The sequence below is a fragment of the Oncorhynchus mykiss genome, chromosome 26, assembly GCF_013265735.2.
Source record: "Oncorhynchus mykiss isolate Arlee chromosome 26, USDA_OmykA_1.1, whole genome shotgun sequence".
Taxonomy (NCBI): domain Eukaryota; kingdom Metazoa; phylum Chordata; class Actinopteri; order Salmoniformes; family Salmonidae; genus Oncorhynchus; species Oncorhynchus mykiss.
The window spans coordinates 38,996,518-39,068,606 of NC_048590.1; the positions used below are offsets into that span (position 1 = coordinate 38,996,518).

Below are 72,089 nucleotides of genomic sequence, written 5' to 3' on the forward strand. Positions count from 1 at the left end.
ACAGCAGCTCCGTTAGGATGACAGCAAACCCTGGTTCCCCATTACCCCGGCCTGGTAGCTGCCTGCCTGGAGGGGGTACATGTTTTGGATTTTGCTGGGGGGCTGTGGGGCCTGCCAGCTGCCATTGCAGAGGGGAGAGAGAGAGATGGGGAGAGAGAGAGAGAGAGAGAACGAGAGAGAGAGAGGGATAGATAGAGAGAAATATATATATATAGAGAGAGAGGCATAGATAGAGAGAGAGAGAGAGAGAGAGAGAGAGAGAGAGGGGGGGGGATAGAGAGAGAGGGATAGAGAGAGAGAGAGAACGAGAGAGAGAGGGATAGATAGAGAGAAATATATATATAGAGAGAGAGGGATAGAGAGAGAGGCATAGATAGAGAGAGAGAGAGAGAGAGAGAGAGGGAGAGAGAGAGAGAGAGGGATAGAGAGAGAGAAAGAGGGAGAGAGAGAGAAAGAGGGAGAGAGAGAGAGGGATAGAGAGAGAGAAAGAGGGAGAGAGAGAGAAAGAGGGAGAGAGAGAGAGAGAGAGAGAGAGAGAGAGGGAGAAAGAGATGGAAAAGAGGGATGTGGGGATAATGAAACCTGCAGGCAGCCATGGCTCAGATTTCCTGTCTCTGATGTAAGGCCTGCCTGGATCGATAGCTCCACTGGGGCCAGGCCCAGCACACTTCAGGCTCCCTTCATGCCTGCTCTCTCCTCTCCTCTCCTCTCCTCTCCTCTCCTCTCCTCTCCTCTCCTCTCCTCTCCTCTCCTCTCCTCTCCTCTCCTCTCCTCTCCTCTCCTCTCCCCTCCCCTCCTCTCCTCTCCTCTCCCCTCCCCTCTCCTCTCCTCTCCTCTCAGTTTGACTTGTCTGAGGGCTTATTTTGGACATACTCATATAAAGCCCCCCTTTGCTTCTGAGCGTGTCATATATCTTGCATATATAGTCAGTTTAGGAATCATTATTTTACTCACAGGCCTTGTAGGATTAGAGGATTGCTGATGGACAGTAGCAGAATAGGAGATCACCAATCAAATGAAACATCTCAAACAACACCAATAACAGTAAGGGTTTGATACTTTAGCTTCCTCCTCTGTAGTGTAATATTCGCAGCATTGTGGGGTATGAGGAGCGTCTGCAGGGTTAAATAAAGATCAGCAGCACGTGGGCTGCTGTATGAAGACCTGCCTAACATATTGAGATGAATGGCGGTTTAATGGCATATGGGGAGTGCTGCTATCTCAAGCCAGATCAAAAGGAGGCCTGGGTGTTGGCCTTGGAGTGGTCCAGACGCCTTGCTGGGTGGATCAGAGAATTATCCTGCTGTTTAGACTACTTGTTAAAGACGAACAGAAACACAACAGCCACGGTGATTAAGGAACGATCTCTCTCTCATTTTCCTCATTAGGCTAAATTGCAGCCTTGATTCTTCTCAAGGCTGTTTGGCTATTGTTAGCCTAACCACCCACTCCAGCCATAAGTTGGGTGTTCAGCGTTGCTTGGCTCCAGTGTTGTTTGTCGAAGGGAGGATTTCATATTTCAGACTGACCTCCTCCACAAGGAATCAGATTTGACTCACAACCCAAAATAGCAGACTGATTAAAAAACAATAGATCTGTTGAATCTTCTTAGATTCACTGTCTTACATCCTCATTGATGTAGTGATCAGAGACGTTATACTTTCAATGCCTTTTCTTACAAAATAAAAAAGGGGAGTAAAACAGCATTTACCCTTCACTACACTGAATATCCTGTACTTTACGTCCTGCTAGTCTGTTCAACCAATCAACGGTGAGGAAATTCCTCAGATGAGGAGGCTGATAAAAACTCTACATTTCCATATAAATAATTTACTGACTGGTGACATCAGTGTTAGGGACTAAGAACCAGAACGGTTCGACACCATAGCCTTTGTCTTGTTTTAGGGGTACAGTTTGGTTCACCACAAGGTTAGTAGTGCAATCTGTCTAAATCAGACAGGCATTCATATTTTCAACACTGTATTGGTGTGTAAAATAATGTGTTACATTCAAGGCATAACAAAACATAGAAAGGGTTCAGTTGTTACAGGAAAATCCCACTAAGAAAGTCCTCCTGTGGATATGAAGCAGGAAGGAATATGTTGAGATTTATCCACTTCAGGCAGAAGTATGACATCAGCCAAGAGGAGGAGAGGTGAGCCCAACACACCCACATGACCCATTAGAATGTAGACTGTTCTGACTCCATCTCACATGCATGACTGGTTACTGATTCATTTTTCAACGTGGCAGGTACAGTACAGCCAGCCTGATAAAACACTGATGCTAACGGAAGCTAGCAGAGAGCCAAGCTGTGACCCTAGCCTCGGAAAGAGAGTTTTCTGGGACTGAATAATGCAAACACCAAAGAAAGAGAGAGGGAGGACACAAATAGCTCTAAGTGAGTAACAGCACAACCAGACTTCACAGCAGTGGTTGAAGTGCATTTCTACCAGCTCTTCTGGATCACACATACATCACATGTAACACTTCTTCTACTTCTTCTTGTTCTTGTTCTTGTTCTTCTACTTCTTCTTCTACTTCTTCTTGTTCTTCTACTTCTTCTTCTTCTTCTACTTCTAATTGTTCTTCTACTTCTTGTTCTTCTACTTCTTCTTCTACTTCTTCTTGTTCTTCTTATTCTACTTCTTCTTGTTCTTCTTCTTCTACTTCTTCTTGTTCTTCTACTTCTTCTTCTACTTCTTCTTCTACTTCTTCTTGTTCTTCTACTTCTTCTTGTTCTTCTACTTCTTCTTGTTCTTCTTATAATTCTTGTTCTTCTACTTCTTCTTGTTCTTCTACTTCTTCTTCTACTTCTTTTTGTTCTTGTGCTTCTTGTTTTTGTTCTTGTTCTTTGGTCCTAACACTGTCTGAGTCCAGCCCGGCCCCCACTCACTCCACTAGCTTCCACAGTGACTAAATGGTCATCGTGATCAATATCTATTTCCTGTGGTGTCGGGTTGCAGAATAATGTACATATTGAACCAATGTTTCAGACTCTAACCACACTTTTTACACTTGTATTTTTCTTTCCACTGTTTCCGTGCTTAAGGAGAGAAAATCCACACAAATCAAATTAAACAAATGATTTTCAGGCAGCGATTGATCCTCTAGTTTTAGTCCAATGGGGGCCTAGGATCCTGGCAATGTAGACTGGGTATTTGAGAAGGGAATGTGCTTGTAATCTGGTTAGCCTTTCTGTTTATCCTGCATGGATCAGCAGTGTTAATGTAATAGGTGAAACCTCTAAGTCACATTGTCTCATGGCAGATCAGTTACAGGAAATCTAGCTCTAAAATACTGCAACTTTACCTCACAGAAAACTAAAAGCCAGCATAGGAACTGCACTGGATATCACTCTTAGATAAAAGGGTTCTAAAAGGGTTCTCCAACAAGGACAAGGGTTCTACATGGAACCTTGTTCATCCAAAAAAAAGAGTTCTAAAACAGTCTTTTGTTGGTTGAAAATGTTCTACCTAGAACCACAAACGGTTTTCTACACAGGGCCAAGCCAAATAGCCCTTTATGGTCCTAGGCGGATACATTATACAATGATGATGAAGTTCACCATTACTACCTCCCTTGATGATGACTGAAGTTCACCATTACTACCTCCCCTGATGATGACTGAAGTTCACCATTACTACCTCCCTTGATGATGACTGAAGTTCACCATTACTACCTCCCTTGATGATGACTGAAGTTCACCATTACTACCTCCCCTGATGATGACTGAAGTTCACCATTACTACCTCCCCCGATGATGACTGAAGTTCACCATTACTACCTCCCCTTATGATGACTGAAGTTCACCATTACTACCTCCCCTGATGATGACTGAAGTTCACCATTACTACCCCCCCCTGATGATGACTGAAGTTCACCATCACTACCTCCCCTGATGAAGACTGAAGTTCACCATTACTACCCCCCCCCCCCCCCCGATTATGACTGAAGTTCACCATTACACCCTCCCTTGATGATGACTGAAGTTCACCATTACTACCCCCCCCCTGATGATGACTGAAGTTCACCATTACTACCTCCCCTGATGATGACTGAAGTTCACCATTACTACCTCCCCTGATGATGACTGAAGTTCACCATTACTAGCCCCCCCTGATGATGACTGAAGTTCACCATTACTACCTCCCCTGATGATGACTGAAGTTCACCATTACTACCTCCCCTGATGATGACTGAAGTTCACCATTACTACCTCCCCTGATGATGACTGAAGTTCACCATTACTACCCCCCCTGATGATGACTGAAGTTCACCATTACTACCCCCCACTGATGATGACTGAAGTTCACCATTACTACCCCCCACTGATGATGACTGAAGTTCACCATTACTACCCCCCACTGATGATGACTGAAGTTCACCATTACTACCCTCCCCTTATGATGACTGAAGTTCACCATTACTACCTCCCCTGATGATGACTGAAGTTCACCATTACTACCCCCCCCTGATGATGACTGAAGTTCACCATTACTACCTCCCCTGATGATGACTGAAGTTCACCATTACTACCTCCCCTGATGAAGACTGAAGTTCACCATTACTACCTCCCCTGATGATGACTGAAGTTCACCATTACTACCTCCCCTGATGATGACTGAAGTTCACCATTACTACCCCCCCTGATGATGACTGAAGTTCACCATTACTACCCCCCCCCCTGATGATGACTGAAGTTTACCATTACTACCTCCCCTGATGATGACTGAAGTTCACCATTACTACCTCCCCTGATGAAGACTGAAGTTCACCATTACTACCTCCCCTGATGAAGACTGAAGTTCACCATTACTACCTCCCCTGATGAAGACTGAAGTTCACCATTACTACCTCCCCTGATGAAGACTGAAGTTTACCATTACTACCCCCCACTGATGATGACTGAAGTTCACCATTACTACCTCCCCTGATGATGACTGAAGTTCACCATTACTACCTCCCCTGATGATGACTGAAGTTTACCATTACTACCTCCCCTGATGATGACTGAAGTTCACCATTACTACCTCCCCTGATGAAGACTGAAGTTCACCATTACTACCTCCCCTGATGAAGACTGAAGTTCACCATTACTACCTCCCCTGATGAAGACTGAAGTTCACCATTACTACCTCCCCTGATGAAGACTGAAGTTTACCATTACTACCCCCCACTGATGATGACTGAAGTTCACCATTACTACCCCCCACTGATGATGACTGAAGTTCACCATTACTACCCCCCACTGATGATGACTGAAGTTCACCATTACTACCTCCCCTGATGATGACTGAAGTTCACCATTACTACCCCCCACTGATGATGACTGAAGTTCACCATTACTACCTCCCCTGATGAAGACTGAAGTTTACCATTACTACCCCCCACTGATGATGACTGAAGTTCACCATTACTACCCCCCACTGATGATGACTGAAGTTCACCATTACTACCTCCCCTGATGATGACTGAAGTTCACCATTACTACCTCCCCTGATGATGACTGAAGTTCACCATTACTACCCCCCACTGATGATGACTGAAGTTCACCATTACTACCTCCCCTGATGATGACTGAAGTTCACCATTACTACCCCCCACTGATGATGACTGAAGTTCACCATTACTACCTCACCTGATGATGACTGAAGTTCACCATTACTACCTCCCCTGATGATGACTGAAGTTCACCATTACTACCCCCCACTGATGATGACTGAAGTTCACCATTACTACCTCACTTGATGATGACTGAAGTTCACCATTACTACCTCCCCTGATGATGACTGAAGTTCACCATTACTACCTCCCCTGATGAAGACTGAAGTTCACCATTACTACCTCCCCCAGTGGGGGAGTCAGTGTATTACTACCAACTAGCTCATGTAAAATACATTTCTCCATCCAGTAAACTGAGTTATTACCCTTATGGGAAACAAAGCCATGTGCCACATATGTAACATATGTATGCAAACAACTAGTAAACCAATCACTGTACAGTCTGAGCTAAAAGCACAAATTGTGGTCCTGTGTAAAAGCCCTGCACTTTTATGCCTTAATCGCTCCCAGTACTGGTCATTCTGTTAGAGCCACTAAACTGGTGGATTACCTTGAATTACAGCTCAGCCCATTGACCCTCTCTGTTTATGATGCCAGTTGTTTTTCAGTTTTAGGGTTCTTGACATTGGGACTGGTATACATTGGTCACAATGAGCCAGGGAAACCAACCTGTTCTGGGCATCTGTGTTCAAACTCTGTTCGTCTTAACTGGAATAAGCCCAAACAAGTTTGAAATCCCAGGACTGTAACAGTTTCTTGTGAAACACAACCAGCATTCCTAAGAAATGCTGTACTGCTGTTTTACCAAGAAGCAGAGACTCAGGCATTTACAGTATGATAGTATTTCAGTCAAATAGAGGTAGAGCTGTTAGAGAAAGGTGTCTCTCTCTCGTTCTCTCTCTCTCTACCTCTCTCTCTCCGCCACACTCCTCCCGGCCTCTCTGGTTCCACTACTGACAGGCTCAGTGAGCTGAGCACCGATCCCCCTCCTCCCTGTCTTCCTTCTCACCCTTCTAACCCCTCTCTCTCCCCTGTCTCTGCTGTTCCAGACCCAGTAAGGTTATTTCAGGACTAATTGGGAGATTGATGCTTCTCAGAAACCCTATCACCTCCACATGCCTTCCTTTCCCTTTCATCCACTTCCTCTCAGAAAGACTGACAAGTAGACACATTGACGTCTGGCTGACTGAAATTGCCCTTTGAGAGTTATTCAGTGTATGTAAAACCAAGGACATTACACAATATAACATATACAGGAATCAAATCCACTATCCTAGCATTGACCAACTGAGAAAGAGAAATAAACAGTCATAAGGGAGGTTTTTGAAGAAAATAAATCCTGTCTTGGTACTATTTAAAATAAGCTTGTTATCCTGTCTGCCCCCTCCTGCATCCCTTCCCACCACCTACCTGACACATTACCAGTCCTACAGAAAGTCTGAAAGACAGAGAATAGCCCTGAATGGGCCAGGAGAACAAGGCATCGCTCCCAGCTAATGGCACTATTTGAGGGGAATGTCTGGAAAGACCCAGAGCCCAGGGCTGTGCCTCTATCACGTCCCATCCAGGGCCACTCAAGAGGGGTATAGTCGTAACCCGAACCCTCCGTATCCCCTGTCCACCCCTCTGTCCACAGCCTAGAAGAGACAAACAGGACAAGCAGCTGGAGGAGTGTGTGTGTGTATGTGTGTGTATGAGTGTGTGTGTGAGTGAGTAACTGGTTCACATCTTTCTCCAACCCCGGCTGCCTCTGCGGGCTATAAAATACATTTATTTTGTTCAGGCAGATCCACGGACAGTCACAGAGAGAACAAAAGTCCCTCAGAGAAAGAAATTGGCTGGCCCAGGACCCCGGCGATCTCCACGGCTAGATGTCCAGCTGAAATGACCAATTAGTTTACCAATTGGCTGCAACAAATTCGATTGGTTTGTAATTAATTGTAGTTAGTGGCGCATAGAGCAGGACGGGTGGCGCCAACCCTTTGTCCTACTGACACACTATCCCACAGAGCCCTGCCCAGGGGAGGCAGCTAGCGGACATCAATACAGGCCCCTGCCTGCCTGCAGCTCCACACACAGCAGAACCACTTCCTCACACAGACTCTGCGCCTGTACTCATACTAACACACACACACACACACACACACACACACACACACACACACACACACACACACACACACACACACACACACACACACACACACACACACACACACACACACGGCAGCGCTCAGCTGAGTTTGGAGAGAGAGGGAGAAACCTTAACCAACTGAGAAGGTGCTGACGACAAAACAGGGAGAACAGGAACCGTGACTTTCTCCTCATGGCCCCTTCCCCCTCTGTGTGTGTGCGTGTGTGTGCATATGTGTGGAGAGTGCAGCGGCCCAGTGCGGAGGTCACATGGCTCTGTGATACCTCCCACGCTGAAGGTCAAGTCTGGGAGGGGGAGGAGGGAGGGGGGAGGAGGATGGAGGAGAGGGACAAATAAGAGGGAGGGGGAAGAGGGAGGAAAGAGGAGGGGGGACGAGAAGATGAGGAGGGGAAGGAGGTGGGAGGAGGAGGGACGTTAGGGGAGGAGGGGTGGAGGAGAGAGGAGGGAGAACCAGATTGATGAGGCTGATAAGAAATAGTCTGGGATTCAGTTTGTCTCCTTCACACTCACACAAACACCAAATGACTTAAATACCATACAAATGATCTTAGCCTCCTTCTATTGAAAGTGATATCAAAGAAAGTGCCTGGGCTACTGCAATGGACTGAGGCTATGATAATAATGCAGCAATAGAACACAGAAAAAGATCATAACAGTTTAAATGATGAAGTTTCCTTCCATTGTTGCTCCAGGGCCTAAACCTCTGGCAATCAAACAGCCATTGCACTCGATATAAAAGGGGACAGGTTGAGGTTAGAGGTACAGCTACAGTTACAGCAGAGTGCACCGCTCTCAGCCTGGTCCCCTGAGGAGTGTGTGTGTGTGTGTGTGTGTGTGTGTGTGTGTGTGTGTGTGTGTGTGTGTGTGTGTGTGTGTGTGTGTGTGTGTGTGTGTGTGTGTGTGTGTGTGTGTGTGTGTGTGTGTGTGTGTGTGTGTGTGTGTGTGTGTGTGTGTGTGTGTGTGTGTGTGTGTGTGTGTGTGTGTGTAACAGAGAGAGCTGCCCCAGCCCTGCTGCCCAGATGTGTGTCTGCGTGTGTGATTTATTTCACCAGAGAGGGGAGTGGTAATAAGGATTAAAGCTCCATGGTAAAGCTCCAAGTCAACTAGTGAAAGATGTCAGACAGCACCCAGCCGGATTAGACCTGGTTAACAGTGGAGAGGCCTGTAGCGCTCTACACTCATCAGGTAATGGATGAGCCTGGTTCTATAGGCAGGCTGTGACAGTAAGATAGAACAATGAAGCAGTACTGTATTGTGATGTGGAAGAGATCTTAAGCCAAGAGGCTATGCCTGCGTCCCAAATGGTACTCTATTCCCTATACATGTATAGTGCACTACTTTTGACCAGTACACCATGGGAAGTAGTGCGCTATATAGGAAATAGGATTTGGGACACACATATAGATGGATGATCTGTGATGTTGTGTTGCTCATTGAGAATACTGATGAGATGGGAGAACTTCATCATGGGTCCCGTATCTGTACTACACAGAAATGCATAATTATGGTTATGAATGTCGTTCTCTTCTTGGTTATGTATCCTAAATAAGTACACAAAGGTATAAATATCCAATATCCTCCTTAGCATATTTGGGTATTATTCTACACATTGGCTATATTTTTAATGTGCTCTGCCGCCAAACAAATTTGAACCAATCATAGACGTCTATGTTTCACAAATGTGGACATCAAAGTACGGGACAGTAAGGCTCAGTAGAGTACAGTAGAGGACAGAACAACACAGAACAGTATAGTTCACTAGAATACAGTAGAGTTCAGTAGAGTACAGTAAAGTAAAGTATAGTATAGTTCAGTACAGTACAGTAGAGTATAGTTCAGTACAGTACATTATAGTGTACTCAACTCTACTCTACAGTACTGAACCATAGTTTTCTTTACTCTACTCTACTGTGCTGTAGTGTACTGTGCTGTTCAAACTTGTGAACCAAACTGTGGTTTGTGACTACTAGGATTTCCCATTGTAGCCAATTCAATTGCAGAAATTCCGTTACGGATTTTTCTGAAATTCCGATACCAATTTGGTAACGGAATTCCAGTTTAACCACTTAAAGAAATAAGCTAAATTGATATCAGTAAAAACATTACAACTAATTGATAGGTCTACCTTTACTTGTTACTTCTCTTTACTTAAATCATCCTCGTGAGGGAAATAAATTAGAAAATATCTTAAAGATATGTGTTTTTGGTATCAGAATTTCAAGCACAAAGCGATGTTTCTTAAACATACAGAAGGCAGAAAAATGTCTCCAAAAGTAAATATACAGTAAGTTTTTCCATCCTAATTTTTAGATTGGAAAATTGATATACCTATGCCTTCATTTCTCAAAAATATAGACTCTTAGCTTTCATTTGACACACATCCCTTTACATGGAAATGACCTTATCATAACTGACAAGCTAACTAATCTAACTTGCCATTTTCTGAAACTCAAGAAATGAATTTAACTAACTACTCTTGTGGTTTCAATAACCATTGTACTTGCCTACCATAGAAAACCAAGCAAAGGCAATGACATGAAATCCTCTCAATTATACAAACTGTCAATCCAATCTCTTTCACGGTTAGACACAAATTATGCTAATGGTGTTATACCAGGACATGAGATGGGAGCCTCTGGTACTTATAATGTATGAGCTGGTATAAATGGCCACAGCAATGCTTGAATATAACTAATTAGGCTTTTCATCGCTTGGTTACAGAGGTTTGGCTGTTATTCAAATAAATTCATATATCAACTGTCTCATCCCAATCCTCACTTCTAGATAGATAGATAGATACTGCAGACAGACAGACAGACAGACAGACAGACAGATAGATAGATAGATAGATAGATAGATAGATAGATAGATAGATAGATAGATAGATAGATAGATAGATAGATAGATAGATAGATAGATAGATAGATAGATAGATAGATAGATAGATAGATAGATAGATAGATAGATAGATAGATAGATAGATAGATAGATAGATAGATCGATCATTGGAGATCATAGTGAATTCAATTCATCTTCACACTCATATAACCACTGGTGTCAATGGCCAGTATGTTTCTATAGCAATCAAACATTGTATAAATCAATATAGTTGATGATGTCCCAAAACTATTAGAATGATGTCAAAATATCGCCAAGTTGCCAAATATACTGAAAGGTGCATGTGAAACTGTGGGTGTACTCAGCCAGATAGTGTTTGTGTTGTGTGTTGAAGCCCATGCAGAATTGATGAAACCATGTAGGTATCGTCAGCAGCAGGCCTGAATCAGAGCGCTATGCCCGGCTGCACGCAGAACTCCCCGCTTCCCCTCAGGCTGATTCCACCATTTATCAGACTGCTGCATTAGCTCCAGGCACTCGGCTGGGATGCATGTGTGTGTGTGTGTGTGTGTGGAGACAGGAGATATAGATATATATAGAGAGACAAAGCAATAGGGCATCCTATTCCAGCAGCTGCTCCTCTTACACGGCCTGGCCTGCTCTCTTTGTATCTGTGTGTCTGCAGTCTAACCACAAGCCTCCTCCCTGCAGCGCTGAGCTGATGATCTGACCGCAGAGCAGTCAACAGAGCCACGCTGCCACGGCCATTATCCTGCACAACACACCACAGCACAGCGCCGCCAGGCCGGTCGATAATCATGCACACCACTGCATAGCACAAAACCACTGATACCTATCACTGCATAGCACAACACACACCACTGCGATGGGGATACCTACCTCCGTCTGACCTGCCTGAGCCTACTGCATAAACAAAGTGTGGAAGGATCTACACTGCCACTGCTATGTCAGGTCTGCTACTTCAAGGCTGCTATGCCAGGTCTGCTATGCCAGGTCTGGTATGCCAGGTCTGCTATGTCAGGGCTGCTACGCCAGGTCTGCCATGTCAGGTCTGCTATTTCAGGGCTGTTATGCCAGGTCTGCTATGTAATGTCTGTTATTTCAGGGCTGTTATGCCAGGTCTGCTATGTCAGGTCTGCAATGCCAGGTCTGCTATTTCAGGTCTGCTATGTCAGGTCTGCAATGCAAGATCTGCTACAGTATGCCAGGTCTGCTATGTCAGATCTGCTATGTCAGGCCTGCTATGTCAGGTCTGCAATGCCAGGTCTGCTACAGTATGCCAGGTCTGCTATTTCAGGTCTGCTATGTCAGGTTTGCTATGTTAGGTCTGCTATGCCAGGTCTGCTATGCAAGGTCTTCTATGTCATGTCTGCTATGTCAGGTCTGCTATGTTAGGTCTGCTATGCCAGGTCTGCTATGCAAGGTCTGCTATGTCAGGTCTGCTATGTTAGGTCTGCTATGCCAGGTATGCTGTGTCATGTCTGCTATGCTGATGTACATGCTTGTCTGAGTGACTAAAATGCATATCAAATATTTCCATACTAATTCTCATGAAGAGTTTATACATTGTAATGAAGAGCTTATAGCCACAATTGCATTGTTGAAGAATGTTCAATGGGCATTAGATATAGGTTAACACACTTTAATGCAGCACACATTTACAACAATGTTTTAGACTTCACTTCGTATATCTAAAAAATGCAAATGCAGAATGTGAATTCCTCATTAGTGTAACAGTTCCAGTGGAAACCCAGAGCCACACTACTACAGTGCTGCTGGTCTGTCAGCAGGCCTACCCAGCACTGAGAAATATAAACACCCACAGCAAAGCATGTGAGAGACTAGGGTCAAACCCGGCCAAGGTAGACAGAGTAGAAGCCTCTGCCCAGTGTTCATCACATATACAGTATGTGGCTGAGTCAAACACTGATGACACATAACATTGATATGAATAGCTGTGTTAAGTTTTATCAGGGTAATAAAACTGGTGATGTAGTGAGCTTAGTCCCAAATGGCACCCTATTCTCTATAAAGTGCACTATGTTTGACCTGGGCCCTGATCAAAAGTAGAGCACTTTATTTGGAATAGGGTGCAATGTGAAGAAAAAAATGTATACTCTGCACAGCTCTGAGGTATGATCTGCCTTACGATCAAAGACAGCCTGTCACATATAAATTACTGAGACTGGCTGGGGAACTCTGCTAAACTACTGAGGCTGGCTGGGGAACTCTGTTAAACTACTGAGACTGGCTGGGGAACTCTGTTAAACTACTGAGGCTGGCTGGGGAACTCTGTTAAACTACTGAGACTGGCTGGGGAACTCTGTTAAACTACTGAGGCTGGCTGGGGAACTCTGTTAAACTACTGAGGCTGGCTGGGGAACTCTGCTAAACTACTGAGGCTGGCTGGGGAACTCTGTTAAACTACTGAGGCTGGCTGGGGAACTCTGTTAAACTACTGAGGCTGGCTGGGGAACTCTGCTAAACTACTGAGGCTGGCTGGGGAACTCTGTTAAACTACTGAGACTGGCTGGGGAACTCTGTTTAACTACTGAGGCTGGCTGGGGAACTCTGTTAAACTACTGAGGCTGGCTGGGGAACTCTGTTAAACTACTGAGGCTGGCTGGGGAACTCTGTTAAACTTCTGAGGCTGGCTGGGGAACTCTGTTAAACTACTGAGGCTGGCTGCGGAACTCTGCTAAACTACTGAGGCTGGCTGGGGAACTCTGTTAAACTACTGAGGCTGGCTGGGGAACTCTGCTAAACTACTGAGGCTGGCTGGGGAACTCTGTTAAACTACTGAGGCTGGCTGGGGAACTCTGTTAAACCACTGAGGGTAGCTAGGGAACTCTGTTAAGGCTGGCTGGGGAACTCTGTTAAACTACTGAGGCTGGCTGCAGAACTCTGCTAAACTACTGAGGCTGGCTGGGGAACTCTGAGTCACAGAGACAGAGCAAGTCACGGGGGGAAGATCCTTCCTCCCTGTTCATATACGCATGCATGCAGCATGCAGACACGGACACACACACGTACGCACACACACAATGGCACATTTAGACAGTCTGTCCCTCACCTTTCAGCTACACACAGTGAGTGTTTACACTCTGTCATCAATTGCTGGTCTGTGCAGGATGACCAGGGCAATGGCCAGTGATAATTCTCTCACCAGGAGCCGTCACAGCGTTGTGATACTAACCAGAAAACAAAAGGAATGTCAGAGGAAACGTTAAGAAAAGGAACAGCCCCACAACCCCCCCCTCCAATAGCCCCACCTGCTGGTGGAAATATGTAATTGCGTCGTATTATTAAAAATGTATTCGACAGACATCCTTAGAAGTAGCACTATAGTAGAGAAGCCAGAAATGTTTCAGCGGACTGTATTTCATCTAAGATTTGATGCTGTCATTCTGGGGTATTGCCTCAGATAACAGCCACTGTAATTGTCTAAATAATGGATGTGATCACTGAAAGAGAAGAAAGAAGCAACAACATCTACATGTTAGTATGTCTGGTCAGCTCTCTGTGTGGGCTCTGAGGTGTGTAACATGTTAGTATGTCTGGTCAGCTCTCTGTGTGGGCTGTGAGGTGTGTAACATGTTAGTATGTCTGGTCAGCTCTCTGTGTGGGCTCTGAGGTGTGTAACATGTTAGTATGTCTGGTCAGCTCTCTGTGTGGGCTGTGAGGTGTGTAACATGTTAGTATGTCTGGTCAGCTCTCTGTGTGGGCTCTGAGGTGTGTAACATGTTAGTATGTCTGGTCAGCTCTCTGTGTGGGCTCTGAGGTGTGTAACATGTTAGTATGTCTGGTCAGCTCTCTGTGTGGGCTCTGAGGTGTGTAACATGTTAGTATGTCTGGTCAACTCTCTGTGTGGGCTCTGAGGTGTGTAACATGTTAGTATGTCTGGTCAGCTCTCTGTGTGGGCTGTGAGGTGTGTAACATGTTAGTATGTCTGGTCAGCTCTCTGTGTGGGCTGTGAGGTGTGTAACATGTTAGTATGTCTGGTCAGCTCTCTGTGTGGGCTGTGAGGTGTGTAACATGTTAGTATGTCTGGTCAGCTCTCTGTGTGGGCTGTGAGGTGTGTAACATGTTAGTATGTCTGGTCAGCTCTCTGTGTGGGCTGTGAGGTGTGTAACATGTTAGTATGTCTGGTCAGCTCTCTGTGTGGGCTGTGAGGTGTGTAACATGTTGGTATGTCTGGTCAGCTCTCTGTGTGGGCTGTGAGGTGTGTAACATGTTAGTATGTCTGGTCAGCTCTCTGTGTGGGCTATGAGGTGTGTAACCAAGCAGAATCCCTGTCCTCTGTCAAATGGATGAACCCACTTTGCAAATTAGCAGCCTTGCCCCTATCTCTCTGGACACGCACACAGCACACAACACACACACACACACACACACACACACACACACACACACACACACACACACACACACACACACACACACACACACACACACACACACACACACACACACACACACACACACACACACACACACACACACACACACAGCGGCCGGGATGGCATAAGGCCAGGCTTGAGAGCCTCACAAGGGGGAATAGAAACATGTAGAGGCCTAAGCGGAGAGGGAGGAGAAGAAAGAAAGTGGGATGTGTAGGAGGGCAAGGCAGTATGGAGAGCCCTGGGTGCTCATGTAGAGGACAGGGGTCCCCATGGAGGGACCAGCCGTGGGGCAAATTAGACCAAACCAGCATCCAGTCAGTCAGTGGGACCCAGGCAGGGGCCAGGTTCTACCCCTGGCATGCACCCTCTCATTGGGGTCACCTAGCAGCCTGCTACACCCCCTCTAGTTCACACTCTGAATAGACATGACAATATGGACCTGGAAATGAAAATAGTGGAAAATAACTTCACAAGCTGAAACGGGTGAAAACTCAATACGATCATTGGGAAAAACTCTATGGCAGTGGGGACAATGGACTGCGGTGAATGATCTGCCTCCCTGTGTAACCCTATCTGAGGAGGCAGAGGAGGGGGAATACACCAGTGGTTGGTTAATGGAAAGGTCATTTAGAGAGAATCCCCCAGGTAGGAGGCTTGTCCTGGCCCTGACACGGCTCGTTTGTCACAGTTCAATAACTGCCACTCCAGGGAGCCCCTGTGTGGAGGCTGTGTGTGTCTGTGGACCCATTGGCCTGGGTAGGACATGACTACACAGCTGATTTCTAGTGCTGCCTGGCCCTCCATTAGAGCCCTCACACGGGGTCCCACACGCAGACAGACATGCTCACACGGACCCTGGGCTGCAGGAATCAGTAGCCATAGCTAATAGGCTGGATAAATGTCAATTCCCCAATTCATGCAGACTGGAAGGATTAAAAACTTTTGAGGATGATGTACACTGTTAGAAAATAAAACGTTCCAAAAGTGGCCTTCGGCTGTCCCCATGGGAGAACCCTTCTTGGTTCCAGGTAGAACCCTTTTGGGTTCCATGTAGAACCATCGGTATAAAGGGCAAGCAAAAAAGGATCCTTCAAAGGGTTCTCCTATGGCAGGGGTGGGCAAATTTTTTGGCTCGAGGGCCACATCGGCATATTGAAATTCAACGGAGGGACGTATTTTTTGGGGGACGAATTGTTTGTTAAAATCAACTGGCCCAGCATCGCCCTGGTTAGGAGAGGGTTTGGCAGGTTTCCTTGTCCCATCGCACACTAGCGACAACTGTGGCGAACCAGGCGCACGCACGCTGACACGGTCGCCAGGTGTACGGCGTTTCTTCAGACACATTGGTGCAGCTGGCTTCTGGGTTAAGCGAGCAGTGTGTCAAGAAGCAGTGTGGCTTGGTTGGGTCGTGTATCGGAGGATGCACGGCTCTCGACCTTCGCCTCTCCCAAGTCCGTACAGGAGTTGCAGCGATGGGACAAGACTGTAACTACCAATTGGATACCATGAAATTGGGGAGAAAAAATGTTTACAAAAGAATATATACATATATTTTTCTTGTAAAAGTCTCAAGGGCCGGATACGGCCGCAGGCCATACTTTGCCCCCCCTTGTCCGATGGGGACAGCCGAATAACCCTTTAAGGTTCTAGATAGCACATTTTTTCTAATAGTGTAGAGAAGGGGCAAAGCTCCATTACTAAAACCCTTGGGATTATTTAGGGTCCGATGGCATCATTGGTAATAAATTAGTTGATGACAAACAATACAGAGTAGTTGAAAATGTTAACTTGCAAGCCCAATACCTCAGGCCTATCGTTTAGTCAGACAGAGTGCTATAATTCTAGTGCTGAACTGTGTATTGATGGGAATGCCCTCTGTAACCTGTCTCTCTCTCTGGGTAGATAACAGTAACTAGGTGATTCCCCTGCTAAGAGAGAGAGAGAACCTTCGGATTTTCACACATCTTATTGATCAGTGAGAGACTGAGACACCACACAGCCATCCTTTCTCACTCTGAAAATCAATAGGCCTTCATGTGTTTGTTCATCCATGTGTTACCATGTCCTCAGTCACACATGCCCAGGGCACAATTTGGACATAAAACTGAGATTTAGGTTTTGGGTCGATTTTCTGTCTAGTGGGATTTGGTGGACCTATACAGTATTTTATTGTCGGTTAATGCTTAGTGCAATGAGGAGAGCAGAAAAGGTCTGTGTCTCCCTCTTGTGGTCATATTGTGAAACATTAATTTATTGTAGCCCTAATCTGAATAAAGTATGTTTATTTGCACTCCCTTCGAAATTAGAAAAACAATACTCCATATTCCAGTGTATAAATGCAACAAAAAACAGTTAACTTAATGTGATACTTAGGCCTCTACCCATGGGCAAGTGGCGGCACTGAGAACAGTGCCAAGGAAAAATGTACCAAACGTATACATGCCTTACTATGTCCAGTCCATGGGAATGTCTCCTGACCCCTCCTGTCTCAGCCTCCAGTATTTATGCTGCAGTAGTTTATGTGTCGGGGGGCTAGGGTCAGTTTGTTATATCTGGAGTACTTCTCCTGTCCTATTCGGTGTCCTGTGTGAATCTAAGTGTGCGTTCTCTAATTCTCTCCTTCTCTCTTTCTCTCTCTCGGAGGACCTGAGCCCTAGGACCATGCCCCAGGACTACCTGACATGATGACTCCTTGCTGTCCCCAGTCCACCTGGCCGTGCTGCTGCTCCAGTTTCAACTGTTCTGCCTTATTATTATTCGACCATGCTGGTCATTTATGAACATTTGAACATCTTGACCATGTTCTGTTATAATCTCCACCCGGCACAGCCAGAAGAGGACTGGCCACCCCACATATGCTCTCTCTAATTCTCTCTTTCTTTCTCTCTCTCGGAGGACCTGAGCCCTAGGACCATGCCCCAGGAATACCTGACATGATGACTCCTTGCTGTCCCCAGTCCACCTGACCGTGCTGCTGCTCCAGTTTCAACTGTTCTGCCTTATTATTATTCGACCATGCTGGTCATTTATGAACATTTGAACATCTTGACCATGTTCTGTTATAATCTCCACCCGGCACAGCCAGAAGAGGACTGGCCACCCCACATATGCTCTCTCTAATTCTCTCTTTCTTTCTCTCTCTCGGAGGACCTGAGCCCTAGGACCATGCCCCAGGAATACCTGACATGATGACTCCTTGCTGTCCCCAGTCCACCTGACCGTGCTGCTGCTCCAGTTTCAACTGTTCTGCCTTATTATTATTCGACCATGCTGGTCATTTATGAACATTTGAACATCTTGACCATGTTCTGTTATAATCTCCACCCGGCACAGCCAGAAGAGGACTGGCCACCCCACATAGCCTGGTTCCTCTCTAGGTTTCTTCCTAGGTTTTGGCCTTTCTAGGGAGTTTTTCCTAGCCACCGTGCTTCTACACCTGCATTGCTTGCTGTTTGGGGTTTTAGGCTGGGTTTCTGTACAGCACTTTGAGATATCAGCTGATGTACGAAGGGCTATATAAATACATTTGATTTGATTTGATTTGATTTTGATTTGGATGTCCATTCTGAAGGATGACGCAGTCATCTTGTCATAGGTACGAGCGTAGGCTAAACCTATTCAGCAAGTTGTTGAAAAAAATACACATCAGATGACTAGAAAATAAATATCGACGCTCTCAATTCTTGGATCGAACCTCGACATCATTCTGCCTCTTGGTTTACCTCCCTTCCCGTTGATGGCATTTTACCTGCATGGCCCTTTTCAAGAACTTGAATATTTAACCACAACATGTAGGCCTAATATTTAGTTGTGCTTCTACGTTGTTTCAACTTTCAAGGTGATGGTTTATGTATCTCCCTGAGTACACCACTAGAGGTCGGTATTTGTTAGCTGTTAAAGTTCAGTTAGTCGTCTGATGTTCACAGGTGGATATGATGGCTTTTACAAACAGCAGTTAATTGGAAAGCACTTACTGTGTAGGCATGTCAAACATATTATTAAACATAAATAAAAAAATATATATTTATACAGATATTATTTATAATACATTTTAATGTATTTTCTACCCTTTATTTAACTAGGCAAGTCATTTAATTTAGAACAAATTATTATTTACAATGACGGCCTACCCCAGCCAAACCCGGACGACGCTGGGCCAATTGTGCGCCGCCCTATGGGAATCCGATCACGGTCAGATGTGATACACCCTGGATATAATCAAACCAATGGCTATTCTTCATGAACAAGGGCACAATCTGTGCCCAATATAGTCTGTGAATCCGTTTTAGGTCTGAAATTCTATATGATCTATTATTCAAATAATAATCAAAACTGTAGTTATCTACATATCTCAGCAAGAGGCTGTGTCTGTGGATAGTGACATCACAGGGTACTTCCTCATTCAAGCCCAATGCAAAGTTCAACGTGATATTGCAGTTATAACAGCTGAGGTATTCTGGAGTTGTCCTTCATATATATTTATGCATATATATATTTGATCTCAGTAAGGAATCTGTTAAATTGAAGTGGTTTATGTTTTTTGTAAACGTTGATAAAAAGGATATTAACATTCAACTTTGAGGAAGTGCATGTATAACACAGAATGACTCCCTTGCTGTATAAAGATGCCTTTTGGGTAAGTTCCCTCAGTCTACTACCATTGTCTCTTGATGTCCTGCGTTGGTGTGTGTAACTAGATATAACTAGGTAGTCTACTGATAACTCATTTAAAATCTCTCTATCCAGAAATATTAGTATTTTGTTCATTCTCAGCCATTTACAGACTTGAAAGTGTAGTGAGCCTTTTAAAGCAAACAGCATTAGGCTTCTAAAATGTGACAGTTGTCTGACAGAATATGATGTCCACAGTAACAACATGCCAATGAAATTTGGAACTGAACTGAGTGCTGTGGGAAAGCTGGGAAGGTCTGGGTTCAACTCTTACTGCTAACCCCTTAGATATGCACTGTAGGATAGGTACTGTAGGATAGGCACTGTAGGATAGGTACTGTAGGATATGCACTGTAGGATAGGCTCTGTAGGATAGGCACTGTAGGATAGGCACAGTAGGATAGGCACTGTAGGATAGGCACTGTAGGATAGGTACTGTAGGATAGGCACTGTAGGATATGCACTGTAGGATAGGCTCTGTAGGATAGGTACTGTAGGATAGGTACTGTAGGATAGGTACTGTAGGATAGGCACTGTAGGATAGGCTCTGTAGGATAGGTACTGTAGGATAGGTACTGTAGGATAGGCACTGTAGGATAGGCTCTGTAGGATAGGTACTGTAGGATAGGCACTGTAGGATAGGCACTGTAGGACATGCACTGTAGGATAGGCTCTGTAGGATAGGCACTGTAGGATAGGCACTGTAGGATATGCTCTGTAGGATAGGCTCTGTAGGATAGGCACAGTAGGATAGGCACTGTAGGATAGGCACTGTAGGATATGCACTGTAGGATAGGCTCTGTAGGATAGGTACTGTAGGATAGGCACTGTATGATAGGTACTGTAGGATAGGCACTGTAGGATATGCACTGTAGGATAGGCTCTGTAGGATAGGTACTGTAGGATAGGCACTGTATGATAGGTACTGTAGGATAGGCACTGTGCTTTCACCACAATTTCCACATCTGTTATATTCTGTTTAACTTGTGAGGTATCATAGTATTTTTGCACAGATGTTCCCTGAGGTGTTGTTTGCTTTGGCTCCCTTCCTGCTCACGGTGGTTACGAATTTAGCCCTCTCATTGTCCAGATAGATTTGCATCCAAGGCAACAGTTGATAATCTACCTGTCATCTTCAGACATGAAAGAGAACATATTAAATGGGTTTCTATTATGCTGTCTGCAACTAAAAGTTGTTCAAAGTGAATATTCTATGGTCCTCTGGACAGTCCTCTGACTATATTGTCTGTTTGTAAGTACTGTAACAAGTTATGACGCAATGCACATTTCAGTGAAACTTAATATCAATCTTAAATGCTTTGTGAATTTCACCAGGTTCATATACCATGTTGTAAAGACACCCCATTCTATGGGAACCAATCCCTAAACAAGTTCCAACTTCTGTGGAATCTAACTGTTCAGTATGTGCCACTAAATACAGAGACAAACCACTGGGCAGTTTGAGTCAAACGTTTATTTTGTAACTATTGTTGTGTAACTGGATTACAACACCTCTCTTTCTCTCTCTGTAGGGAGTTGATTTCACTAATCATCAGGGCTATGAGGTTCTGATTGAGAGACTATGTGATGGCAGGCGGATGTGCAAAGATGTGGAGGAACTGCTGAAGATGAGGTAGGGTTTCTCTGACGTCATTTAAACTTCATACAAAATGCACGCAGGGATGGTCAGCAGTGATTGCACACCGAATCGGAATGTTCATACAACTCAAAGATTGGTCTACACTCTACAAAAAACGTCATTTTAAGTCTGCCTGTTTGTCTGTCTACAGGGCCATGGCAGAAGAGAGGTATGGGAAGGATCTGGTGACAATAGCACGTAAAGCTGGGGGGCAGACAGAGATCAGGTAAATGGCTGGTTACGTACATATATAGAGATGATATGTTTGGACCATAATACCTACTATGCACAAGTTAGCCAAAATGCTGTCATAACAGATACAAATAACATTGGTGGGGACGTTGGCCCAAATCAAATGTAATGTTGTTGTTTTTTTATTTAAATAATTTGCCATTACCTGGCGTGGCGCACCTGCTACTTGCTTATATGCCACAGCCACTTCACAGGGAATATAATAGGTAGTCAATAGAATAATAGTAATATTTTTAGAACATAATAATGATAGAGTCAGGGTTCAGTAGTGGCACACAATGCCATTATGTCACACATTCTAGCCCTCGTGGAATAATTTCCAACAGAGAGAGAGAGAGAAAATGTGTGTGTGTGTATCCTCAATCCAGTTTCCTGTTCACACAGTTAATCTTTACACCATTGCTAATTAGCCAGTCATGTGACATGGTAAAGTTGGACGAAGAGAAGAGACCAGACAAGGAATCAGTGGTTAAGGATAAACATCATAATTTACTGAGAAACAGTAGCCGCAGGATCACAGTACACTTGAAACAACAAACACTAAGTCTTGAAAACTCACTCAGGAAACAAACGCACACAGTAAACAATTCAAGCTTCTGCAAAGGACAACAGAAAACACACCTCTTAACAGGGAAATCATTATCACCTTGGGTCAGGTTCTCGTGTCTGGGCTTGTCGGACCGTGGTCTCAATACTCCATATCACAGAGTCCACAATGCAGGAGCTGTGGATGATGGGCCCAGAGTCCCTCTCCTCGTTAGAGGTATCGTGTTGGCGGGACAGGGCACCTGCTTTCTGATTCTTGGATCCCGGGCGATAGGCTAGTGTCAAATCAAACCTGTTAAAAAAACAGAGCCCACCTAGCCTGGCGAGCGTTCAACCTCTTGGCTTCTTGAATGGAGACCAAATTCCTAAGGGCCCACTTAACTGCCAAAAGCTCACAGTTGCCTACATCGTAGTTGCGTTCCGCTGGCGAGAACCACTTGGAGAGAAAGGCGCATGGGTGCAGTTTCTTGTCCTCTTCATTCTGCTGTGAAAGGACCACCCCTGCTCCGGTGTCCGAGGCGTCCACCTCTACTACAAAGGGCAGAGTAGGATCAGGATGAACGAGGATGGGTCCAGAGGTGAAACATCCCTTAAGCTCTATGAATGCCCTGTCAACCTCAGGAGTGTAGCAAAAACGGGTCTGGGACATTAAAACAATTATATAACCTTTATTTAACTAGGCAAGTCAGTTAAGAACAAATTCTTATTTACACTGACGGCCTACCCCGGCCAAACCCAGGCGACACTGGGCAAATTGACATGCGGGTTAGGAACGAGAGTGGCGCTGCCACTGCACCAAAGTTGCGTATAAAACACCTGTAAAAATTGTTTCACCCGAGGAACCGCTGGACCTGCTTGAGTGAGGTGGGATCGGGACAGTGGGCGACCGCCTCAACCTTTTTGGGGTCCATTTGGATGCCTGTGGTAGAGATAATGTGACCCAGGAAGGAAGCTTTGGACACGTGGAATTCACACTTCTCCATCTTGACATATAGTTGGCTCTGCAGGAGGCATCTCAGGACTTGGTGGACATGCATTATGTGTTCTGGAAGGGTTTTGGAGAAGATCAGGATATTTTTGAGGTAAACAAAGAGAAACCGACTCGAGTGTCATTGATCAATGCTTGAAAGACTGCCGGTGAGTTTGATAATCCAAAGGGCATGATTAAATACTCATAGTGTCCACTAGGGGTGTTAAAGGCAGTTTACCACTCATCTCCCTGATTCTCACCAGATTTTAAGGGTTGCGGAGGTCCAGTTTGGTGAAGAATTGGGCCAACTCCAAGACATCAGGGGCAGAGGTTAACGATTCTTGATAGTAATCCAGTTCAGCCCTCTGTAATCGATGCAAGCACGCAGGCCTCCATCCTTCTTACCCACGAAGAAGCCTGCACCAGCTAGGGATGTAGAGGGGGTGATGAAACCTGCCTCCAGCGACTCCCGGATGTAATTGTCCATGACTGCTGCTTCAGGGGTTGAGAGATAGTACAGACGGCCCTGGGTAGGTGTGGAGCCGGGTAGGAGTCCTATGGCACAGTCGTATGAACGATGTGGAAGAAGGGTGGAAGCTTGCCTCTTACTGCAGGCCTACGAGGAGGTTGAAGTATTCAGGAGGGAGAGCGGAGAAGTCGTGGACTTCAATGGATGCTGGAGGACATGGTGAGGCTCTTGGTGGGGGTCTTAGACATTTAGACTGGCAGTCCTTACCCCAGTCTAGTAGGTGTTTCCCGTGGACCAGGAGAATAGTGGGTTATGTAGTGCAAGGGGTACCCTAGGATAAGGGGGTTTCTAGGGAGCAGAAAACTAAGAGTCTGAGTGTTTCACCCCAGCCTGCAGTAGAATGGGCTTGGTCTGATATTCCACCTGACCGGAGCAAATGGGCCATCCATTGAGGGCTTGAATCTGCAGAGGGATGGGACACTTCACGCAGGTGATTGGTAATTATCTGGTGAAGTCCTGATCAATAAAATTACCTGTGGCCCCGGAGTCCACGAAGGCTTGATTCTGGTGCTGACGGTTGTCCCAGTGGAGGGTTGCGAGTAATGACAGACGGTGACTGAGAGGTAGCTGAACAGCTCGTCGGGGTCTCCCCTTGTCCTGGCGTTTCCCGTCAGCTCTGGACATATAGCACGGAGATGGCCGAGACCTCCGCAGTAGAGGCAGCAGCCATCGAAGATGCGCCTGTCACGCACCTGTGGACTCTGACGTGTGGGTCCCAGCTGCATGGGCTTCTCAATTCTGGGCTTGGGGGGCTTAAGGTGCTCAGGAAACCGAGATACTGGGGTGGAGTCAAAAAGGCGCTATCTCAAACATTCGAGGCGGTTGTCGATCCTGATTGACAGTATTATCAGGGACTCAAGGTCCTCTCCCAGTTCCTGATAGGCCATTTCATCCTTGGAGTTAGACAAACCCTGATGGAAAGCAGTTTCCAGGACCTCCATATTCCACACACTCTTGGAGGCAAGGTTGTGGAACTCAATGGCGAAGTCAGCAACTGGTCTGGCCCCTTGGCAGATGTTGAACAGTCGGCTGACCGCTTCTCTTCCGCCGACTGGGTGGTCGAAGACTTGTAACTCAGCAATGAAGGCTAATATGGAGCTGCAGGTTGGTGGCTGCTGTTCCCACACTGCCATTGCCCGCGCCAGGGCCTTGCCCGAGAGTAGAGAGATGATGTAGGCGATCATGGCCAATCGGTGTGGAACGAGGAGGACTGTAGCTCGAACACCAGAGAACACTGAATGAGGTAGAAACCCCTTACATGCTTCCAGGTGGCCGTCATACCGCTCGGGGGCTGGGATCTTGGGTACCCGGTGCAGGTTCCCTGGAGGAACTATGGCGACGTCTGTAGCACTGGGCGATGAGACTTGGACATTGGCCCCTCTTGGGTTGAGGTTGGACTGTGTTTGGAGGGAGTCAGTAAGTGCCTGGAGGGTCTCTGATATTTGGGAGAGTTGTTCTTGCTGCCGCCTCAGCAGTGCTCCTTGGTGGGTTACAACATTCTTGATCTGAGTGATCTCTGCTGGGTCCATGTTTGGTGCAGAAGCTTGCTGTGATGTGGCAAGGTTGGACCCAGGTGCAGAGAAGAGACCAGACGAGGAATCAGTGGTTAAGGATAAACATACTTTACTTTACTGAGAAACGGTAGCCGCAGGACCACAGTACACATGAAAAAACAACCAACACTAATTCTCAAAAACTCACTCAGGAAACAAACGCACACGGTAAACAATTCAAGCTTCTGCAAAGGACAACAGAAAACACACCTCTTTTAACAGGGAAATCATAATGAATAAATTGGACACACCAGAGTGTCGTTAATGTCTCTAGGACGGTCTCTGCTGCCCTCTGGTGACAGGTGGAACCATGACAAGTCATTGATATCTAGATACAGTTGAATGCAGTGATTTGGCAATCTGTTTATGCGTACTGTGTTTAACTAGTATTTAGTATGCTACACTACCTGTTATTGATAAATGCATCATTCCTATTTTTTCAGCACTCTGAAAGCCTCCTTTGATCAACTTAAAACACGTAAGTTTATCCTGTCTACTGCATCTTTCACAACAAAGCCCAATGACAGTTTACTAAAATAACTGTTTTCTTTGACAGAAATTGAAAACATTGGGAATCTGCATATCCAGCTATCCGGAATGTTACGGGAAGAGATCAAGAAGATGGAAATATTCAGAGAGCGGCAGAAAGAACAGAGGAAGAAGGTTTGAAATGTGTTATCGAGTGCTTATTTCATTTTGAAAATCCATTTTGAAAACCTGTATTTATGAGGTGCCAGTAAATTTCAACCATGTTGTTTATCCTCGTTCAGTTTGAGGGAATTATGGAGAAAGTTCAGAAGATGAAGGTGTCCTTATATAAGAAGACCATCGAGGTAGGCATACTATTTACTCAGGGAATTACATGCTTACTTAGTAAGTCAGCTTAAGTACAGAGTTACATACATAGAGGGTTACAGAACAGTCTGAAAGTGGGACTTTATCCACATGCTTAGAAAAAAAGGTATCTAGAATTTAAGGGTGCTTCGGATGTCCCCATAGGAGACAGGTGGCAGGTAGTCTAGCATTTAAAGGCATTGGGCCAGTAACTGAAAGGTCAGTGGTTTGAATCTCAGAGCAGACTAGGTGAAAAATCTGCCTACGTGCCCTTGAGCAAAGCACTTAACCATGATTGCTCCTGTAAGTCACTGAATAAGAGCATCTGCTAAATGACTTAAATGTAAAATGAGAATCCTTTCAAGAACCCTACGGTTTCCTGGTAGAACCCTTTTGGTTTCCACGTAGAACCCTTTCCACAGAGTGTTCTACATTGAACCCAAAAGGATTCCACCTGAAAACCAAAAGGGTTCTAGCTGGAACCAAAAAGGGTTCTCCTATGGGGACAGCCAAAGAACCCTTTTCTAGAGTGCAGTGTAAGAGTTCATACCCAGAAAAGAGGAAGGCTGACATTACACCCAGTAGACCTAGCTACCTCTCAGAGATGGGTGAGCTACCCAAGAGAGAACATACATCACAGTGCAATTCTGCAAGAGGAAGAGGGTAGGAAACAAAGTATAGACATACACACCCACACACCAACCACAGACTTTGGCCCTATTATAGTGGGGAACTGGTAGGATAACACAGGCCTTGAAAATGAACATTTTGGTCTGCATCAATACAGATCTCACCTCTCATAGTCCCACGATTTATGCTCAATTATAAACTGGGTGATTTGAGCCCTGATGGCTGGTATATCAACCCGTATACCACGGGTATGACAAAAACATATATTTTTTGTTGTCTAATTACGTTGGTAACCAGTTTATAAAATATGAATAAGGCACCTCGGGGGTTTGTGGTATATGGTCAATATATCACAGTTAAGGGGCTGTATTCCAGGCACTCCGCGTTGCATAGAGGTTAAGAACAGTCCTTAGCTGTGGTATATTGTTCACATATCACATCTCCTCGGGCCTTATTGCTCAAATATACATAAACTTGGGCCTATTTTTGTGAGTATCATTACAGTATCATACTTACACCCTGTAGAACATCCTGTATACAGTGCCTTCGGAAAGTAGAACCCTTGACTTCTAAAATTGATTAAATTGTTTTCTTTCCCTCATCAATCTACACACAATACCCCATAATGACAAACAATTATACGTTTTTTACACATTTTTGCAAATGTATTAAAAATAAAAAAACTGAAATATTACATTCACATAAGTATTTAGACCATTTACTCATTACTTTGTTGAAGAACCTTTGGCAGCGATTACAGCCTTGAGTATTCTTGGGTATGACGCTTGGCACACCAGTATTTGGGGAGTTTCTCCCATTCTTCTCAGCAGATCCTCTCAAGCTCTGTCAGGTTGGATGGGGAGTTTGAGTTTGAGTTTATTTATTTTTACAGGGACAGTGCACATTAATCAACGTTATAGTAAAAGTGTCGGTTTTAACCAGCCGGCTAATTACTCTGTCAAGTTGGATGGGGAGCGTCCCTGCACAGCTATTTTATGGTGTCTCCAGAGATGTTCGACTGGGTTCATGTCCGGGCTCTGGCTGGGCCACTCAAGGACATTCAGAGACTTGTCCCAAAGCCACTCCTGCGTTGTCTTGGCTGTGTGCTTAAGGTCGTTGTCTTGTTGGAAGGTGAACCTTCCCCCCAGTCCGAGGTCCTGAGCACTCTGGAGCAGGTTTTCATCAAGGCCTTTCTCCCCCGATTGGCTGGGCGGCCAGCTCTATGAAGAGTCTTAGTGTCCAAACTTCTTCCATTTAAGAATGACGGAGGCCACCATGTTCTTGGGGACCTTCAATATTGCAGAAATATTTTTGTACCCTTCCCCAGATCTGTGCCTCGACACAATCCTGTCTCAGAACTTTACAGACAATTCCTTCAACCTCATGGCTTGGTTTTTGCTCTGACATGCACTGTCAACTGTAGGATCTTATTTGACAGGTGTGTGCCTTTACATCTCATATCCAAACAATTTAATTTACTACAGGTGGACTCCAATCAAGTTGAAGAAACATCTCAAAGATGATCAGTGGAAACAGGATGCACCTGTGCTCAATTTAGAGTTTCATAGCAAAGGGTCTGAATAATGTTTTTTTATTTTAATACATTTGCAAAAAAATCTACAAACATGACTTCACTTTGTAATTATGGGGTATTGCGTGTAGATTGATGAGGATTACATTTTTTATTTAATCAATTTTAGAATAAGGATGTAACGCAACAAAATGTTGAAAAAGTCAAGGGGTCTGAATACTTTCCGAAGGCACTGTATAACCCTATTCTCTATGCGAGCAATTACATACCGAATAGATTAGCTACATCGTTAGGCTACTCTGTGGTGAGACAAGTGACACGAGCCAATGGCAGAGTGACATAATTGGAGCTAAAGTGGTGAAGACTGATTGTCCTGTACAAGAAACAACCAATCTGAAGCCAGAAATACATATTGACCTAAATGTTTGCTTAAACTGCTAAGTGAGGACAGCACCATTCACCATTTTGACATTGCATACAGTTGCATACAGTTTTACAGAGATCCAACATTGCTACTGTTTTATTTGATTGTTACATAAAACATGACACCACAGACCACTGTGGCTGCTTCAATGATGATTCCCTGAAAGTCTCTTCTGTCCATCTCCAGTCTAAGAAGTCCTATGAGCAGAAATGTAAAGAAGCAGACGAGGCAGAGCAGCTTGCAGCCACAACAACAAAACAGTCTGAGAAGGTAACACCAACTCCCCAAACCCTGGAACTATACAAACACACAGCCCCCAAGCAGTCTGAGAACGTATTGTAATCCCCCTACCTGGAATTACACACACACAGCCACAACACCAAACCAGTCTGAGACGGTAACACCACCTCCCCAAACCCTGGAACTATACAAACACACAGCCACAACACCAAACCAGTCTGAGAAGGTAACACCACTGCCAACCCTGCAATTATACACATGTAATACGCCTCGTTATTCAGTGCATTCAGAAAGTATTCAGACCCCTTCACTTTTTCCACATTTAGTTACGTATTCTAAAATTGATTAAATTATATTTCTAATTAATCAGTCTCTACACAATAACCCATAATGACAAAGCGAAAACAGGTTTTCATAAAATGTTTGCAAATGTATTAAAAATAAAAATAGAAATACCTTATTTACATAAGTATTCAGACCCTTTGCTATGAAACTCGAAATTGAGCACAGGTGCATCCTGTTTCCATTGATCATCCATTGAGATGTTCCAACAACTAGATTGGAGTTCACCTGTGGTAAATTCAATTGATTGATTGGACATGATTTGGAAAGGCACACACCTGTCTATATAAGGTCCCACAGTTGACAGTGTATGTCAGAGCAAAAACCAATCCATGAGGTCGAAGGAATTTTCCGTAGAGCTCTGAGACAGGATTGTGTCGAGGCACAGATCTGGGGAAGGGTACAAAAACATTTCTGCAGCATTGACTATCCCCAAGAACACAGTGGCCTCCATCATTCTTAAATGAAAGAAGTTTGGAACCACCAAGACTCTTCCTAGAACTGGCAGCCCAGTCAAACTGAGCAATCGGGGGAGAAAGGCCTTGGTCAGGGAGGTGACCAAGAACCCGATGATCATGCTGACAGAGCTCCAGAGTTTCTCTGTGGAGATGGGAGAACCAGCTCTGTAGCACTCCACCAAGCAGGCCTTTATGGTAGAGTGGCCAGGCGGAAGCCACTCCGCAGTAAAAGGCACATGACAGCCCATTTGGAGTTTGCCAAAAAGCCACCTAAAGGACTCTCAGACCATGAGAAACAAGATTCAACAAGATTCTCTGGTCTGATGAAACCAAAATTGAACTCTTTGGCCTGAATGCCAAGCGTCACATCCTACAATGGAGCAGGGTGGTGGCAGCATCATGCTATGGGGATGTTTTTCAGCGGCAGGGACTGGAAGACTAGTCGGGATCGAGAGAAAGATGAACGGAGCAAAGTATAGAGAGATACTTGATGATAACCTGCTCCAGAGTGCTCAGGACCTCAGACTGGGGCAAAGGTTCACCTTCAAACAGGACAACCCTAAACCCACAGCCAAGATAATGCAGGAGTGGCTTCGGGACAAGTCTCTGAATGTCCTTTAGTAGCCCAGCCAGAGCCCAGATTTGAACCCAATCGAACATCTCTGGAGAGACCTGGAAATAGCTGTACAGCGACGCTCCCCATCCAACCTGACAGAGCTTGAAAGGATCTGCAGAGAAGAATGGGAGAATCTCCCCAAATACAGGTGTGCCAAGCTTATAGCGTTATACCCAAGAAGACTCTGAGTCTGTGATCACTACCAAAGGTGCTGCAACAAAGTCCTGAGTAAAGGATCTGAATAGTAATGTAAATGTAATATTTCCATTTCTGTTTAATAAATACATTTGCAAAAAAAGTGTAAAAATGGGGTATTGTGTGTAGATTGATGACAGACAAAAAAACGATTTGATACATTTTAGAATAAGACTGTAACGTAACAAAATGTGGAAAAAGTCTAAATACTTTCCCGAATGCACTGTAGTTATTGTTGTGCTACTGCAACTCAATTTCTCAGTATCAGAGAAGGCTATGAAACAGTTCCCTTTGTCACTGTTTTCCTACTACAAGTAAAACAGTGGTATAGTGGAGGAAAACACAAGTAAACACAGTCTACCCACTGTTTTCCTACTACAAGTAAAACAGTGGTATAGTGGAGGAAAACACAAGTAAACACAGTCTACCCACTGTTTTCCTACTACGAGTAAAACAGTGGTATAGTGGAGGAAAACACAAGTAAACACAGTCTACCCACTGTTATCCTACTACAAGTAAAACAGTGGTATAGTGGAGGAAAAACAAACTGTTTTATTTTGCCCAACAGTTCATCCACCTTTGCAGAAAAATGCATTGAAAGAATAGGAAGTGTTACTTTTTTCACCACGACCAGCGAGCAGTTTACACATCTCTTTTTTATCTTCTTTTTTTTGTAAACTAGACTGATTCTGTGAGTCTATGAATTGGTTATAATGCAAGGCATGGAATTGAGTTATCTATTTATTAGAAATGCTTGTTCTGTGTGCGTTCTGAAAATGGAGGTCTGTAGAGGAACAGAGAGGAGAGTAAAGAGAACACATTCTGATATTTTCTTCTAAAGGAGAATTGACTCTTTTATTTTGATGTTTAGCAGTCCCGTTTTGATTCAGAGCATGACCAGTTCCTCTACTGCTGTCTTTCTCAGGTTCAACACAAGGCCAAGCAATGCAGACAAGCCGTCACTGAAGCAGGTCTGAATCATACCATACAATATACTGTACTTTTCTTTATTGGTGATAATATCAATGGATGAATGAATCAATGAATCTGTAAATCCATTACGAATTTATTATCATTGATCTGATTATTTAAAAAACATGTATTTATTATGGTAATCCAAGTAAAGAAGAGTGCTTAGGATGCAATAAATGTAAAGTATTCCCTAACCTCTCTTGTGCTCCACCTGTACAGAGAAACAATACATGTTGAACGTAGAGCAGCTGGAGAGAGTTCGTCAGGACTGGGAGGGAACACACAAGGGCACGTGTGAGGTTAGAGCTTCACATTGCACCCACCCACAACTGTTACTAGCCCAACTACGACCTCACACCACAGCACACCACGCCCCCTTCCGCAGTATGTCTGAGTAGGCCTATATTTCTCAGTATAACACCCCCCTGTGGCTTATGTACATACATCCAGAATAGACTACACTGTTAGAACAAAAAGGTACTATCTAGAACCTAAAAGGGTTCTTCGGTTTTCCCCATAGGAGAACCCTTTGAAGATGCCTTTTTGGTTCTAGGTAGAACCCTTTTGGGTTCCATGTAGAACCCTTTACACAGAAGGTTCTACACTGACCCAAAAAAAGGTTATCCTATGAGGTCAGCTGAAGAACCCTTTTAGGTTCTAGATAGCACCTTTTTGTTCTAACAGTGTAGTCTATGCCTCTTAAAGCACAATATTGAACGTTGCCGATTGAGCAGGTAAGCCTGATGATTCAGCTATTACAGTAGCTTGTAAAGCTATTTAGAGCCTGGTTGCGCCTGGTTAGCCTCCTTAATGTATGCAGTCGCTTTTGAGCCAGATTGTATACTTAACAAAAATATAAACGTAACATGCAACAATGTCATTTATTTTACGGAGTTACAGTTCATATGAGGAAATCAGTCAATTGAAATAAATGTATTAGACACTAATCTATGGAGTTCACATGACTGCGAATACAGATATGCATCTGTTGGTCACAGATATCTTTTAAAAAAATGGGCCTCATTATCTTGTCACGGTATTTTTGTGCATTCAAATTGCAATTTCATTCGTTGTCTGTAGCTTATTCCTGCCCATACCATAACCCCACCGCCACCATGAGGCACTCTGTTCACAACGTTGACATCAGCAAACCACTCGCCCTCATGACAGCATACACGTTGTGAGGCCGGTTGGACGTACTGCGTCCAACCGTGTGACAAAACTACATGTTTTAGAGTGGCCTTTTATTGTCCCCAACACAAAGTGCACCTATGTAATGGGCATGCTGTTTAATCAGCTTCTTGATATGCCACACCTGTCAGGTGGATGGATTATCTTGGCAAAGGAGAAATGCTCAGTAACAGGGATGTTAGCACATTTTTGCTCAAAATTAGAGAGAAATACGTTTTTTTGTGTGTTTGGAACATTTCTGGGATCTCATGAAACATGGGACCAACTCTTTACGTTACATTTATATTGTTGTTCAGTGTGTATATATAGGGATAGATGATTAAGGGTTTGTACTGTATGTGTGTCTCTGCTGTTCCAGGTGTTTCAGCAGCAGGAGGTGGACCGCATCACTATCCTGAGGTGTGTCCTCTGGGACCACTGTAATCACTTCTCTGTGCAATGTGTCAAAGACGACGAGGTGAGCTCAACAATGACCACACTTCAGACGATAGGCAAATGGATTATGGATGGGTCCATGAACTACTGTCTACATTAAACTCTATTAGTACCAGTACTACACTACCTAACATGCAATGTATCTGGTGATCAACCAAAATGGATCCTATTTGTCAACCAGAACAATTTTAAATCAATGAAGCCTCTTTGAAGACTGAGCATGAATATGAGAAATGTTTTTTTTGCAGTTTTATGAGGAGGTGAGGAATATTCTGGAGACGTGTGACATCACAGCAGATAACAACTGTTTCATAGAGATGAAGACAACAGGTTCAAGTCCACCAGGTAAAAGCTCACTGAATACAGGACAGAGCGTGAAGGGCCAGGGTTGCTGTCAACATTGGCACCAATGGCGAACACTTCTTAGAGTAATTGTAACGGGTTTGTACTGTGTGTCTCTGCTTTTCAAGTGTAACTTTTCCTCTGAATAACATTTGCCATTTTAAATATTATACGCCTATGCTTAATTTGTGTGGACTTCCTTCCTCTTCTCTCTAGACCCCGTTGTGTTTGAGAACTACTATGAGAGGGAGCCAACGGGTGACAACAACGGCAGTGCTCGCTTCGGAGGGGGAGGGGTCAGGAAAAGGTCAGTTAGCAGAACTTGGGACTCGTAGGGGCAGTTTCCTGAAGACTATCGAGGAGTAGGCTAAATTGTGTCCAGGAAACCACCCCATAGTGTTTCTGTGAAACAAGCTCAATCACTTTGTAACACTGGAATAACAGTTGAATGCATAGGAATTCTAATATGGACATTGTATCACTACATTCTCATAGTTATACATTATCAACAAATTCATATATATTTGAGAATGGAACATGAAAAATATTTGTGCAGATTCTCCAATCTTCTGCCACGAAACTCTGGTTCAAAGATGAGTATCAGTGAGGGTTCAACTTCCGAGCCAGCGGCGCCAACTGTTGGTCAAACAGTGCCTGAGAGTTCAGATGGAGTGTATGCATCCATACCTGGCTTCCAGTCTGCAGCTGCAGCTGCCCTGCCTGCAGTGACAACTGATGAGGATGATAATGATGATACCTTCATGGTGTTTTATGACTACTCTGCACAGGTGAAACCTGCACACACAGTTACAGGTGTCAAGTTACAGGTGAAACCTGCACACACAGTTACAGGTGTCAAGTTACAGGTGAAACCTGCACACACAGTTACAGGTGTCAAGTTACAGGTGAAACCTGCACACACAGTTACAGGTGTCAAGTTACAGGTGAAACCTGCACACACAGTTACAGGTGTCAAGTTACAGGTGAAACCGGCACACACAGTTACAGGTGTCAAGTTACAGGTGAAACCTGCACACACAGTTACAGGTGTCAAGTTACAGGTGAAACCTGCACACACAGTTACAGGTGTCAAGTTACAGGTGAAACCTGCACACACAGTTACAGGTGTCAAGTTACAGGTGTCAAGTTACAGGTGAAACCTGCACACACAGTTACAGGTGTCAAGTTACAGGTGAAACCTGCACACACAGTTACAGGTGTCAAGTTACAGGTGAAACCTGCACACATAGTTACAGGTGTCATGTTACAGGTGAAACCTGCATACACAGTTACGTGTCATGTAACCGTGTATGCATGTAACTAGTTGAGATATTGATGGATCATGTTTACATAAACTATTCCACTGATCTGTATTATACTGTATGTATGTACTGTATATGAACCATACAGTAATTCAAAGCCTCATACTTCTATTACTAACAATGTGTTCCCTGTGCTCCCAGGACCCATATGAGCTGTCAGTGTCTAAAGGGGATGTGGTGTTGGTGATAGAACAGAGTGAAGACGGCTGGTGGACAGTGGAGAGAAACGGACAGGTTGGGCTGGTACCTGGCTCCTACCTGGCCAAAGTCTAGATATAGTCACACACACATCCATGCATGGACACACACATATGCACGCGCACACACTCATGCACACAGGTACACGGATTCACACACACATACTCATGCACACTCACCCATACATACTGTAGTCTTCAAAACCTTACTATGAGGACCCCTTTCTGCTTCTTACTCAGATGTTCTGATCCTTCGTTCAAGACTTCGGAGTAACAGATTCTCCAGCAGTAGAGATGACTCACTGAACTGACTTGGAACATGAGTCATGACAGTGTGTTCCCCATGAACTATTAGGCTATGCTGCACCAGAGATTGTCAGTCTTTTCACCCAACAGGCCTACTGCATACATACAGTGATGTGAAAAAGTATTCGCCACCTTTCAGATTTTCTCTACTTTTGCAAATTTTTTATTCTGAATTTTATCAGATCTTCAACCAAAACCAAATATTAGATAAAGGGAACCTGAGTGAACACAATTGTATACTTATTTCATAAACAAAGTTATGCAACACCCAATGCCCATGTGTAAAAAAGTAATTGCCCCCTTACACTCAATAACTAGTTGTGCCACATTTAGCTGCAATAACTCCAACCGTTGTTGATCAATCTCTCACGTTGCTGTGGGGGAATTTTGTCCCCGTCTTCCATGCAGAACTGCTTTAACTCAGAGGCGTGTGGGTTTTCAAGCATGAACTTCTCGTTTCAAGACCTGCCACAACATCTCAATTGGGATTGGGTCTGGACTTTGACTAGGCCATTCCAAAAAACATTTGTTGCTTTTTTAGCTCTTTTCATGTAGACTTACAGATGGATGGCCTGACATTCTCCTGTAGAATTCTGATACAGACCAGAACTCATGGTTCCTTCTATTTAGTCAACTCGTCCAGGTCCTGAGGCAGCAAACCATCACACTACCACCACACTTGACCGTGGGTATAAGGTCCTTACTGTAGAATGCAGTGTTTGGATTTCGCTAGACATAATGGAACCCATTTCATCCAAAAAGTAATACTTTTGACCCATCTGTCCATAGAACATCAAATCAAATTTTATTTGTCACATACACATGGTTAGCAGATGTTAATGCGAGTGTAGCGAAATGCTTGTGCTTCTAGTTCTGACAATGCAGTAATAGAGTCTTGATGATCATGCATGTTCTTTTTTGCAAACTTGAATCAACTTTTTGGATGATGTGGATCACATTCTTTTTGTTTTGGAATGGCCTAGTCAAAGTCCAGACCTAATCCCAATTTTGATGTTGTGGCAGGACTTGAAACAAGCAGTTCATGCTTGAAAACCCACAAATGTCACTGAGTTAAAGCAGTACTGCATGCAAGAGTGGGCCAACATTCCTCCACAGCAATGTGAGATTGATCAACTACAGGAAGCATTTGGTTGCAGTCATTGTAGCTACAGGTGGCACAAACAGTTATTGAGTGTTGGGGGGCAATTACTTTTTCACACAGGGAAATTGGGTGTTGTACAATTTTATTAATTGAATAAGTAAAATAAATATTAATTTGTCGTCATTTGTAATCTCCAGCCCTTTAATCTAATATTAGGTTTTGGTTGAAGATCTGAAAACTTTCAGTATCAAAAACATGAAAAACTACAAATCAGAAAGGGGGCAAATACTTTTTCACAGCACTGTAGAGAATCTCAGATACCATACAGAAAACGAGTCAAACTTTCAACTGTATCAATTGTAAATATGTGTGTACACCAACCTGAGAAGTAATCTACAAGAAAGTAGAAGAGTATCTGAATCAAGACCAACAGCTGTAGTGTATTTTATACAGTGCCTTGCGAAAGTATTTGGCCCCCTTGAACTTTGCGACCTTTTGCCACATTTCAGGCTTCAAACATAAAGATATAAAACTGTATTTTTTTGTGAAGAATCAACAACAAGTGGGACACAATCATGAAGTGGAACGACATTTATTGGATATTTCAAACTTTTTTAACAAATCAAAAACTGAAAAATTGGGCGTGCAAAATTATTCAGCCCCTTTACTTTCAGTGCAGCAAACTCTCTCCAGAAGTTCAGTGAGGATCTCTGAATGATCCAATGTTGACCTAAATGACTAATGATGATAAATACAATCCACCTGTGTGTAATCAGGTCTCCGTATAAATGCACCTGCACTGTGATAGTCTCATAGGTCCGTTAAAAGCGCAGAGAGCATCATGAAGAACAAGGAACACACCAGGCAGGTCCGAGATACTGTTGTGAAGAAGTTTAAAGCCGGATTTGGATACAAAAAGATTTCCCAAGCTTCAAACATCCCAAGGAGCACTGTGCAAGCGATAATATTGAAATGGAAGGAGTATCAGACCACTGCAAATCTACCAAGACCTGGCCATCCCTCTAAACTTTCAGCTCATACAAGGAGAAGACTGATCAGAGATACAGCCAAGAGGCCCATGATCACTCTGGATGAACTGCAGAGATCTACAGCTGAGGTGGGAGACTCTGTCCATAGGACAACAATCAGTCGTATATTGCACAAATCTGGCCTTTATGGAAGAGTGGCAAGAAGAAAGCCATTTCTTAAAGATATCCATAAAAAGTGTTGTTTAAAGTTTGCCACAAGCCACCTGGGAGACACACCAAACATGTGGAAGAAGGTGCTCTGGTCAGATGAAACCAAAATTGAACTTTTTGGCAACATCACCCTGATCACACCATCCCCACTATCAAACATGGTGGTGGCAACATCATGGTTTGGGCCTGCTTTTCTTCAGCAGGGACAGGGAAGATGTTTAAAATTGATGGGAAGATGGATGGAGCCAAATACAGGACCATTCTGGAAGAAAACCTGATGGAGTCTGCAAAAGACCTGAGACTGGGACGGAGATTTGTCTTCCAACAAGACAATGATCCAAAACATAAAGCAAAATCTACAATGGAATGGTTCAAAAATAAACATATCCAGGTGTTAGAATGGCCAAGTCAAAGTCCAGACCTGAATCCAATCGAGAATCTGTGGAAAGAACTGAAAACTGCTGTTCACAAATGCTTTCCATCCAACCTCACTGAGCTCGAGCTGTTTTGCAAGGAGGAATGGGAAAAAATTTCAGTCTCTCGATGTGCAAAACTGATAGAGACATACCCCAAGCGACTTACAGCTGTAATCGCAGCAAAAGGTGGCGCTACTAATGATTAACTTAAGGGGGCTGAATAATTTTGCACGCCCAATTTTTCAGTTTTTGATTTGTTAAAAAAGTTTGAAATATCCAATAAATGTTGTTCCACTTCATGATTGTGTCCCACTTGTTGTTGATTCTTCACAAAAAAATACAGTTTTATATCTTTATGTTTGAAGCCTGAAATGTGGCAAAAGGTCGCAAAGTTCAAGGGGGCCGAATACTTTCGCAAGGCACTGTATATTATTTAGTATTTGATAAAATATGTCATGTTTACTTTGAAGTTTCCTTAGTTTGGATACATTGAATAGTGGTGCTTCAGTTCATCAGTGAACAATAAAACATGTTTTAGTTTAAATTTAGGTTTATTTCAATCAAAGTTCTTTCCTCTCCTCAATTTATTTACATGATTTTGTTTCACATTTTCTGCAATGCTACAAGTCCAAATATCAACTTCCGTTTGAAAAATAATACACAATGCCACAAAAACACAACAAAAGTGACTCCCTCAGTCACAGCCCCAATTCTTTGGTGGTTTACATCAAATTCCCAGGCAGGGTTGAATCTCAATTGTATTCCTCATGTCCTCCCTCCTCAGCTTCTCAATGCACAGCTCTGAGGTTTCTCCACTTGGATCTTCTCCTCCAATGCATTTTGTAAAAGGAGGCAAGGAGAGAGGACAAGGAATCAAGAAAATACAATTGAGATTCATCCCTTCCCTTTCATACTTGGTATTAGAATGTGTGTGTCAGAAAACACCTACATATGTACCAAGCTGTAACACAAAGCTCTATCTACACATGGGTCTTAGGTAACACTGGTAAAGTACCTCTACACTACATATGAATGGAGACTGGAGATGGGTTGACTGACTCACAATTTAGTGGTAAACTACAGGGTCCCTTATAGATAAAGGTACTTCTAATATTCACATTAAATATTCCTTAAATACTTCCAGAGCTCTAGTCATAGTGCAAAATGACACGAGAAAGGAGTACATTCCACATATTGCACTGAGCAGTAGTTCTCTTCTATAAAGAGCCCCTAATCATCCCTTGTGCCCCAAAAGGGAAAAGAAAATAGACAAGGCTATATTTCATGAGCAAAACAAAAACAACATCAATTCGCCATTTAACAACTTTGGCCTTAGGCGTTCCAGTGTCTAAAAAAACACATTTAAAATAAAAATACATTTACAAAGCATGTTCAATGAATAACTATTTTCACAGATCCCCCCCCCAATCGCCAGTGTATACCCAATAGTTATCCTGTGCAAGGTGTGCTTGAGCTTACTACTACTGAAAACTACAAATTGTGGACATGTCAGGTGAGGCTTCGTTTCTTTATTCTTATTGGTGGAGCCCTTGGTGCGGGCGGGGCCTGTGTACTCCTCATGCGTAGGTTGCTCCGGTGACCAGTAGCTCATAGGCCGGGTCGTGCCCCCTCCTGCACAGCACCACACAGGCACACAGCATCCCCAGCATCTACGGGTACAACAGTATGCATAGTTAGCATAATCATCATCGCTGCACCCAGAATAAAGTTTCACGTGCACTGGCCAGCTTCTCCGTCTTGTGAAAGACTAGAATTTCCAAGAGTCCTGCTCCTAGAGCAACATTAGTGCAGGGTTTCTGTCCCAGCCTTGTGCCGTGCCATGCCATCACGTGATTCGATTAACTGAAGAGAACTTGGTGTGTGAAGTGAAGTTCTTCGAATGAAGGAAAACAAAAAGGAGAACCAGAAGAATCATACCTACAAAAAAATGTTTAAAAAAAGCACAGGTCGAGGCACTCTAGTCTTCATTAACCGGGTACATTGAGCATTAATACCTGCACAATGTGACACATGCCTTCATCAGGGCTGGGTTTTAAATGCTCTTCCTACCTGGAGAATAAAAGCTATCTATATTAAAACCCACTAGAGTGCTTCAACCTCGAGTTTTCTACCACTTTACTCCTTTTTGGTGGATATGTTTCTACCCCATCCCAGAGGCAACCGTGGCTGTTTGGGATACCTGAAGCGTTCTACATTGTTATGACTCATGAGACTGCATTTGAACATCCATTTCATAATTACTATACATCCAGTTACTCCACAAATACAGCAAGTTATCCTCATAAGGAGAAGGGAAGTGACTGGTCAGCAGGACCCATGTTGCGATGTCCCCGTAAGGTAGTGTTGAAACATTGAAAAAGCAATTTGACACAATCAGGTCAGCTTCTCAGCAGCAGCAGCAGCCGACTAGGCTAGAGACTCCCACTGCAGGAGGACATTACTGCAGCTCTAGTTAACATGCACCTGGTACACATGGTTCAGATGTTATTACAGAAGGACTCAAATATGGGCCTAGGAACAGTGGGTTAACTGCCCTGTTCAGGGGCAGAACGACAGATTTTTACCTTGTCGGCTCGGGGATTCAATCTTGCAACCTTTCGGTTACAAGTCCAACACTCTAACCACTAGGCTACCTGCTTATATTGGTTTACCTGTATTGCAGCGAAGGTCAGAGCAGCCCAAATGACATACATCATGATTTCTTTCAGCTTTTTCACAACAAGAGCTTCACAGCCCTAGAGGAAAAAAGACAAATATTAAAAACATGTGTCTGTATGTCAGTATTTTCTTTAGGAAAGACATGTGCGAGTCGAATGTCCAATCAAATCAAATAGATTCCCATTTGAATGCCGTCATGTGTTAGGTAATGGTGTTCAGAGAGTCCCCACTGACAATTCATTGACACCACATGCAAGTGACTACAATAAATATGCAAGGAGAAATGAGGGCCTACGAAGTGAACGTTGGCTCCTTGCACAATATCCTGTTTCAGTGTTAATGAAAAAAAAAATCTGTGCCTCCATCCTTGGTACGGTAGCTAGTTAGCTAACTTGATTTGCACGGTATCCAGCATTTTTAAGCTACTTGACTAGGCATTAGATTAGGAGGAAGGAGGAATCGAAATATTCCTCCTTGGTGGACTTGTATGACGTCTGTAAATTCTCTTTAAAATACAGTGAACACTTTTCAGACTCACTGGCACAGGAAACCTTGTGGGCCGGTACCAGTTGATACAATACTGTAAGTTCGCTAGTGTGAGCGCAATCTCAAGACAGACAGGCATAGCAGAGAGATGATGCGATTGAAAGACAATCTGAACCAATCACCATGCATAGCCAATGGGATTTGTAATAAATGCCATTTAGCTGACACTTTTATCCAACGTGACTTACAGTCATGCGTGCATACATTTTATGTTGGTGTGGTCCTGGGATTCAAACCCACTACCCTGGCGTTACAAGCGCCATGCTCTACCAACTGAGCTACAAAGGTCCATTTATAGACCATATTTATTTTCATTGGGCTATTTACCAGCTAAAGGAAACTCTTGGGTGTGCGTGTTCTCTCTTACCTCTGGGTAGAGGTCACCAGGCCGGCTCATGGTTCCAGTACAGTTGCTGATGTTGGGTTTACAGCAGCTGACTGGAACACTGTTGTTTCTGGACTCCTTGAACCAGTGAGTATTCCTCCAGTCAGAGTAGTTGTGAATGCCACAGCAGTGGAGCTATGACGGGGGAGAGGGTAGGAGAGAGATGGGGAGAGAGAGAGAGACTGCTGCAGGCACCTGCAAACTCACCTATAGTCATTTTTTTTTTTTAACATGTCAGGAGAAATAAATCCAGTGGTGTTGTTCTCACCTGTCTCTGCACATAGTCGATGGCTCGGCTGGGGGCATCTGTGTTGGTGCCATTGTATTCATCATACACCTTCTGAATGGAGTGGTTCACCTGATCTTCCACCTGAGTACAAGCAACAATGTCAATTTCATCTGTGCAAGAATTGTAACATTCATATTAAATTCTAACAAACTGCATTCCCATTCACCCTTTTCTATTGCTTTTGTGTGATAAGACACTAGACAGTAGGCCAATACTAACCCTAGCTCTGTAGATATAACCAATAACAACCACAACAACTTCTGTGACAAACACCAGCAGGAGAATGACAGCAAACTGCAAAGAGAAGAGATATGATCAATTCAATATCTAGTCCAAATATAAGAAATTACATTTACTTGCATTATACAAATTACATTTGTATCCATGTGCTTTTCAATACTTACAGCTGTTAGTCCGCAGGAGCTTTCCCGTATTGTGGCACAGCATCCAATCAGCCCAATGATAAACAGCAGAGTCCCGACTGCTATTATAATGGACGCTGGGATCAAGGTGTACACATCCTCAAAGAAGTGGTCATAGTCATCATATGTGATGAACACATAGGCTCCAATGTAACACAGAATTCCAGCTGCAGCCTAGAGAGGGAGACAGAGCAAGAGAAAGAGTGTGGGTCAGGCATGTAACAGCCAACATTTTTTTTGCTTATCAGAAAGAAAACCCAATATTTTGTGCAGACTGAGACATTGTTTTAACAAACACACATAAAGCTATGTTGGTATGTGGTCACTGGCTAGCTGCTGGTGTGTAGCAAGGGTATCCTCAGTTTCACTTTAAAAACTTTCACAAAATATACCCTTGCAATAACTTGTCTAAATTCATGGACTTATTAAGAGGACATATGCCATTTTTGTGATAAAGTGTGACTGAAGTTATTTTGGAGTGAGTCAAGTAATTAAAAAAATGTTTTTCATTAATATCACCCATGTATTTAGAATGATTATGTAATATGTTATTATTCAAGTAAAAACAAAACTACTTGAAATCTGTCCTTAAATGGAATATATTTTTTACTTGAAATCCAATATTTAATCAAATATCTACAATTAGTCAATATAAAAAAAAAACAACAACTATGTATTCTTACAACAATTGCAACCCCTGCCATTCTATTTTTATTAGAGGTACTTTTAACTGTTGTCACTGGCAATTCATGTATAGGGATTTCTATTTATTGTTTTTGTTTATTTTACTTTAATGCTATTTTATGTTTCTTCAGAGAAAAATACATGTGATGTCCTATGTTTTTTGCTATTATATTGCAATAGGAAATGCGTGTTTTTTTTTTTAAGGGAATCCTCAGTTATGTAAAGTTAAGCTAAGTGAACATTGCAGCACACTGTATTACCAAGCACTATCAGATTGCTAGCCGGACTCCTTGCTCGGGCCAAACTCTACGCCCGTTTGTTTCTTCTCAGTAATTAAAGTACACTGCTCAAAAAAATAAAGGGAACACTTAAACAACACAATGTAACTCCAAGTCAATCACACTTCTGTGAAATCAAACTGTCCACTTAGGAAGCAACACTGATTGACAATACATTTCACATGCTGTTGTGCAAATGGTATAGACAACAGTTGGAAATTATAGGCAATTAGCAAGACGGTCCTGCAGGTGATAACCACAGACCACTTCTCAGTTCCTATGCTTCCTGGCTGATGTTTTGGTCACTTTTGAATGCTGGCGGTGCTTTCACTCTAGTGGTAGCATGAGACGGAGTCTACAACCCACACAAGTGGCTCAGGTAGTGCAGCTCATCCAGGATGGCACATCAATGCGAGCTGTGGCAAGAAGGTTTGCTGTGTCTGTCAGCGTAGTGTCCAGGGCATGGAGGCGCTACCAGGAGACAGGCCAGTACATCAGGAGACGTGGAGGAGGCCGTAGGAGGGCAACAACCTAGCAGCAGGACCGCTACCTCTGCCTTTGTGCAAGGAGGAGCAGGAGGAGCACTGCCAGAGCCCTGCAAAATGACATCCAGCAGGCCACAAATGTGCATGTGTCTGCTCAAACGGTCAGAAACAGACTCCATGAGGGTGGTATGAGGGCCCGACGTCCACAGGTGGGGGTTGTGCTTACAGCCCAACACCGTGCAGGACGTTTGGCATTCGCCAGAGAACACCAAGATTGGCAAATTCGCCACTGGTGCCCTGTGCTCTTCACAGATGAAAGCAGGTTCACACTGAGCACATGTGACAGACGTGACAGTCTGGAGACGCCGTGGAGAACGTTCTGCTGCCTGCAACATCCTCCAGTATGACCGGTTTGGCGGTGGGTCAGTCATGGTGTGGGGTGGCATTTCTTTGGAGAGCCGCACAGCCCTCCATGTGCTCGCCAGAGGTAGCCTGACTGCCATTAGGTACCGAGATGAGATCCTCAGACCCCTTGTGAGACCATATGCTGGCGCGGTTGGCCCTGGGTTCCTCCTAATGCAAGACAATGCTAGACCTCATGTGGCTGGAGTGTGTCAGCAATTCCTGCAAGAGGAAGGCATTGATGCTATGGACTGGCCCGCCCGTTCCCCAGACCTGAATCCAATCGAGCACATCTAGGACATCATGTCTCGCTCCATCCACCAACACCACAGACTGTCCAGGAGTTGGCGGATGCTTTAGTCAGGAGCATGCCCAGGCGTTGTAGGGAGGTCATACAGGCACGTGGAGGCCACACACTACTGAGCCTCATTTGGACTTGTTTTAAGGACATTACATCAAAGTTGGATCAGCCTGTAGTGTGGTTTTCCACTTTCCTTTTGAGTGTGACTCCAAAACCAGACCTCCATGGGTTGATAAATTTGATTTCCATTGATCATTTTTGTGTGATTTTGTTGTCAGCACATTCAACTATGTAAAGAAAAAAGTATTTAATAAGAATATTTAATTCATTCAGATCTAGGATGTTATTTTAGTGTTCCCTTAATTGTTTTGACAGTGTATATATCGAACGACATAGCAGCGTAATAATTTAGTGTGAGTCGTCAGGCTACTATCAGATGAGATTGGGTGAGAGGTTAGGCCTAAACAATATGAAATACTAACTTGTGAAAACACTGATACTGCAAAGAAATGTCGGGGACATCGGCGCATGGCGGCTAGGCGTTAGCTAGCAAGCTAGCTAGGTTTCTCACAGTGATACCAAAGATGTTTTTCCATTGTTCTCTGTGGTGATACGTTTTCTGCTAAACTGACTCGCACAAACTACAATCGTGCATATAGTCTTACCCACTGTTATGCAGTATTTAATTCAATCTCGCTGGTTTTCATGCAACAAATTGCAGCATTAAATGTCAGACGGTTAGCTAGCTAAAAGCGAGAGGTAACAACAATGGCAAATGCCTGTCCGGCGTTAGCCAGCAGATCCGACACGCTTGCTCACAGCTGCATTAGTCTCTGACACCGCGAAGCCGGCGCGAGATATAACTCGTTAAATGTACTTTAATCCAGGGATGAGAAATGCGTTGTACTCCGAATTGTCCCATTTCCCAACTGTTACACTGAGAATATTGTATATTTAAAACTAGTAGTCGTTCAGACGTTTTCTTCCTCATGTTAGTTAGCATGTGGCAACAGCAGCCATTTATGGAAAGTGTCTTATACACAGGAATGCTGTCCTACCCACCAACGGGTCGGATCTGCTGGCTACCTGTCCTTGTTCTACCCGTGCTTGCAATAACAGCAAAAGCATACATTTCAGAAATAATGTATATTTTAATAAACAAACTAGACAAGTTGGTTGGAAAGCTCCACATATTCATTTTGTAGAGAATTAACGTGAGCTAGCTAATGTTAGCAGACGCCTCCCTTTGCTGCAACTAACGTTAGCAATTTCTGTTGCGTACTGTAATTAATCCCAACCTTGACTACCTAGCGTCAAATACATGTTTTGAAACAAGTTCGTGATATTTTACCCAGAATATTAGATTCAGAAACACCAGGACGGTCTTTGATGAAGTAATCCCACACTGGCCCATGGTTGCGCTGGAATCCAAATATGTTACTGTAATTTCGGATGGATCATGGATGTTGTTATGATAATAAAATGGCTGTCCTGTCCGTTCTTATTATACCTCAGTGCAGTGGTAGGTTCTGCCCCACTACCTTCTTCTACAAAATCGCCAAAAGAGCGGATATGTCACGTGTGCAGATGAGATCATCAAAACAACCCGACGGTAAACTTCTTCTTCTGTGGTGTTTATCGGCAGATGGCATCCACTGTTATGGGTCATTACTGCCACCTACTGTACTGAAGTGTGAGCTAGAGGGAGAGGAATCCTACATAAATCCTACCTGCCAGCCCTGTTTCTCCTATAAAAATATAAACAATTATACTGTATTTAATGTTTTTTTTAAATGATGCTGACAGAGATGGCTGCCTCGCTTCTAGTCCTTAGAAAATATTGCAATATTTAGTTTTTTATGTATTATTTCTTACATTGTTAGCTCAGAAAATCTTAAGTGTTATTACAAATAGCCGGGAAGAACTATAAGATATCAGAGCTGCATCAATTTACCAGCACTAGGACCAGGAATACAACTTTCCCGAAGCGGATCCTTTGTCCGAACTACCCAGGGAATTGTGGGGGGGTGTTTCATGATTAACGACTCATGGTGTAATTGTAACAACATACAGGAATTCAAGTCCTTTTGTTCACCTGACCTAGAATTCCTCATAATCAAATGCTGACTGTATTATCTCCCAAGAGAATTCTCCTCGTTATTGTCAAAGCAGTGTATATCTCCCCTCAAGCCGATACCACGACGGTCCTCAAGGAACTTCACTGGACTTTATGCAAACTGGAAACCATATATCCTGAGGCTGCATTTATTGTAGCTGGGGATTTTAACAAAGAAAATTTGAGAACAAGGCTTCCTAAATTCTATCAGCATATTGACTGTAGTACTCGAGCTGGCAAAACTCTGGATCACTGCTACTCTAACTTCCACAATGTATACAAGGCCCTCCCCCGCCCTCCTTTTGGCAAATCTGACCACGACTCCATTTTGCTGCTCCCTTTCCCTTCCTTTAGGCAAAAACTCAAACAGGATGTACCTGTGTTAAGAACTATTCAACGCTGGTCTGACCAATCAGAATCTACGCTTCAAGATTGTTTTGCTCATGGGACATGTTCCGGGTGGCCTCAGAATAATATCAACGTATACGCTGATTCGGTGAGTGAGTTCATAAGGAAGTGTATATAAGATGTTGTACCCACTGTGACTATTAAAACCTACCCTAACCAGAAACTGTGGATAGATGGTGGAATTCACGCAAAACTGAAAGCACGAACCACTACATTTAACCATGACTGGTATTAAAGCCGAAAACAAACAGTGTAGTTATTCCCTCCACAGGGTAATCGAGAAACGAAACACCTTTGCCCACTTTGAGGATAATACAGTGCCACTGACGCGGCCCGCTATCAAGGACTGTGGGCTCTGCTTCTCGGTGGCCAACGTGAGTAAGACATTTAAACGTGTTAACCCTCGCAAGGCTGCCGCCCCAGATGGCATGACTAGCCACGTCCTCAGAGCATGTGCAGACCAGCTGGCTGGTGTGTTTACGGACATATTCAATCTCTCCCTATCCCAGTCTGCTGTCCCCACATGCTTCAAGATGCCCACCATTGTTCCTGTACCCAAGTAGGCAAAGGTAACTGAACTAAATCACTATCGCCCCGTAGCACTCACTTCTGCCATTATGAAGTGCTTTGAGAGGCTAGTCAAGGATCATATCACCTCCACCTTACCTGTCACCCTAGACCCACTTCAATTTCCATACCGCCCCAATAGGTCCACTGATGATGGAATTACCATAACACTGCACACTGCCCTAACCCATTTGGACAAGAGGAATACCTATGTAAGAAAGCTGTTCATTGACTATAGCTCAGCATTCAACACCATAGTACCCTCCAAGCTCATCATTAAGCTAGAGGCCCTGGGTCTCAACCCTGCCCTGTGCAATTGGGTCCTGGACTTCCTGACGGGCCGCACCCAGGTGGTGAAGGTAGGAAACAACATCTCCACTTCACTGATCCTCAACACTGGGGCCCCACAAGGGTGTGTGCTCAGCCCCCTCCTTACTCCCTGCTCACCAATGACTGCGTTGCCATGCACGCCTCCAACTCAATCATCAAGTTTGCAGATGACACAACAGTACTAGGCTTGATTACCAACAATGACGAGACAGCCTACAGGGAGGAGGTGAGGACACTCAGAGTAGTGGAGAAGGTTGAACGTTTCAAGTTCCTTGGCGTGCACATCACGGACAAACTGAAGTGTACACCCACACAGACAGTGTGGTAAGGAAGGCGCAACAGTGCCTCTTCATCTACTGCCTACATACAGAGTTGAAATCGTTGGCCACTTTAATAAATGGATCACTAGTCACTTCAATAATGTTTACATATCTTGCATTACTTACATTACTCATATCTCATATGTATATACTGTATTTTATACCATCTATTGCATCTTGCCTATGCCGCTCTGTCATTGCTCATCCTTATATTTATACACTGTATGTACAGTTGAAGTTAGAAGTTTACATACACCTTAGCCGCATACATTTAAACTCAGTTTTTCACAATTCCTGATATTTAATCCTAGTAAAAATTCCCTGTCTTGGTTCAGTTAGGATCACCACTTTATTTAAGACTGTGAAATGTCAGAATAATAGTAGAGTGAATTATTTATTTCAGCTGTTATTTCTTTTATCACATTCCCAGTGGGTCAGAAGTTTACATACACTCAATTAGTATTTGGTAGCATTGCCTTTAAATTGTTTAACTTGGGTCAAACGTTTTGGGTAGCTTTCCACAAGCTTCCAACATTAAGTTGTGTGAATTTTGGACCATTCCTCCTGACAGAGCTGGTGTAACTGAGTCAGGATTCTAGGCCTCATTGCTTGCACACGCTTTTTCAGTACTGCCCACACATTTTCTATAGGATTGAGGTCAGGGCTTTGTGATGGCCACTCCAATACCTTGACTTTGTTGTCCTTAAGCCATTTTTCCACAACTTTGAAAGGATGCTTGGGGTCATTGTTCATTTGGAAGACCCATTTACGATCAAGTTTTAACTTCATGACTGATGTCTTGTGTTGTTGCTTCAATATATCCACATAATTTTCCATCCTCATGATGCCATCTATTTTGTGAAGTGCACCAGTCCCTCCTGCAGCAAAGCACCCCCACAACATGATGCTGCCACCCCGTGCTTCACGGTTGGGATGGTGTAATTCCGCTTGCAAACCTCCCCCTTTTCCTCCAAACATAACGATGGATGATCATTATGGCCAAACAGTTCTATTTTTGTTTCATCAGACCAGAGGACATTTCTCCATAAAGTACGATCATTGTCCCCATGTGCAGTTGCAAACCGTAGTCTGGCATTTTTAATGACGGTTTTGGAGCAGTGGCTTCTTCCTTGCTGAGCGGCTTTTCAGGTTATGTCAATATAGGACTCGTTTTACTGTGGATATAGATACTTTTGTACCTGTTTCCTCCAGCATCTTCACAAGGTACTTTGCTGTTGTTCTTCGATTGATTTGCACTTTTCGCACCAAAGTACATTAATCTCTTGGAGACAGAACGTGTCTCCTTTCTGAGCGGTATGACAGCTGCATGGTCCCATGGTGTTTATACTTGCGCACTATTGTTTGTACAGATGAACGTGGTACCTTCAGGCGTTTGGAAATTGCTCCCAAGGATGAACCAGACTTGTGGAGGTCTACAATTTTGTTGATTTTCCCATGATGTCAAGCAAAGAGGCACTGTGTTTGAAGGTAGGCCTTGAAATACATCCACAGGTACACCTCCAACTGACTCAAATTATGTCAATTAGCCTATCAGAAGCTTCTAAAGCCATGAAATCCTTTTCTGGAATTTTCCAAGCTGTTTAAAGGCACAGTCAACTTAGTGTATGTAAACTTCTGACCCACTGGAATTGTGATACAGTGAATTATAAGTGAAATAATCTGTAAACAATTTTTTGAAAAATTAGTTGTGTCATGCACAAAGAAGATGTCCTAACCAACTTGCCAAAACTATAGTTTGTTAACAAGAATTTTGTGGAGTGTTTAAAAAACGAGTTTTAATGACTCCAACCTAAGTGTATGTAAACTTCCGACTTCAACTGTATTTATTCTTAGTCTATTACAGATGGAATCAATACAACATACATGGTCCTCAGTGAGGAATACACAGCCCCCCATTCCATCCCTGTCAGACAGCGCATCACATTTAGCACCTTCTTACACTTTCCCACCACTCTCTCAATGTGTTCTGCCCAGGTCAGTCTAATGTCAAAGTATGCCCCAAGGAACCTAAAGACCCCCACACTCTCCAGTTCTCTCCCGTACAACCTCAGGCGTGCCTCATCTACCACTTTCCTCCTGGTAAAGAACATTGTCTGAGCTTTCTCTACAGAGAACCTGAATCCCCACATTAATGCCCACTGCTCTACCTCATCAATTTCTTCATGTACTTCCTGACTATGTATGGTACATATCTTCCCCTCTTCCATAAGGCCCCATCATCTGCAAATAAAGACCTCCCAATATCCAGCAGTACCTGCAGACAGTAAACTGTTGGAAACTGTAACATTATGAATTGATACAATGTATAACTTGTTTTGTTAAAATAGATTACAGATTAGTTTCAATTAACTCCAACAATAGCTTTTAATTATCAAAAATATATCAATCAAACACAAAATATGAGACACACATACACACAGACTGTACATAGTACACACATACAAGGCCTATACTAATAGCTACCATAAATGAGGGTTTAAAAACTGATAGGCAGTGAGTAAGCAGTAAAAGATTAGATCATACCAGAAGGTGGCAGTATAACCCCTCAGTTGTTAGCTTTGACTTGCATCAATTGATTTCATTCAAATTGTCCAGGCATATGCTATAATCTTTGTTTTACAAACATACATTTGAACCGGGAACAATTGTTGTTATATTGGAATCCGTCTACTCATCATACTGGTGTCGTAAACAGAAGTGTAATGATTCCTTCTCTCTCACCATCAGCATTGCAATGGCTTGACCTGTTCCTTCAGTATAATTTTATTGTGAGGGTAATTTAAACCATTCAGAAGACGGTTAACACACACTAACAAGTTTAGGTTGTTTGTGGTGCTGGGAGTTACTGCCCCAAAATACATTTAAACCACTTCATATCTCCCTGTAAATTTAGAAACATCTTCCAACCCAACGTTGCAAAATGATGATTTCCTCAAAACAACTCCAAAAGCAAATTAAATTGGCTTCATACATGATATCTTGAGTCATCTATATGAATGTGATATCTGTGTCACTATCAAATGATATAAGGACATGGTTTACTTTCTTCATAAAGAAGCTGTCCACCCAATCAACATTAGTGAGTTCATGAGAGCAAATGACTGCTTCCTCGGCTGTCTGTCTGCCTGTTGCCCTCCTCATCATTAACCTGGTTAATATCCTATCAGCCTCCAGCTAGACATGTCAGCAGATGTGTATGTGACTGTCAGAGGAGACAGATCACTGTGTATCTTCTACCACGCAAGGAAGGCAAAACTGGGATTTGTGTTTTGGAGTGAGTGGGAAGCAAGGAAAGGCCATTGAGATGATAAATTCAATCTCTCTTCCCCAAGAAGAGGAGCATATGTCAGTGGAGATCTAGTGTTGGGGGCCGGCGGGCTGGACTAGCACGTCATACTCTAACTGGGGATGCCACCTACTACTTATTTTACCTGTGGAACCGCTTGAAAAATGTCGGCAGTCAGACGTCTACAGTGGGTGGTCAAAACACAGCGTGCGCAGACAAACCCTAGATCCATATTCGGTGCGATGTGTGCGAGCTATTAGTCACGGAAAGACAATTACGTTTCAATTTAATCAACTGTACATTACGAAATACAATTAAGACTATGATATGATGTGCTACACTGTAGCCTATACATGGGTGGGTGTTACCTCATCTGACCATTCAAACTGTTGATTGTTTGTTTATTTATTTACTGTATCTACAAATTACATCATGATGACCCTTTGAGATTTAGCATATCATTCTGAAGAGACAGCCTAATTAAATGTAAAAGCATTTCCCCAGAGGTGTCATGCATGTACATAGGCTAGTTGAGGGGCCACTGATTATAGCCAAATTCAATATCGCAGAATGAATGCTGTGTAGGAGAATGTATTCCTCCTACTCCATACTGACATACTGACGGTGTATCTGGGAGCTATGCAAGGCTAATAATAATAACACTATGCAACACATGTTACCATGCATAATATGGTAATATTAATGTGTAACCTTCATGTATAAAATATATTATGTATACTTGTGTGTCATATATTTAAGCAATAAGGCCTGAGAAGGTGTGGTATATGGCCAATATACTACGGCTAAGGGCTGTTCTTATGCACGTCACAACGTGTCTGGATACAGCCCTTAGCCATGGTATATTGGCCACACCACAAACCCTGAGGTGCCTTATTGCTATTATAAACTGATTACCAAAGTAATTAGAGCAGTAAAAATAAATGTTTTGTCATACCCGCAGTATACAGTATATGGTCTGATATACCACAGGTGTCAGCCAATCAGCATTCAGGGCTCAAACCACCCAGTTTATAAACAGTAATTACAGCTGGGAAACTTTAATCAGAAAACATTTGAAGAGGAGCAATCATAAATCAACCACACGAGACAACAATGTGAGAAGAGGTGTTAGTGTATTAGAACTACACAGCTGTAAGTAATCAAGACCCAGAGTGACAAATACATTCATGCTGTGTGAACAGAACACAAGGACAATACCTAATACACTTAATTAAAAAACATCCTAATCTAATCAATCATCTAACCTCTAACCTGACCTCTAACCTATTATACGGAGACCTCTTTTGACTGGATTGTAGGAATGCTTTTCAGACAGTGGGTGCTAAGGATATGGCATTTATTTGTGACATAGGTCACCTAACATAATGTTCAAGTGAGTTCAAACATCAGACAGTACAGACCAGGGTAGGGGTCTATTCCATTTCAATTCCAGTCAATTCAGGAAATAAGCTGAAATTCCCATTTGAATGCTTTTCAATTAGAAAAATATAGAATTTAAATTTGGTTTACTTTCTGAATTGACTGGAATGTAAATGGAATTGACCCCAACCCTGGTTACAGAGCAGTGGAGACATAACTGATGAATACAGAGGCAAAACAATAGAACATCAGACTTCAGACATGAGGGAGGAGTCAGACAGGTGAGGACACAAAGACATCAGAGAGAACGCCATTGGGTTATTTAAAAGGAATCCTAAACAGGTGTGTTCTCAGCTGTGTTTTTGAGCGTGAACAGAACGTTTGAAGTGGGTCTGAACTGAAGTGGCAGATGTATGGTGGGAGTGAGCAGACCCTGGGTGCAGACCTTACTGAATGATCAAGCACCCATAGTGTGAGATGGGGAAATGTGGCTATTGGCCACCATTTGTTCCTAACATCTACATGTATTAGATGTTGTGTGCGGTAAATGTCCATAAAACTACTTAAACCCCACACTGTCAGTTTACAGGAACCTGGATAGAGCCCCCACTTGTCACAAACCGGCTCGAAGTCCATAACAAAAAGGAAGACAATGTGGAGATAAGGAATAGGAAACATATTTATTAACTGAAGTAACGTAAATACAATTAACAATTGTGTGTGTAGTCAGTAATCAGTAGTGTAAGTGAGTGGTTGTGTGCATAAATGTGATAATGAGGGGTTTTGAACGGTGCCAAAGCAAACAAACAAACAAAACAGCCACAACCAAACTCTATCAGTGTGTCTGCATGGAGAGAGTCTCCTCAATGAATGGGGAAGAGGTGTATTTATCCCGGGACACACCCGGGCCCAGGTGTGTCCCATGTTGCTAACGACCCTCCCAGCTCCACCCGCCAACATCCTAATAAGGAAAACAAGAGCAAAGAGAAAGAATACGGCAGACAGAGTGGGAGGGTCATCACACAGTGTTCTGCCATGGCCAGCAAAGAGCCCGGATCTTAATCCAATTGTGCACGTCTGGGACCTGTTGGATCGGAGGGTGAGGACTAGGGCCATTCTCCCCAGAAATGTCTGGGAACTTGCAGGTGCCTTGGTGGAAGAGTGGGGTAACATCTCACAGCAAGAACTGGCAAATCTGGTGCAGTCCAGAGATGCACTGCAGTACTTAATGCAGCTAGCTGGTGGCCACACCAGATACTGACTGTTACTTTTGATTTTGAACCCCCCTTTGTTCAGGGACACATTATTCCATTTCTGTTAGTCACATGTCTGTGGAACTTGTTTAGTTTATGTCTCAGTTGTTGAATCTTGTTATGTTCATACAAATATATACACATGTTAAGTTTGCTGAAAATAAACGCAGTTGACAGTGAGAGGATGTTTATTTTTTTGCTGAGTTTACATTGAATCAGCCTTCATATGTACAGTGTAAGCCCTGTTTGTTTGTGAACGATGTATCTGTTACCAAAGTTGAATATATTACATGTCAACGGGCCACACTCTAGTAAATGTTTCATTATAGACGTATAGGGTTTCAGTCAAGTAAGCTACACAGAACAAATAACAGTTTGGAAAAATGTGATACCCTGCCTACAGGAACTGTCATGACTGGCAGAACATATTGGTAAATGTCATTGAAATACAGTGGGCTAATGTTATTGATTAAGTTTATAATACAATGGATTGTCTCTGGGTAATAAAGGTGAAATATATTACATTGCCATTATAGATTGAGAAGGCCAGAGATCATCCCTTCATGCAAAAAAAGGCAGATAATAAAAAATGAGTTGGATAATAAGAGATTGAATACTTAGAGACTGGACGATACTGAGAGAAATGGTGAATGTGAGTACCACATAGATTTTTTTCAGTTTGAAGACAAGATTTAAACATTAAATCATGAATATACATTATTTATGTAAGGCGCCCACATGTAGTGTTTATGTAAGTAAGTGTTGCTTGCTTCAACTTGGTTTTTAGTACACACTTGTTATATTTCCTCGCATAAAAAGCAAGTTAGTTTCTCTCACTCACGCTGTGAGTACAATCTGTTGATTTCTCAGTCCTGCTATAGCCTGAGGAAAAGTGAAGCTTCTCTTCCCTGGCTGACTAAAGTAATCTGGTATAGGCCCCTATGGAATATCAGTCAATATCAGTGTTAAAGGGGGCAGAAACTGACAGAATTAATATCTATCCACTTGTACTGTTTTGTGCATTTTTAATAAACCCTGTTTCCACAACATAATGGGATTTCAATTCTCAAGGACAGAATCAAAACGCTTATTTATTAGTCAGAGCATTATGGTGATAATGTGATTTATTCTATTCTCAAGTACAGAATCTTTGTATTAAAAATAAAAAGTTATTTATCAGTCAATCAATTTGGAGTTTTCTCTCTGTTTCTTCAATTAAAGCTTCAGGAGACAAACACATGAGAATGTAGTCAATTAGTAGACTAGTCTTCCAGTCAACAAGTAGTAATGAGATGATTTTAAGTGAATAATGGGTCTTGTTCATATCTCTCTGTGTTCTTAAATAACTTTATTGGTCTTCTGAAGTGCCTGTTGATATCATGCCTGGAATTTCACATTGTGGAATGATTATTACGATGGTATTCTACGTTCCCCTTAGTTGTTGGTCTATGTGTGTAGGCTATGAGGGGACGAGGCATTATTTTTGTCAGTAAAACTAAAGGATTCCAGGTAGGCTAGTTGAGAACAAGTTCTCATTTGCAACTGTGGCCTGGCCAAGATAAAGCAAAGAAGTTTGACACATACAACTACACATGGAATAAACAAACATACAGTCAATAAAAGTCTATATACAGTATGTGCAAATGAGGTAGGATAAGGGAGGTAAGGCAATAAAAAGGCCATGGTGGCGAAGTAATTACAATATAGCTATTAAACACTGGAATTGTAGATGTGCAGAAGATGAATGTGCAAGTAGAGATACTGGTGTGCAAAGGAGCAAGATAAATAAATAAATACAGGATGGGGATGAGGTAGTTGGATGGGCTATTTACAGATGGGCTATGTACAGGTGCAGTGCTCTGTGAGCTGATCTGACAGCTGGTGCTTAAAGCTAGTGAGGGAGATATGAGTCTCCAGCTTCAGTGATTTTTGTAGTTCGTTCCAGTCATTGGTAGCAGAGAACTGGAATAAAAGGCATCCAAAAGAAGAATTGGCTTTGGGGACGACCAGTGAGATATACCTGCTTGTGCGCGTGCTACTTGTGGGTGCTGCTATGGTGACCAGTGAGCTGAGATAAGTATGAAGCGAGGGCCAGCCAACAAGAGCGTACAGGTCTCAGTGGTGGGTAGTATATGTGGCGTTGGTGACAAAATGGATGGCACTGTGATCCAATTTGTTGAGTAGTGTTGGAGGCTATTTTGTAAAAGCCATACTCGAGGATCGGTAGGATGGTCAGTTTTAAGAGGGTATGTTTGGCAGCATGAGCGAAGGTAGATTTAATTTTGAATTGGAGATGCTTAATGTGAGTCTGGAAGGAGAGTTTTCAGTCTAACCAGACACCTAGGTATTCGTAGTTGTCCACATACTCTAAGTCAGAACCGTCCAGTATACAGGACATACACTCTGCAACCCTGCTAAATTGTTCATACCTCAAGTATGAAAACCTTAACTTTTCCTTTTTGGAAACTAATAATTTAATGTAAGGTAAATGTCAAAGAATTTGAAAATATTTGGTTTTATTGAATATAAATAATTTAATATCAACAATACAATGCAGCACATCCTCAATAACGATAAATACACATGTACATTTAATTCACCCTTCATTTCAGATCCAGTGACATTGCAAATAGCATTTTGGTCAACTGTAAACTGAACAGACATGTTACAATCATGTTAAAGCATATGAGATTTGATTCCATATTGACCAAAACCTTTATAGACATAGACTGGATGACTTCATCTTGGTTATAAGGAACATTATGATAGACTTCTGCATCACTTTCTGTTGTTTTGAACGTAGCTCTCTAATATCTTCATCAACAATCCAGTCTCCTATGGGATATTAAGAGAATGCCATTAAATAATGCAGTAGACATGTATTTTCTACTGCACAGTTAAATCTCTTGTCAGACCGGTTGAGGCTCACCTGGTTAAGATAATGCCATTAAACAATGCAATTATGACACAGGATAGTCTCACTATAAATTGTACAGATAAATCTATGGTCATATACAGGTTGGTGTTGTTGATAGCTCACCTGGTTTTTAGAGCGGTTCTCTGTGTCATCTCTGAGTTGGGCTTGCAACGCGACCCTCAGCACATCTTGGAAGAGATTTCCCATCCCGTTCTGCTCCGGACTCAAGGCGACCTCGAACGCATCAACAGACTGTCCATCGGGAGACTGGAGCAGAGGGCTATCCATGACACTCTTCTTGCCCATAAAATGACCTTGGAGGTAAGAGAAAGTTATATTTTGGTCATTTGATTCTCAAGTGAAATGAAATATTTCCTAACATGTTGAAAGTCTATTTTGAAAGAGTAAATATAGCTTTATTTGATAAGGGCTAGACTTAATCCATTGTTGTAATTAGGAATAAAAATATATATAATTGTCAGATTTTACTTTCACAATTGTATGCTGTGTTGTAGATGAGATTGAGAATAGCCTTCGCATGCCTTACCTGTCGCCCAAAGATTCCCTCTTTGATTAACTTTAATTTTCGCAACTTTATTTCCAAGTTCGGTTAAATCAAAACTCACTGAAGTGGTTACAGAAATGTAGGAAAAAAGCACAAGGTAGGTAAAAAAACCAAGTTGGGAAACGTTCAAAAAAAATCCGGACATCTCTACGGAAGAAATAGGCTATAGAACTCTCCTCCTGGACGCAAAATGTCCTAATGGCAATAGAAGCGCAGTTATTCGTGACAGACTTTCAAACCCAATCCGATGCTGCATTTATACCATGCTGATCTGGGTGGGCTCTCTTGCGTGACACCGACACGAAGTCAGGGGAATTTTATGCAGAGCAATTCACAAGCATGGTTGTTGACCAAACCCAAACTGTCAGTCGTTCTCACAGTTTATATCGGTCACAACGTAATGATTCGTGCGTAATCTTTAACTCTATAAATTATATTTGCTGCGTAAATTACGGGCGATTAGCTCGAACAATAGGTGGCTTTAACATAGCCTATCAGTGTCAACAGCTATGTGGAAACATGTCGATATCAACATGTCAATGATTTCATAATGAATTAGTCCATAGTAAACTCAATTAAGGATACTGCTGGGGGAATATTCCAATATTCTTAGTTTAGATGACTAATCTATAGATGAATAGGCCTATTTTGGAGAACTCTGCAATGCAACTATTGAAGTGGTTGATCATATTACAGACGGTTTTCTCAATCCGTTAAAACAGGACTAGTAAAGGCACTACTTTTTTTTGGATTTTTTTTCTTCTTAAAAAAACAACAACATTTTATTCATATTTTTTATTTATTCAGATGGTTCTGGGTGTGATGCAGCAGCTCTACTAATGTGTATTATCGACAGAGAAGTCAGTATTAGCCCCTTGAGATAAATGTATATTTTGAGAGAAATGATTGGATGTGTAAATTAGGTCCATTATCAGCTCTGCCCACAACAGATCCCTTCAGCTTTCCTTACACCATGGATGCATGGCAGGAAATTCAGGCCAACACATTGGATGCATCACAAATGGAACCCTATACATCGTGCACTACTTTTGACCAGAGCACTATGGGCTATGTAGGGAATAGGGTGCCATTTGGGATGCAAACATTATTTCCTGCCAAGACACCCCCAAGGCCTTAGTTCCACATGAGTAGCCTGACATTTGGCTGTCAGTTGTGGCACACAGGCAGTCGTGGTCACTGGACCAGGGTCTCAGTCCCGTGGACCTCAGCCTCCGGTCTTAGGACAGGAGGGCTTGGACCTGAAATGGCACCCTATTCCCTATGTAGTGCACCACCTTTGACCAGGGCCCGTAGTGCACTATGGAACCGGGTGCCCTTTGAGATGCAGAAGAGGACTTGCTGATTCTCACCCTAGAATTAAATCTGTTGAGACAGTGTCCTTTTTGACACTTCGGGGTGCTAACTGGGAAGTTAAGTAAGAGAACTAGGCCTACTACTTGGTATTGTCCCCTGTCTAACCTTTGACATCCAAGACTCCAGTCACGCTGTTCCTTCATTTAGCTTGGGTGCCGTGGGTTTGTGTGACAGAAATTAGGATATTATGAATGGACTATCAAGACAACCAAGTGCATTGATGAAGGAGTTTGATGCAAGAGAGACAAAGTACGTTCAGACATTTGGGGCGGATTCTCAGGGCAAAGATTAAGCCTAGTTCTGGAATAAAAGCATGGTCAATGTAAAATCTCCATGAAATCAAATCAAATTGTATTAGTCACATGCGCCGAATACAACAGGTGTAGACTTAACCATGAAAATGTTAACTTACGAGCCATTTTCAATAACACAAAGGGATTAAAATTACAAGTTGCTTCATTGTCCAGGACTAAACTTAATCTGTGACCGGGAAACTGTCTCTTAATAAATTAAATTACCTTGACAAGGACAATTCTTGAAAGGTTGATTGAGGTCTATGGTCGAGCTGGACTCGACTCGCATGGAAGCCATGAATTTGAAGGACTCCCTGATTAGAGGTTATTTCATCTTAAAGTGCCTGAAGGATGTGTGAAGTACCTACAGACTGAGTCAATGCAGGTAATTCCCTAGAGACCTGGAAAGTGTTGGTGTCCCACAAACATACCTGATTAACCTTTTGATGGGGATTAGACTATGTTGGAGAGATTTCCAGTATTCTATATAAAGACATATAGGATTCACCATTAGATAAATTAGAACCGGTATAAGCAAACCACATCTAGACTGCATGTCCTTATAAGATTGTCTGAATGTGAAGTAAAACAACTTGCAGTAACTGCTGTGCTTTAAAATCCCAGTCTACCACCATCAAACCTTCTATCACTCTACATTAGCAACATCCTCCAGAAATGCAAGATGATTTTAAGACTGTGACCACCCACGGTTAATTAGAATTTTAACTCACACCATCAGGGAAACTGTAAAGGGTTCATCAAATGAAGACTGTGAGCAAAATCTGCCTTAATATCTGTTAATAAATAATGCATAAAATATGGTTGTATTTATTTTATTATTGGGTAACAATTTTAACGGTGTGGGAGGAATACTGTTTGGCCGCGTCTCAAGAATATTTGGATGCTGTACAGTGTTTATTGAATAAGGCCCTTTGTCAGGGTGCGTCCCAAAGCTTTAAAACACTTGATTTGAAGAGGCAAATATTTATCCTTCATAGTAACTTTGTTTATTCTTAGTTCTTCCTCCCCACCATGAGAGCATATACAGTGTCTTCAGACCGTATTCACACCCTTTGACCATACTTTGTTGTGTTACAGCCTGAATTTAAAATGGACAAAATTGAGATTTTGCATCACTGGCCTACACACAATAACCCATAATGTCAAAGTGGAATTATGTTTTTAGACATTCTTACAAATTCATAAAACATTTAATACTGAAATGCCTTGAGTCAATAATAATTCAATCCTTTTGTTATGTATGGCAAGCCTAAATAAATTGATGAGTAAAACTTTGCTTAACAAGTCACATTATAAGTTGCATGGACTCACTCTGTGCGTAATAATAGTGTTTAACATTATTTTTTTAATGACTACCTCATATCTGTACCCTCATATATAATTATCTGTAAAGGCCCCTCAGTCGAGCAGTGAATTTAAAACACAGATTCAACCACAAAGACAAGGGAGGTATTCCAATGCCTTGCAAAGAAGGGCACCTATTGGTAGATGGGTAAAATAATAAAAGCAGACATTGAAAATACCTTTGAGCATGGTCAAGTTATTAATTGCACTTTCGATGGTGTATCAATACACCCAGTCACTACAAAGATAAAGGTGTCCTTCTTAACTCAGTTGCTGGAGAGGGAGGAAACCACTCAGCAATTTCACCATAAGGCCAATGGTGACTTTAAAACAGTTATAGAGTTTAATGGCTGTGAAAGGAGAAAACTGAGGACGAATCAACAACAATATTAAATGACAGAGTGAAAATAATGCAGTCTGCACAGAATTAAATAAAATAGCCCAAAACATGCATCCTAAAGTAAAACAGCAAATAACAGCATATGTGGCAAATAATTTAATTGTATGTCCTGAATACAAAGTGTTATGTTTTAAGGGCAAATCCAACACAACACATCACTGAGCACCACTCTTCATATTTTCAAGCATGCTGGTGGCTGCATCATGTTATGGGTATGCTTGTCATCGGCAAGGACTGGGGAGTTTGTTTAGGATAAAAATAAATGGAATGGAGCTAAGCACAGGCAAAATCCTAGAGGAAAACCTGGTTCACTCTGCTTTCCAACAGATACCAGGAGACAAATTCACCTTTCAGCGGGACAATAAAGTAAAACACAATGCCATTGAATTAAAGTTTCTTACCAAGATGCCATTGAATGTTCCTGAGTGACCTAGTTACAGTTTTTACTTAAATCGTCTTGAAAAACTATGGCAAGACTTGAACATGTCTGTCTAGCTATGATCAACAACAACTAGACAGAGCTTGAATAATAAAAAAATAAAATAAAAAGTGCAAATATTGTACAATCCAAGTGTGCAAAGCTCTTAGAGACTTTCCCAGAAAGACTCACAGCTGTAATCGCTGCCAAAGGTGACTAACATATATGGACTCGGGGGTGTGAACACTTATGTAAATGAAACATTTCTGTATTGTATTTTCAATAAATGTGCAAACATTTTTAAAAACATGTTTTCTCTTTGTCATTATGGGCTATTGTGTGTTCAGGCTGTAACACAACAAAATGTGGAAGAAGTCAATGGGTATAAAAACTTTCGGAAGGCACTGTATGTCAAAAGGGCAAACATTGGTTCAGAATATTGTAAAAAAAAAAAAAAATTGTATATATATATATATATATATATATATATATATATATATATATATATATATATATATATATATATACACATATATATTTATACAATACCAGTGAAAAGTTTGGACACACCTACTCATTCAAGGGTTTTTCTTAATTTGAACTATTTTCTACATTTTAGAATAATAGTGAAGACATCAAAACTATGAAATGACACATATGGAATCATGTAATAACCAAAAAAGTGTTAAACAAATCAAAATATATTTTATATTTGAGGTTCTCAAAGTAGCCACCCTTTGCCTTGATAACAGCTTTACACACTCTTGGCATTCTCTCAACCAGCTTCATGAGGTAGTCACCTGGAATGCATTTCAATTAACAGGTGTGCCTTGTTAAAAGTTAAATTGTGGAATTTCTTTCCTTCTTAATGCATTTGAGCCAATCAGTTGTGTTGTGACAAGGTAGGGGTGGTACACAGAAGATAGCCCTATTTGGTAAAATACCAAGTCCATATTATGGCAAGAACAGCTTAAATAAGCAAAGAGAAATGACCGTCCATCATTACTTTAAGACATGAATGTCAGTCAATACGGAACATTTCAACAACACTTTCTTCAAGTGCAGTCGCAAAAACCATCAAGCACTATGATTAAACTGGCTCTCATGAGGACCGCCACAGGAAAGAAAGACCAAGAGTTACCTCTGCTGCAGAGGATACGTTCATTAGAGTTACCAGCCTCAGAAATTGCAGCCCAAATAAATGCTTTAGAGTTCAAGTAACAGACACATCTCAACACCAATTGTTCAGAGGAGACTGCGTGAATCAGGCCTTCATGGTCAAATTGCTGCAAAGAAACCATTACTAAAGGACACTAATAAGAAGAAGAGACTTGCTTGGGCCAAGAAACACGAGCAATGGACATTAGACCGGTGGAAAACTGGCCTTTGGTCTGATGAGTTCAAATCTGAGATTTTTGGTTCTAACCGCCGTGTCTTTGTGAGACGCAGAGTAGGTGACTGGATGATCTCCGCATGTTTGGTTCCCACAGTGAAGCATGGAGGTGTGATGGTGGTTTGCTGGTGACACTGTCAGTGATTTATTTAGAATTCAAGGCACACTTAACCAGCATGTCTACCAGAGCATTCTGCAGCGATACGTCATCCCATCTGGTTTACGCTTAGTGGGACTATCATTTGTTTTTCAACACACCTCCGGGCTTCGCAAAGAGCTGATCAGAAAGTTGATTGTGGCCTGTGGAATGTTGTCCCACTACGATTCAATGGCTGTGCAAAGTTGCTGGATATTGGCGGGAATTAGAACACATGTCGATCCAGAGCATCCCAAACATGCTCAACGGGTGACCAGTCTGGTGAGTACGCAGGCCATAGAAAAACTAGGACATTTTCAGCTTCCAGGAATTGTGTACAGATCCTTGCTACATGAGGCCATGCATGATCATGCTGAAACATGAGGTCATGGTGGCGGATTAATTGCACAACAATAGGCCTCAGGATCTCGTCACAGTATCTCTGTGCATTCAAATTACCATCTATAAAATGCAATTGTTTTTGTCTGTAGCTTATGTCTGCCCATAACCACCATGGGGCACTCTGTTCACGTTGACATCAGCTAACCACTCACCCACACAACGCCATACACTTGGTATGTGGTTGTGAGGCCGGTTGGATGTACTGCAAGATTCTCTTAAACAACGTTGGAGGCGACTTATGGTAGAGATATTAACAGTCAATTATCTGGCAACAGCTCTGGTGTACATTCCTGCAGTCAGCATGCCAATTGCACACTCCCTGACTAAGTCGCTCTGGATAAGAGAGTCTGCTAAATGACTCAAATGTAAATGTCATATTTAGCTTGCATGTAAAATAATGGCATTTTGAAAATGCACAAATGTGTTTTAGTGAAGTTATGCTTGAATATAAGAAAAAACACTAGATGCATAAGTTACCAGATTGAAGGATAGAGGGTAACAGATGTCATATTTAATGTCACAAACATATCACTTGTCATTCAATATATCAAGCAAAGCAAAACCTAATTAAATGTGAAAACAAAATACACAATTAACCATCTAAAATGTTGGATTCATGTTCTGAAAAAAATTAAATAAAGAAATACAGCTCTTTATTCTACTTAACTTATATCTAATTTCCCTCACAAAAATAATGAATGCTTGTTTTTATTTAATGTAAACACTATCCACATTTCTAGACAATTCAAAACACATGGTAGAGAAAAAGCAACTTAATTTGACATAATCAACATAATTCTGTCTTGAAAGGCATGGTGGGGTGGGGATTTACAATTCTTCCTCCGTGGTAGATAGTTAGGTGATCTCTTCCTCACTCCCGATGGACCAGGACGAACAGACCCAGCAGGAAGAGAACAGCGTACTGGGAAGGGGAAGAACAACAAAATATTAGTATCCCTGTTCCGAGGATCTGAAACCAACAGCTTTCCGTCTGCCAGTTGCTCTCCTACTGTTTAGTGTCTGGCTGCTGGTCAGGCTCTCTAACCTTTAGAGTACCTGCATAACACTCCTAATAAGGCCAAATTTAGTAAACAATTCATAAAACCTTAAGTGATTTTCCTTCTAGTGATGATGATGTAAAATATCTTACCTTGAATTTGGGATAGTCATTCATCAGAATGGTAACGATTCCGATGTATGGCACAAACCTGCAGACAAAATTTAGGTCAACATTGGATCATTCAGTCATTTAGGTCAACATTGGATCATTCAGAGATCCTCACTGAACTTCTGGAGAGAGTTTGCTGCACTGAGAGTAAAGGGCTGAATAATTTTGCACGCCCAATTTTTCAGTTTTTGATTTGTTAAAAAAGTTTGAAATATCCAATAAATGTCATTCCACTTCATGATTGTGTCCCACTTGTTGTTGATTCTTAACAAAAAAATACAGTTTTATATCTTTATGTTTGAAGCCTGAAATGTGGCAAAAGGTCGCAAAGTTCAAGGGGGCCGAATACTTTCGCAAGGCACTGTAAATACAGTGGTGGGAAAAGTACTCAATTGTAGTACTTGAGTAAAAGTAAAGATACCTTAGAAAATGACAAGTAAAAGTCACCCAGTAAAATACTACTTGAGTAAAAGTCTAAAAGTATTTGGTTTTAAATATATTTAAGTATCAAAAGTAAATGGAATTGCTAAAACGTACTTAAGAATCAAAAGTCAAAGCATAAATCCTTTCAAATTCCTTATATTAAGCAAATCAGACGACAACATTTTCGATATACGGAGAGCCAGGGGCACACGCCAACACTCAGACATAATTTACAAATGAAGCATTTGTGATCAGTGGCAGTAGTGATGACCTGGGATGTTCTCTTGATAAGTGTGTGAATTGAAAAATGTTTGGGTGTCAGGGAAAATGTATGGAGTAAAAAGTACATTATTTTCTTTAGGAATGTCCCAGGCACTCTCATTTGTTGACTTCTGTAATCGAAAAAGCCTTGGTTTCATGCATGTTAACATCAGAAGCCTCCTCCCTAAGTTTGTTTTACTCACTGCTTTAGCACACTCCGCCAACCCTGATGTCCTTGCCGTGTCTAAATTCTGGCTTAGGAAGGCCACCAAAAATTCTGAGATGTCCATACCCAACTACAACATTTACCGTCAAGATAGAACTGCCAAAGGGGGAGGAGTTGCAATATACTGCAGAGATAGCTTACAAAGTTCTGTCATACTTTTCAGGTCTATGCCCAAACAGTTCAAGCTGCTAATTTGAAAAATTAATCTCTCCAGAAATAAGTCTCTTACCGGCACCTGACCCCCCTCAGCTCCCAGCTGTGCCCAGGACACCATATGTGAATTGATTGCCCCTCATCTATCTTCAGAGTTCGTTCTGTTAGGTGACCTAAACTGGGATATGCTCAACACCCCGGCAGTTCCACAAGCTAAACTTGATGCCCTCAATCTCACACAAATCATCAAGGAACCCACCAGGTACAACCCTAAATCTGTAAACATGGGCACCCATATAGATATTATCCTGACCAACTTGCCCTCCAAATACACCTCTGCTGTTTTCAATCAGGATCTCAGCAATCACTGCCTGCATCCTCTATGGGTCCGCGGTCAAACGACCACCCCTCATCACTGTCAAACGCTCCCTAAAACACTTCTGCGAGCAGGCTATTTTAATTGACTTGGCCCGGGTATCCTGGAAGGATATTGACCTCATCCCGTCAGTCGAGAATGTCTTGTCGTTCTTAAAAAGTAATTTCCTCACCATCTTAAATAAGCATAACCCTTTCAAAAAAAAATTGAACTAAGAACAGATATAGCTCTAGGTTCACTCCAGACCTGACTGCCCTTGACCAGCACAAAAACATCCGGTGGCGGACTGCAATAGCATTGAATAGTCCCCGCGATATGCAACTGTTCAGGGAAGTCAGGAACCAATACACGGAGTCAGTCAGGAAAGCAAAGGCTAGCTTTTTCAAAACAGAAATTTGCATCCTGTAGCTCAAACTCCAAAAAGGTTTGGGACACTAAAGTCCATGGAGAACAAGAGCACCTCCTCCCAGCTGCCCACTGCTCTGAGTCTAGGTAACATGGTCACCACCGATAAATCCATGATAATCGAACATTTCAATAAGAATTCCTCCTGGCTACCCCAACCCCGGCTAACAGCTCCGCAGCTACTTGCCCAAGCCTCCCCAGCTTCTCCTTCACTCAAATCCAGATTGCAGATGTTATGAAAGAGCTGAAAAACCTGGACAAATCAGCTGGGCTAGACAATCTGGACCCTCTATTTCTAAAATTAACTGCCGCCATTGTTGCAACCCCTATTACTAGTCTGTTCAACCTCTTTCGTATCGTCCGAGATCCCTAAAGATTGGAAAGCTGCCGTGGTCATCCTCCTCTTCAAAGGGGGTGACACTCTAGACCCAAACTGTTATAGACCTATATCCATCCTGCCCCGCCTCTCTAAAGTCTTCGAAAGCCAAGTCAATAAACAGATCATTGACCATTTCGAATCCCACCGTACCTTCTCCGCTGTGCAATCCGGTTTCCGAGCTGGTCACAGGTGCACCTCAGCCACGCTCAAGGTACTAAACGATATCATAACTGCCATCGATAAAAGACAGTATTGTGCAGCCGTCTTCATCGACCTGGCCAAGGCTTTCGACTCTGTCAATCACCGTATTCTTATCGGCAGACTCAATAGCCTTGGTTTCTCAAATGACTACCTCGCCTGGTTCACCAACTACTTCGCAGACAGAGTTCAGTGTGTCAAATCTGAGGGCCTGTTATCCGGACCTCCGGCAGTCTCTATGGGGGTACCACAGGGTTCAATTCTCGGGCCGACTCTTTTCTCGGTATATATCAATGATGTCGCTCTTGCTGCGGGTGATTCCTTGATCCACCTCTACGCAGACGACACCATTCTGTATACATCTGGTCCTTCTTTGGACACTGTGTTAACTAACCTCCAAACGAGCTTCAATGCCATACAACACTCCTTCCGTGGCCTCCAAATGCTCTTAAACGCTAGTAACACCAAATGCATGCTTTTCAACCATACGCTGCCCGCACCCGCCCCTGCGACTAGCATCACTACCATGGACGGTTATGACCTAGAATATGTGGACAACTACAAATACCTAAGTGTCTGGCTAGACTGTAAACTCTCCTTCCAGACTCATATTAAACATCTCCAATACAAAATCTAATCTAGAATTAGCTTTCTATTTCGCAACAAAACTTCCGTCTCTCATGCTGCCAAACTTATCCTAGTAAAACTGACTATCCTACCGATCCTCGACTTCAGCGATATCATCTACAAAATAGCTTCCAATATTCTACTCAGCAAATTGGATGTAATCTATCACAGTGCCATCCGTTTTGTTACCAAAGCGCCTTATTCCACCCACCACTGCGACCTGTATGCTCTAGTCGGTTGGCCCTCGCTACATATTCGTCGCCAGACCCACTGGCTCCAGGTCATCTACAAGTCTATGCTAGGTAAAGCTCTGCCTTAGCTCACTGGTCACAATAACAACATCCACCCATAGCACTCGCTCCAGCAGGTATATCTCACTGGTCATCCCCAAAGCCAAAACCTAATTTGGCCGCCTTTCCTTCCAGTTCTCTGCTGCCAGTGACTGGAACGAATTGCAAAAAAAATTCTGAAGCCTTATATTTCCATCATTAACTTTAAACATCAGCTATCTGAGCAGCTAACCGATCGCTGCAGCTGTACATAGTCCATCTGTAAATAGCCCACCCAATCTACCTACCTCATCCACATATTGTTATTTACTTTTCTGCTCGTTTGCACACCAGTATCTCTACTTGCATATCATCATCTGTTAATTTATCACTCCAGTGTTAATCTGCTAAATTGTAATTATTTCGCTACTATTGCCTACCTCCTCACGCCATTTGCACACACTGTACATAGACTTTCTTTTTTTCTATTGTGTTATTAACTGTACGCTTGTTTATTCCATGTGTAACTCTGTGTTGTTGTTTGTGTCACACTGCTTTGCTTTATCTTGGCCAGGTCGCAGTTGGAAATGAGAACTTGTTCTCAACTAGCTTACCTGGTTAAATAAAGGTGAAATAAATAATAAAATAAAAATGTAGTGAAGTAAAAGTTCAAAAACAAATAGTAAAGCCAACTACAGACACACAAAAAACAACAACTTAGGTAGTACTTTAAAGTATGTTCACAACTGGTTAAATACTTGAGAAGGGTTAAAGCAAAAAATGTGACTGAAACTTGTCTGGGGCTAAGTTGACCTGCCCTTTCATGTCAGAAAGTCATGGCCATCATGCTTTCAGGGAAAGAGGATAATTGTGTACATGTATTAGACCTAAACTGCGAGTTTGACCAATTCCCCCTTCCTTAGGGGGTCCACCCTGGGATAATTTGTAAGTAGAAGACTGAGAAGCTCAGTTCTGGTGACTTTTTTAAAGGGACATTCTACTCCAAAATGAAAATACAATTATGCTGAAACCATTTTAAATTAAATTACCACCTCCAGAAATGTGTCCGATAAAATATTGGTAAAATCATATTGGACCATGCCTATGCATGGTGTATATTATCAGATATGCTATAAGCAATATCACCTGTAGCCCAACTGATGCAGCATAGTGACTATAAAATGTACATAGGCTGAAGCATGGAGTTTGTCCATCTGGACACAACATCCTGATCGTTATTAATAACGATACTTTTATTATAAATATACTGTATATCAATTAATTATTATTCACTAGAAAATGTTTGATATTTTGGTTTCTATTACAAACTGACATTGTCCATTTAAGACACCGCTGCCCCTTTTAGAGCTGTTGTATATTGATTCAGAGTCTTTTCGGTCAGCCGGATCATTTGGCTCCTTTCACCTAAAAGAGCTTCTCATTTGGCTCCCAAGCGGCTCCTCATCAGTAGCGCTTAGAAATGTACATAAAACCATGAAAAATGGTCAACCCTTAATTTAAAGCCTAAAATGTTACCTACCATTATGTCAGTTCGTGAAATTTGAATTCAAATACATTTTTACCTGACCAAATGATTAGATGGCTTGCAAAAAATAAAAGGACAAAAAAATGTAAAGCACCGAGAAAAAAAATTGGGTAGTGCAGAATGAGGGTCTCTCCTCACAGTATGGTTCCTGCACTGAGGAATTACCATCTTCAGAGAATATTTTTTATCATTTATCTGCAGAGAAGACGTCTTTCTTCTCTAGCCAGTGCTGTCCCGGCTTGTACAGCCCCAGATAGTTGATGTCTGGAGATCAAAAAGCAGCAGTATGCACATCAGGGAGTCAAATTAACTGGGGGAAAAAATGTGCAGTCTGCTCGCAAACTACACATCACTACTTTGCGCAGAAGTGCCTAAACCATGCTCTGTTGTAACCAGAGCATTTCTAAAATGATGCCACTCGCATAATTGAAGGAGTAGAGAAATAAACGTGATAGCAATGGAAAACTGTGATCCTCCTCTTAAATAAATAAAAAATAAAAAAAGGCCAAACCCACTTTCAAAATACATTTGCCAAAACTGCTCTCGGACGTTGAATGCGCCTCGAGTGTAGGGATGTGACAAATGGAAAACATTTTCTTAACTTTTAAACTGCCATTATCATCTGAACATCTGAGTGTCAGCTACAGCCTGTCAGTTCAGTTCACACAGCGTAACAGAGAAAATAACATATGATAATACATTTATTTGGGAAAATATTACTTCATATTAGGATATGTGATCTCCAGATCAGCCCCCCCCCACACACCTTTCCCCCTGAGACTTTTATGCGGATCTACACTGATCTCAAATCCGTCACTGTGATGGAGAACTTTAAACCATGCTTGAGCCCTTCCACTACTACAGGCTAGATGAGCGCAGACTCAAGTTCAGTTTAATTTTGCACTAAATAATATCTCAAGGGAAATGGTATCATATAGATCCAGTGAAGTGAAGCATGAGACTGAAGTCATACAGCAGACTAAGCCTAGTATCACTCTGGTGGAATTAGATAAATGCTCACCCTCTGGCTCGTCCCACCACGTCTTTCTTCTCTAGCCAGTGCTGTCCCGGCTTGTACAGCCCTCTGTCATCTACAGAGTTGTTGTCACCTTTGGTCAGGAACTTGATTTCGCCATTTTCCCTGGAGATAAACATTTAGATTTAGTTTGGATGTCGATTTCCTGGCCCCAGAGCGGCTTATGAAGTTGCTCTGACAATGACATTTATTCAGTTACCCAGCATATATTAAAAAAACATACGAGGTAAGAAATATTACAGAATATTTAGAGCCTAGTTTGAGTGTTATGCAGCAATACAAACTTTTTGGGGGAAGTAGGCCTTCTTAAACTTGTAACAAACAAAGAGAACTATCTCGAGAGAGAAATATTGCATTTCAATAACTACAGAAACATCATAGACCAACTTTTCATGAATCTTTAGTACTCTGTGTACTATGGGGATCTCTCTGCCCTCTATCCTGAAGACCACAATCTCTCCGACTCTGATGGGGTCCTCGACCCGGTTTGTTAGGAACAGAAGGTCTCCTCGATGGAAAGCAGGCTCCATACTTCCACTGAAACCAAGGACATGTTACAGTCAAGGATAGACAGGTTACTAAAAATTAGCAGATGCGCTTCAGACAAACAGTAGGTATGTTGGTGCTACACTTTGGTTATGAAAGTGGCAAATTTCCCCTTACTATGTAAAGTGCTTTGAGTGTATTGAAAAGCACTCCATCTACATAAATCCAATACCAATGCTTTACCTGAGGACGACAACAATAGGGCTCTCGCTGCCTGTCAATACCATCAGTCCTTTCCAGATCATCAGGGCTGAGGACACTATCATACCAAAATTAAGCACCTGGTAGTAGAGCTGAAAACAAATAAGACAGGTTGTCAGGTTGTGACGAGGATAAGCTAGTGTTCGCTTATAACAACTTCATAATAACTATGTCTACCAACAGCTGGTCCTGGGGACTAACAAGGTGTGCAGGCTTTTGTCCCAACCCAGTGCTAATACATATGTTTCAGTTAATAAAGGGTTTGGTGATCAGCAGAATCTAGTAGAAACTAGTAACTTAGGCTGGAATAAAAGTCTGCACACTTTGTAGGTCCTCAGCACCAGGTTTGAAGAAGACTGAAGTAACACCATATTCAGGCAGAGAGGAAATTGTACTGGCTAAAGCTACATTGATTTTGCAAGGTTGCTAGCTATTTATTTTGACAACCCAGTTTATCATGCATGTTTAATAGGCGATGTAACGTATATAACTAGCAGGGCAATGTTCTTTATACATGATTAAGACCACACGGAAAGCTGGGTAGCTAGTTAGCGTAGACGACTTGACATTTTAGGGAACGTGCTATTAACCAGCCGGCTAATGTTGCTAGCATAACTAGATAGCTAGCTAACTAGCCTTGGAAGAATCAGTCACATTCACACAACATCAAAAACAATATTATCGTACATACCTGGCGCTTATTCATCCGCCGCACATCATCAAGGAAATCTAAAGACAACATCGTCCCAGTATTGAGTTTATAAAATTACCTAAATTAAATAAAAACCAGTGATCGATACATAAAAAGCGAACATATGGGTGAACGTCCGAGAAACTTGCATCCAAATCTTCCGGGTACACTCAGCCGGAAGTTCCTCCCACATTCAAAATATTTTGTCGAGGTGTCGCTTCGCGATACGGGGGCTGGCAGACAGAAGGTTTGGATATGCACATTTTAAGAGCTTT

The 72,089-nt window shown here is 42.6% G+C and overlaps 3 protein-coding genes and 1 long non-coding RNA gene across 5 annotated transcripts; 1 reads left to right on the forward strand and 3 right to left on the reverse strand.

The window, feature by feature from the left end:
* Positions 1 to 19,413: 19,413 nt before the first annotated feature.
* Positions 19,414 to 36,799, forward strand: LOC110506762 (proline-serine-threonine phosphatase-interacting protein 1). Of its 2 annotated transcripts, XM_021586621.2 has the most exons (14): positions 19,414 to 19,618; positions 21,186 to 21,286; positions 21,444 to 21,518; positions 25,586 to 25,620; positions 25,699 to 25,805; positions 25,913 to 25,975; positions 28,748 to 28,831; positions 31,338 to 31,383; positions 31,604 to 31,683; positions 32,934 to 33,032; positions 33,259 to 33,355; positions 33,569 to 33,659; positions 33,909 to 34,140; positions 34,816 to 36,799. In XM_021586621.2, exons 1-14 carry the CDS (start codon positions 19,586 to 19,588, stop codon positions 34,945 to 34,947), a joined length of 1,275 nt encoding a protein of 424 aa, XP_021442296.2. In that variant the 5' UTR covers positions 19,414 to 19,585; the 3' UTR covers positions 34,948 to 36,799. The 2 variants fall into 2 exon arrangements, with proteins under 2 accessions (XP_021442296.2, XP_021442295.2); XM_021586620.2 differs by having other exon boundaries at positions 33,909 to 34,950.
* A 1,627-nt stretch (positions 36,800 to 38,426) lies between these two features.
* LOC110506764 (tetraspanin-3) lies at positions 38,427 to 45,979 on the reverse strand. Its single transcript, XM_021586622.2, has 7 exons — positions 45,717 to 45,979; positions 42,198 to 42,389; positions 42,013 to 42,087; positions 41,773 to 41,874; positions 41,487 to 41,639; positions 40,567 to 40,650; positions 38,427 to 39,564 (listed from the first exon to the last, which is right to left on the reverse strand). Exons 1-7 carry the CDS (start codon positions 45,777 to 45,779, stop codon positions 39,472 to 39,474), a joined length of 762 nt encoding a protein of 253 aa, XP_021442297.2. The 5' UTR covers positions 45,780 to 45,979; the 3' UTR covers positions 38,427 to 39,471.
* A 10,576-nt stretch (positions 45,980 to 56,555) lies between these two features.
* On the reverse strand, positions 56,556 to 57,774 carry LOC110506767. The gene is made up of 3 exons (XR_002471030.2): positions 57,511 to 57,774; positions 57,087 to 57,277; positions 56,556 to 56,881 (listed from the first exon to the last, which is right to left on the reverse strand). It is a non-coding gene; the product is annotated as an uncharacterized LOC110506767 (long non-coding RNA).
* A 6,008-nt stretch (positions 57,775 to 63,782) lies between these two features.
* LOC110506765 (signal peptidase complex catalytic subunit SEC11A) lies at positions 63,783 to 72,066 on the reverse strand. Its single transcript, XM_021586623.2, has 6 exons — positions 71,815 to 72,066; positions 71,106 to 71,215; positions 70,764 to 70,913; positions 70,362 to 70,481; positions 64,460 to 64,517; positions 63,783 to 64,231 (listed from the first exon to the last, which is right to left on the reverse strand). Exons 1-6 carry the CDS (start codon positions 71,863 to 71,865, stop codon positions 64,181 to 64,183), a joined length of 540 nt encoding a protein of 179 aa, XP_021442298.1. The 5' UTR covers positions 71,866 to 72,066; the 3' UTR covers positions 63,783 to 64,180.
* Positions 72,067 to 72,089: the final 23 nt, after the last annotated feature.

Bases quoted from the DNA above. Each gene is read 5' to 3' on its own strand.
- LOC110506762 (XM_021586620.2), top strand. From the start codon at position 19,586: ATGACTCCCTTGCTGTATAAAGATGCCTTTTGG. The intron at 21,519-25,585 runs GTAAATGGCTGG...CTATTTTTTCAG, and splicing joins GGGGGGCAGACAGAGATCAG to CACTCTGAAAGCCTCCTTTG. The intron at 25,806-25,912 runs GTTTGAAATGTG...ATCCTCGTTCAG, and splicing joins AGAAAGAACAGAGGAAGAAG to TTTGAGGGAATTATGGAGAA.
- LOC110506764 (XM_021586622.2), bottom strand. From the start codon at position 45,779: ATGGGCCAGTGTGGGATTACTTCATCAAAGACCGTCCTGGTGTTTCTG. The intron at 42,088-42,197 runs GTAAGTATTGAA...TTCTCTTTGCAG, and splicing joins GCTCCTGCGGACTAACAGCT to TTTGCTGTCATTCTCCTGCT. The intron at 41,875-42,012 runs GTTAGTATTGGC...GCTTGTACTCAG, and splicing joins GTTATATCTACAGAGCTAGG to GTGGAAGATCAGGTGAACCA.
- LOC110506765 (XM_021586623.2), bottom strand. From the start codon at position 71,865: ATGTTGTCTTTAGATTTCCTTGATGATGTGCGGCGGATGAATAAGCGC. The intron at 71,216-71,814 runs GTATGTACGATA...ATTTGTTTTCAG, and splicing joins GGCGGATGAATAAGCGCCAG to CTCTACTACCAGGTGCTTAA. The intron at 70,914-71,105 runs GTAAAGCATTGG...CCTTGGTTTCAG, and splicing joins CCTATTGTTGTCGTCCTCAG to TGGAAGTATGGAGCCTGCTT.